This window comes from Buteo buteo, chromosome 16 (assembly GCF_964188355.1).
Source record: "Buteo buteo chromosome 16, bButBut1.hap1.1, whole genome shotgun sequence".
Classification (NCBI taxonomy): Eukaryota; Metazoa; Chordata; class Aves; order Accipitriformes; family Accipitridae; genus Buteo; species Buteo buteo.
Window position 1 is genome coordinate 17,118,622 of NC_134186.1, and position 61,832 is coordinate 17,180,453.

At 42.9% G+C, this 61,832-nt stretch overlaps 3 protein-coding genes across 6 annotated transcripts in view; 1 reads left to right on the plus strand and 2 right to left on the minus strand.

Moving 5' to 3' along the window:
• The window catches only part of INSC (INSC spindle orientation adaptor protein), a 143,091-nt gene extending 133,019 nt beyond the window's left edge, over positions 1-10,072 (minus strand). Inside the window, exon 1 of the mRNA XM_075048012.1 lies at positions 9,940-10,072. The gene's annotated coding sequence lies outside the window, so the exon portion shown is untranslated. The remainder of the gene's footprint in view (positions 1-9,939) is intronic.
• Positions 10,073-36,668: 26,596 nt separating this feature from the next.
• Positions 36,669-49,454, minus strand: LOC142040304 (calcitonin). Its single transcript, XM_075048018.1, has 4 exons — positions 49,354-49,454; positions 38,425-38,520; positions 37,978-38,109; positions 36,669-37,113 (listed from the first exon to the last, which is right to left on the minus strand). The coding sequence occupies exons 1-4, from the start codon at positions 49,452-49,454 to the stop codon at positions 36,915-36,917; spliced, it is 528 nt and encodes a 175-aa protein (XP_074904119.1). The 3' UTR covers positions 36,669-36,914.
• A 1,256-nt stretch (positions 49,455-50,710) lies between these two features.
• Positions 50,711-60,469, plus strand: CYP2R1 (cytochrome P450 family 2 subfamily R member 1). 4 transcript variants are annotated; one of them, XM_075048015.1, is made up of 6 exons: positions 50,906-50,997; positions 53,173-53,318; positions 54,086-54,227; positions 54,508-55,140; positions 58,133-58,462; positions 59,750-60,469. In XM_075048015.1, the coding sequence occupies exons 3-6, from the start codon at positions 54,221-54,223 to the stop codon at positions 59,923-59,925; spliced, it is 1,146 nt and encodes a 381-aa protein (XP_074904116.1). In that variant the 5' UTR covers positions 50,906-50,997; positions 53,173-53,318; positions 54,086-54,220; the 3' UTR covers positions 59,926-60,469. The 4 variants fall into 4 exon arrangements, with proteins under 4 accessions (XP_074904114.1, XP_074904116.1, XP_074904115.1 ...); XM_075048013.1 differs by lacking the exon at positions 53,173-53,318 and having other exon boundaries at positions 50,711-50,997; XM_075048014.1 differs by lacking the exon at positions 50,906-50,997 and having other exon boundaries at positions 51,025-53,318.
• The last annotated feature ends 1,363 nt before the right edge of the window (positions 60,470-61,832 follow it).

Sequence of the window (61,832 nt, forward strand, 5' to 3'; positions counted from 1 at the left end):
AGCATAAGTATATGTATTTGGCCAAGAAATCCCAGACTGGCATATATTAATCTCATTTAACTACCCAACAAGAAATGTCTTCTTTCATATATCACTAGAAAGCACAGATCCTTCAAACGAGGGACAGCGTTTCCACTGTAGCAACCAGCACTGCAATGCTCAAAGAGAACTTCATCCCACGCTCACATCCCAAAGGAGTGATAAGGGCTCTCCAGAATAAATACAATGGTCCACTATTGTGAACCTTATTTATCAAGTGAACCTACTGACTTCTTGTCAGTACAAGCACTTCTTTTCATCACCAGAGGTTTGTCAGACCAGAGAATATTATTTTGATACCGCAACACTAAAAACACCATACCTTGCATTTGATCTAATTATGCTATTGCCTACAATTTCTAGTGGCACTTCAAAATCTGGACTTTACTCTTCTGCAATAGCACTATAACAAACTACAGCTACATACAGTGAGGCCTAACAGTTTTTATAGCAGTATCTTAAGCTTTCTTTTAGCAATACCCTTTTTTTCCATGTCATAAACAAGGACTGCAGTATACCAATATTGATCAGCACTGAATTATGACAGATTCCTGTCAACAGAGCTGACTTGCGTTGAAGTCTGGCCAACTGCTCAGCATTCAAGCAATTCCACTGAAATCCTTTTCTAAGATGCATCGCTTTTGTTACTTTGGACAAACCATAAACATCTCAAAAGTTTTCTCGCTGTTTGCTTATATTTTAATGTATTAGTGTAGTGGTTTTGATCCATTCGCACAGTATTTGAGGGCAATGTTACAAAATCGTGCTCACAGTCCGAGGAGGGACTGCATGCAGCTACCATTGAATCAGAGCCACGATGAGAGCCAGGTCTAGCTTCCTTTTGTTTCAAAGGGGTATGAGAATGGGCAAAGCTACTTCTTTGGCTAGATAAAGGTAACTCCCCCTCTTGCTTAGCACGCTTCATAAACAGCGAGCAGGAGGCAGAGGGAGGCTTTGTTCATTCCATGCACACTGTGTACTTGTACAGAAAGGCAATAACTGATTTTATTAGTAACACCTGGGAGGTTTCTGGCCTCCCTGGTACCACACTCCCCTTCTCAGACAAGAAAGCTTACTGTAAAACTGGTACACCAGACACTTTTATGCTAAGTTTATCAAGCATAAAGCCTTTCGGATGGCTCTAAGAGAGCTTTTAAGAATCCAAGAGATTAAAGAGATTACAGACATATCTACAGAACTGAATCTTCTTTCACTCATTGTTAACAGATTTCTAGTACATAACCTTTCCATCATTTTATAATTTATCTATTAACTGGCCATCCAGTGAATTTTTATAAACATATTAAGAAACCTCTCCAAGTTTAACCACTTCTCACCTAAACATATATATCATTAACTGTATAAATGAATTTGCAGAGCGATTCACCTGAATCTCCACCACTTTTCAAGGAATACTAAAGCCATCATAAAATACAAGTTCTAAATTGTGTCCTGTTTTTCTGTCATTAATATTAGACAGACACACAGAGTACTAACACACTATTAAAACTGCCACCGAGACAAAACAAAAAGTCAGCTCTTAAAAGCCCTACATAGGTGGCTGCCTTATTTGATTTATTGTAGCAGAAGCCACGTAAAACACCGTGTGTGGTCTTTGGGAGAGGAGGTCTTTGGTATTGGTGTTGCTGCAGGAAGGGGTTGCAGCCTCCCCTCCACCAGGCGAGACACAAGCATGAGCAAAGCCACAGACTAGACCAGGACAAATGTAAATATATCATGAAAACATTACAGACATGGGAAAGACCCAAGACAGGCATGTCCTGAACTCCAAAGAACTTTGAGGAAGAGACAAGACTTCCTATATTAGATGGGCTGCCAAACAGCGGTCACAGCCACGCTTCAGGATTTTATTTCCCTGCTGCTTTTAGTCTCTTCTTCCCCAAATCATCACTATATTGTTCAACGATAAACACAGCTGATTCCACCCTTTATGCAGAGTGAAGCAAGTGTTTACCAGCTGTCCCAAAGCCATGAAAGGCTCTATCATGAAAGAACAAGAAGAGAAGCTGAAGTCTTTGGCCATCCCAGTACATCAAGCTATCAAAGTGTTTGAACATGGTTATTATTACATCTCTGTTAACATTAAAAAAATTAAACCAACAAACAGTGATCTTGTACTATATTTGTATAATAACCTATTAATCAACATCCCTATGCAAAGTTTGTCTCTTACTGAAAAAAAATTAGCTTAACAGATTAGCTCTACAAGAGCAGAAAGTTGTCAAATTAGAGGCTGTACCGTAGATCTCCCCAACAGCTTTTGGCAAAAGAGAGATTGACATAACTTTTCAACATCCCTAGTTAATTCACTGGCAAAAGGCAGAAGAATTTATATGCCTCTTGTGTAAGGTTATGTTAAAATTGCATCTATTTTTGCAGCAGATCTTACGCATCCAAATCCATCTGTAAATATCCTTCCTCTTCCACAACACTGAAGCCACCAGGAACCCAGCACATCAGAGATCAGACAATGACGAAACCCCTGTCTTCCCACTCACAGTGTGTCATATGCAGATTGTGTATTGCCTGAAAAAATAAATAGCAAACCCCTGACAAAAAGGCAAGATCAGGATTAATTCTTGCTTTGCTTTTAGATACCACATATTTGAGTTTGAACTCTACAAATTCCAGGAAGCCAAAGAGCAAATCAGAACAAATACCGACACAGCACAGTTTTCCCAGGTCTGGCACTGCCAATCTGCTGGTTTAGCAGTTCCTGTAGGAAGTGGTCTGCTTGCACATCTGTTTTAATTTCAGCATTTGAGACCATTGCCTACTTAGAAAAAGATATTGGGCCTTCTTGACTCCTGGATCCTGTTCTCATGTGTGCCTATGACTAAATGAGACTTTGGGTATTCACTAATTTATTCTTCCTACAATTTACATCATATTTACCTTCCTACACATATGTATAAAACACTTAAAGATTAATAACTGGTCTAAAGTCTTCCTAGGAAGTACATTACAGTATGTGCAATGAACCAAATTGTCTTTTCAGACACTTAGGAAGATTTGGCTCCATAAGAACAGTTACCACAGAAACACCCAAAATACTTTTCCCTACACTTGCCACACCACAGTATGTGATGTGCCACAGCCATTTCCTCTCTCTGAAGATGTGCATAATTGTGGCATGTTGGATAATGCAGTAAGCATGGAGAAATGGTAACTTTTGAAATGGAAAAATGATAGTTTGCACAGTAATTGCAAGCCATCATACTTGCCAGAGTTACTTAACCACAAGACAGAACAACGGCTGGCCCCAGTTTGAGGCAATTAAACTCCACAGCAATCAAAATAAGAATAAAAAGCTTTTGTCACAAGTGTACTTTTTTGTTTTTACTGGAAATCATGAAGCTCAGCCTCAATGAATCAGAGCTTGAGCCAAACTACAGGTCTCCCTCTGCGAAGACTCTGGTCTGTGCCCTTTGTGCTTTCTCTGGGCAGCTGGCACCGAGGAGAGGAACAGGCAGCAGCTCCCAATATTCTTTCCAAGAGCAGCAGCCAGGTCAAAGGGAGGCAAGCATTGCCTTACAGAGACCTGGAGCTGTTACAGGGTTTGTCTGGCATTTAAGATATGATCTCATGTCCACTGATGGGCACTTTGTTTATGGAATCAAGTCCATAACAAGTAATGAACAGATTGATTTGGTGCATAAAGTTGCACTTTGTTATTTCTTCAAAATCTAGAGTTATAGTTACTTATATTTAGTATATGTAATAACTAATAAAGCAATTGAGTTAATACAAAGTGAAAGCTAAAAGACTACTTCTACAGCACCGTGATGGGTCAGTTCCCTCCTTCAAGCAGCATTATTCCCTCTTTAGCAATATTATTCCCTCTTTCACATTCCTGTCATTTTCTTCAAACCAATTACCCCTGTGCCCATTCCTTCAATTTATTTTGGAGGTGCCTAGGCTGGGGGGTGGGGAGAAAAACTATTTTAAATTGAAAAAAGCTCTAGACAACTTGAATACATTTTTAACAAAGAAAACTTGAGGCAGTGTGAAAAACTCTTTACATATTATCCTTTTATGAGAACTTTTCTCCCCTACTAGTTCACCGTTCTTATTATTAAAAAAAAAATGAGTTCTAGCTCCTTACTCTTTCCCCCCACCTTCTCCTCTCCTTTCTGACACACCGTATTTGCTTTCGAAAGGAATTGGGAATTTTGAGCCTTTTCTGTACCTGGCGTGCTATCTGTTAGAGAGGCCTTTCATTAGGAGATTACATAAATGGTACTTGAAGCAATACTGGTGCAAAACAATATTCTAAAGGAAAAATTTATTCATGTGATAAGAATTGCCTCATTTATTTTCCATAGAATTAGATCTGATTAATGTTTCTATTTTCAAAGCCCATTAAACTGTAGTCTGCCTTTGGCAAACGGTAGAGATTCACAGTGCTAAACAATGTTTTTGTTTTGTTTATAATGAGTTTTATTTACTATTATTTTCTGACATAGCTTCTTGTGCTCAGGTTTTGACAAAGGCAAATAAAATTCTGTTGAAAATAGAAACAAATAACAAGATTGACACAAATAATTCCATCTTCCTAGCCGTGTCCAGAAACTGCAAGATTCAAAAGAAAAGCTTAAATTCTCATACAATGTACCATTAGGTGCAAGAGCTGCCAACCAGGATCATAAAGGCAGAAACCACAAAGGAGGACTCCAGGTACAAGGAACCTGATTAATCCCAAACTATTCTCCTGTCCGTCCTTTAGGCACAATTGCCAGCCTCTCCATGGAAATAGCTCCAAAATCTGCCACCAGGTGTTTGTGAAATAACTTCACTCTAGGAAAATGCATGGGTTTTAAGTACCTTGTTTAGATGGCATGTTTATCCATGGAAACCCCCAAGAAACTAAGAGAAGAAAAAGAATATTCTTATATCAAACAATATTATCTAGAACATGTCCTGTCACAAGGTCATTCTTCTGCACATAGGGGTTTTTGATGAGAGGTGGAATGACAGAGCACTAGCTCTTGAGCTCTGGCACTGCTCTTGAGCACTACAGGGTGGGTACCTGCCATTCCCATTAAGAGCTACTAGCAAAAGAGACAAAAATAGTGTTTGTCTTATGCAGTTTGAGTAGGATCATTTTTAGAAAGGGATTTGTAGGAGTCTGAAGTCCCACAGTTTCTTGCACCTCTAGAACAGGACTTTTGGTTTCCTTTTTTGTTCGTCTTAAAATAATTTCCTAAAGACAATTGAATTAAGCTACTTTGTAAAAGTAGTAAACTCTTCTCTTTTGTCTATTAGTACAGTGACAAAGTACACAATCCTTAGCACCCAGAGAGCATCCTTCCACCTTTGGCTTTAGTTTGGACAAGGAATTGTGCTGTAATGATAGTCTCCAATGTGACAAACAGCGTGTTTCTGTCAATCTTCATTGAACCTTATCTGGATTGTTATCATGCTCAGATCAGCATCAAAATTAAGATGGTGGTTCAATTTCCACCTATCATCATGAAGGGAGTATGGAGGATTCAGAAGCATTAGAAATTTATATTATCAAATTGAGAGAGAAGTGACATCTGTCCTACCTATTTTGCATATTTGTCCTATTTTTTGTTTAGAAACAAAACATAGCAGTGGCACGTCCACAACTATGACCAAACTGTTTTGCCATTTTTGTACCTTATTATAAGGAAGCAACACTAACAGGTTGGCAAAGGGCTTCATAGTAGTCCTGGCAATTTACAGCACACCCTCTCTCTGCTTTCACATCCGCAGAAAACAGTCCCCATGACGCTCAGAACAAAACAAAGACTCTATTTTTGTCACAATCCTGCCATTCCACACCAACAAGACACTTACCAGCACTACAATTTACCGTTACATCATTTTGGACCTGTTTGTAGTACCCAGGCCTATTTTATCATTGACCTTTCTGTGACATGCATTGGGTCCTGCAGGATATTATGAAAATAATTGCATAAATCCTAACTTTTGCTAGAGCTGAACAGATCCAATGTGAGATAATCTTCACTGTACACAGCTATTCTGAAGGTCTTGATGGGAAGTTGTACGCTTTTTTGGACTGCCAGTGGGAGCTTTGGGGCATTTTAGAGACAGTAAGGGAAAGCAGATGGGGGGGGGGGGGGGGGGGGGAGGCTGGAGCTTAGAGAAAAGAAGTGGGGAAGAGGTCAGATTTATACACTCAGGAGAAGAATACTAACTCCAAAGTACTTACTGAGGAATTTACAGCATCTGCTGTTTGACTGAAATGAGGTCTCACAGGTATTGGCTGTATTAATCCCAACACACTTGGAAACACATTTTCCATTCGCATGGTAATTATGAGCCAAGCTCTTTTTTTTTTTTAAAACTCCATTCCCCCTAAAAAAAACAGCAAACATGCACACCTATGTCTAGTTGAGCAGAACAAAAAAAAAAAAATCAAAAAGCTACCTCATCTTCCAAAGCATAGAAAAACCAACCTCTAAGCAGGAATCAACACAAATTTGCATCCCTAGCTATAAAACCTCAGCTGCAGCTTGTAAGTGCAAATGTAGGTCCACACATGTAGCACATAATCACAACCACACATCAATTTCACTTTCAAAGTTAAACAGATTCAGGAGGTGCAAAATTTTCCCTCCAAATTCTACATTTCAGAGCCAGTCAATTGCTTTTCCATTTGTAGAGGACAACAAAATAGCAAGGAAAGCTTAGAGGACACTTTACCAGGAAGCATATTTCAGATTTATTCCAGTTTCAGAGATATTGATTTCAAAATGATACTTCAGATTAAAAAAAGTAGTGATTTACAATTCTTTGCCAAATCCCCTGACGTTGACTGTCCAGCCAGTTGGGGTTTGGTTTTGTTTGTTTTCTTGTGGTAACTAATTCCCCAGCAGCCCTACATCTTTGCACGGGCGGTGCCCCTGCAGCAGGGCACTCAGGACTATCGTATTTAGGGACTGCTATGGGTGCCTACCAACATCGCTTTTCTGAGGAAAAGAACTGGGGAGGGAAACACAGTCTTAAAAGTTACTAAACCAGTTAATCCTTAACACATGGAACAGAGAAATTCTCTGGCCAGGAAAGCTTTCTCACAAGTGACTGTAGAAACCCTAATTTGAAGATGAGAGTAAGGTGGTGTTCCAGCCAAGAAAGGTGCAAATATTTCAAATGAGATAATTTGAGGATGCTGATGTTTTACATCAGCTCCTCCAGGGTATTTTTGTAATGTCCAAGATAAGGCCCTAAACCCAGATCTAGAACACAAATTGCCAAGAAGGAGACCTATATTTTTACTAATTCATATATGGAGACTGTAAGTAGTAAAATCCCTATGTCTAGGGCAAAACTCTGCAATAGACTCACTGTATGTATAGTGTGCTATATCATGCTATGGCTTCTTGCTCTAGGACAGAGACTGTCACAGAAGGCTCCAAGTAATATAAAGTTTAGAGAAAAGTCTGAGTTCATGAATCACAATTTGTTTCAACATTAACAAGTGTTCAGTTGCCCAGTTTCAGTACTCTTGGAGCATACTGAATAAACTGTCTGCAAAGCCTCACACAGGTGCCTTGTACCAACACAACGGAACATTGCAATTTCCTAACTCGTAGCTGTGTTCACTTCCACAGGGAGTGACATGGACCAGATTTTATCAAAGATGAAATCTGAACTATCTTTTGAATTGTGTGTTGCCTATTCGCCAAATACAACAGGAAGGAATTACACCTAGTCTACCAATTACTTGACTTCTTTCCCACGATGGGATCTAACCATAAAAGAAACTTCTTTGTTTCTCTAGGTTTATTTGCAAGGAACATAGGCTGAAAGATATCTATTGCTTACACGTTTTACAGGCTGATTATCTGTTGCTGTTTCTGTATATAAGTTTGTACAATCATACACTTAAATATGCACTTTTTATTTAAATAAATTCAATCCCAGATCTCTTGAAAATGAAGCTATCCATTTTTCTTTTTTTTATAAAAAGTCTTGACTCCTTTACCCCAGGTGTGCTTTCACCTAGGCAGTGGCTTGAACAGACAGTTATTCTGTGGTCTCTAGCTCCATTCACTTGAAAAGCCAAAAACTTGAGCCATTGTTGAGAAAGCCAATTATTCAAAGCTGTGCAGCTTAATGGCCACAGAATACTTCGCTTAGGGTGCAGTTTTGCTATGGCCAGAAGTTTTGGTGGTGGTTTTTTTCCCTAATGATTAGGTAGCCCCTTTTTGTAGGTATTTTCTTTTTTTTTTTTTTTGGGGGGGGGGGGGGGGGGGGGGGGAGGAAATTTTGAAGTGGACCAAAAAAAAAACACAACCCAACCCATTACTAAATATCAGATTCACCAATCTATGCAAGTCACAGCCTTAAAGATACATCCATCAGATACATCCAAGAAAAACTTTGACACAAATCTTGGAAACTGAACCAACAAAACCAGAACCATTTCTTTGCGATTAGGGATGCTCGTTGCAGAGCAGGGCCAAGCACAAGGTTCTGATTTGAAGTTTTCAAGGCCTTTCCTGATACATTGAGAGATACTTGCATAGAAGACAGACATATATCTGTCCTACACATGATGTTTCAAAGCTCAGTCAGACTGACAGACAATATATCACAGACATAACTAGATTTAAATATCTTCAAATCATTCTCATAGATATCTATTTCAGTTACTGCAAACACCTAGTTTAGAGCATAAATTAGGGTGCCAACAAAGAGGGATTTTGGCCCCGAGTCTCCAGCCTTTGCAGGCCACGAGACAAGGGCAAACTAAATGCCCGGAAAAACAAGAGACAAGCTACCTTCCCCACTTCTGCAGCCAGCGAGGTGAAAAGCTAATCTCCAGGGTAAAGCTAGAGCAGCCTCCCGCAACAAGCGCTAAGCGACTTGCTGTCCCTTAGCTTCTGTTGGCAAAGGCTCCTGCAGTACAGCAGTGCGTCAGATGTTTGAAGAGCTCATGGGGAACTGCCCACGGAGAGGAGAGAGCCCATGGGGTATTGCTGCACTGCTGCGGAGATACCCCCAAACAACATTGAGCAAGAAGACTCTCGGCTGCCCTGGGAGCTGAGCAGCCAGTGCCCTCAGGAGCATCGCCAAGGGGCCTTACTTTACATGAGAAGAAGGGCTGGTTTCATACAGCTTCACTGCAGAGCCAGAGGATGGTGGTGCACCATCATCATCTAGCTGCACACATGGGCTTGGGTTCAGCTTAAAAGAAAACAACTACAGAGACAAATCCACAGAAGCAAACATACTTACGCAACTTCCAGGTTCATAGAAAAAAAGCCACAGCCTTCCTCTCATGCGCTGAAGCTACCACCTTTTCCTGTCTCAAATTGCTCTCCACTGCAGTGGTTGGTCAGCGACACGCACTGATTTCATGTTTGTCAAACATTGTTTCAAAAGCAGCACTCCGTAAGCTACTGACTTCAACCCCCAAACACCAGCTTCTATATGAAAGTCACAAAAAAATAAGTACTCCCCTCAACACCCACTCTCAAATACTTTCCAAGCTTATTAATGTAAATCTAACCCACCTGTGCAAGCTGGTAGAGGCACAGGCTGAGCTTGTCAGCACCAAACAGCAGTGGAAGGGGAGCAATAAACAAACACAACAGAAGCTATGACAGAGAAAAGCTGTCCTGCTCACATTCAAGTCAATGGCAAAAGTCCCAACAAGAAGCAGCGTTGTGCCCTGCATCAGCAGCCAAGAGCTCAGTGCAATAATCTTACTTTCCCTGTGCCTTCCTGTGCAGCTTGCTAAAAAAAAGAAATTCCCGGTGCGCTCCTTACACAGCATATCCCTTATCTTCTCACTGGAAACACAAGAAAATTCATTGCAACCAGACCCTGTGCTGTAACACTGATCATATTTCAGTACAACTGGTAAATAAAGAAAAGTCTTACATAACAGTCTTCATTCAAGACACTTAAATCTGCAGCTTCACATCCACTTTATGCACTTTCAGTCACATAAAAGTAAAACACTTTCCCCTAGAAGAAAATCAAGGATGGTAGAAAAAGGCAATGCATTCTGCTGGCCCATTTAACAAATGAAACATTTACTTTCTGTTTGGTGTAAAGTGACAGCTGGCTTATTAGAGCTGACACTGATCCTCCCGGGAGGATTTCAGTGAGTGAGTTGCACAGGTGAAGGTCAAAGCAGCAAAGGAATTAAATGAAGAGAGGAAGGAAGCAGCATCCTCTTAAGGACAGAAATTAGCTAACAAAAAAGCTATTCCTAATGCGTCCCTCGCTGGTTGGAAATACAGCACTTTCAAAATGCTCTGTTCTCGAGAAGTACTTCCAAGAGACTTTTTTGAATTTAAGTTTTTTATACCTGGTCTCCAGCTGCGTGTGCTGCAGGCACGACCCCAGTGCAGTAAGGACTCCATGAACGCATTTTGTGCCATGTCGCTGCCTGACTTACTCAGTATCAGAGGCGACACGTGTAATATTCTCACTTCTGAATCAGACATTGCTTTTGACGTATGTGAGAAGGAAAATTAACATGGGATGATCCACTTTTTAAAGTGAATAATATGACAAACAGCCGTACTGCCTCAGTGAGTTTGAACTACCCCGCCATGCACGCACAGCTGGCTGCAGAGAGCCAAACGAGTTCTCTGGTTGCCCTCGGCAGACCTTCAACACCCCAGAGGAATTAAGAGTTTAGCCACAAGACGATCAGTTTTCACCAAGGTTTGTTTGGCACTCCTGCTTTTGCCTCCCCGGGTCCAGCCCGGGCCGCAGTCTCCCTGCGGGACCTCGGCAGCCGCTGCCCCGCAGCGAAAGCTGGAGGACGAAGTTTGCACCCCCCGAGGGGAGAGGCAGAGCTGGTGACGGAGGGTGTAGGTCCGGTGCCCGGCTCTGGAAAGAAATGGGGATTTGAGCCCTGGCAGCGTAGGAAGTCCTGCCTCAGGCGAGGTGCACCACCTTGTTGTGGCAAACCCGTATGGGGAGACAGAGTCCATGCTGCCCACGTCATCTGATTTTTGTTCCTTTTCATGTTTGCTCTGCTGAAATTACAGCAGTGAAAATAAAGCAACACGTTTTCACTAACCCTGACTCCACTGCGCTGAGAAGGGCAGCGTGTCTGTGTCCCCGCTAGCCCACACAGTCAAATGGAGGACGTGGGTGCTGGTGCACCTGCACCCGACCGGGGCGCCTCAGCAGCCTGGCACGGGCGACGCAGGATGGCTCTCAGCCGCCTCGCGCTGTGCCCCAACTCCAGGGCAAGCCAGGCTCGACTTCCAAAACTTCTGGATGCTTCAACTGGGCAAATACCAAATGACTTGGGTGTGAGCCATGCCTTGGGAGCCCCTGCGACCAGCGTGTTTGTTACACCTTTCACGTTTGAAGAGAGCAGAAGAGCAGCTGAAAGCGCTAAGCCCAACCTTGTCCAGCACAGCCCCCTCTGGAAATCTCTTACTCTGAATATTTCAGCTCCCTTCCAGCACTGGTTTTAACTCCTTCCTGACTAAGAACCCAAAAAGCATGAGCGCGAGCAGTTTCTGGCTATCAGTGACCCATCACCATCTGGGCGTTTTGGGTTTCCCTAACAATTCTTGAAGTCAGTGAGGTGCATTTGGGTTTGCATGGAGAGGCTGCTAACTTAAATCTGATGGGTGCCAGCAGCGCTGGTTTTAATCTTGGCACTCTCCAGGCACACTTGTATGATCCAAGGTTACAGATTCTATCCTTCCTTCTCATAGATATCACTTACCTAAACCTATGAGGGCCTATCCTGGCCAGAGACAAATTGACGTGGCTTCACTGACTACTTCAGGGTTCTGCCAGGGTACACAGTCTGGGGATGTGAGCATATAAAAACAGCACCATTGCTCTAGAAGTAACTTTTCACTGGTGTCTACTAGGTCTGATTTATTGCAATTTTGATGAGTTGGCATTCTGGTATCACAAATGATCATGTGCAGCTCCACGTGAGAGAGCATTCAGAACCACAGAAACCAGATTGTTTTCACTTGATCTAACTGGGGATGAAGGCCCAAAAATAAGCATGTTTGAGAACAAATTTTCAATTCCTGAAATGCATCAGGCAAGTAATTTGGTCTATTGAATACTGTGGTCAGTTTTCAGAGCTAGGCATGGCATATAGAGCGGTACTTGACCCTTTTCCTCCTAAACACAAAGAGAAAGAAGTGAAATGGGTTATTACCTGGTTCCTCTGCAATCAGGAGGGAAATTATGCCCATTTAGGCCACCAGACATGGCACCAGTGGCCCTGCATCCCCACAGGAGCTCACAGAGGAATGATTCCCAACTGTTTCTGGCTGTGCCACAAGTTTTTTCCCATGTGACAGGAGAGCTGGGCAGGTTTACTTTCACAGAATATTCTAGATTTGCTAGATGAATAAGAGTGACACAGAGCAGGTGTATTATCCCCATGTGTCATGACTTTCCCAGCAAAATAAGAGTCAGAAAACCAACTTCCCGATTCTCAGTCTTCCTTCAAACCACTCCTAGTAGATTTGAGTCAGTTTGCCAGACTATTAGATTTTTGTTTGGCAACACCTCTTTCTTACACTAAGAAGATCAATATAGTGCCTGGATGTCAAAGCTATGCTCAGAAATAGCACATAGAAAGACAGGATCTGAGAAGTTTGGCTTAGCCATAAAGTCTCGCAGAGTCCCAGATCTTCTCATCTGATCTACTCCAGTTTCAATCAACAGTTTAAATCCTGATTCTCTGGATAATATCCTGAGTTTGAGCACATCTCCATGGAAGACCCCAAGGAATAGGTATATGTAATCAAATACATTTCTTGGCTCTGCGCAATTTCTGTGAAATACTGAAGAAAGCCACTTGCATGCTATTCACACTTAATATAGAGCACATACTCAAATAAACATTCTAAGGTAGAAATGAACTAATAAGTAGCTCTAATCTCTTTTAAAGGTCACAAGCCCGCTAAAATGTTTTCAATGCATTTTCAAGTATGAGCCTACCCAAAACCAGTGGATGTCTTTCCTTCTGCTGGGTTCCCAGCATGAGGTGCTTTCCCTCCCTGTGGAGCTTGGCCTGCAGAAGTTCAGGCCTTCCCAGGGCTCCGACTTTGGACTCTGATGTCTGCAGAGGGAGCGTCTTTCACCAGACTGTCTGTCCCTGGCTACCTCCCACCCCGTCAGCCTCTGCAGATGGAGGGTTAGAGTCCAGAAAACACGGCGAGGATAGCAGGGAAGCAACTGAGCTACTTGACTTGCGACTAAGCACAATCCGTTTAGAAGTCCAGTTAGAAAAGTTAAGGCTAATTGCCACTTGGGAGGGAGGGCGGGAGGGAGGGAGAATCAAAGAAAAAACCTTCTTGCTTAAGAGATAAGGACAACAGTATCTAATCCCAGCTGAAGTTCTTCCCTTTGTGCTTAACAGAAGTTCACTCCGTTGGGTCCCCTGTGTAGCCCTCCCAAACCAATCTAGCTTTCATCTGATGACCTACATTATTCAAAAAGACTCTTCCAGCAATCAGGAAAAGAGCACGGGTACTCATCCTCTGAATTTCCTTTTAGACAGCACTGCCACCTCTGACACTCTCAGGGATCCCTATGGAGGGCTACAAGACCCCCCATACCACAGGGCATTTCCATATGGACCAGTGCCACCCATTTTATGGCCCATTAAGACCAGATAGCCACCTGGGGAGATGACTGAAGAATGAAGAATGGAGTTAATTGGGCCAGGTACACAGGAGGCAAAAGAAAGTTGGCACACAGTCGCTCACACTACTCTAGCTGATTACACTGGTAGTAAACCTTGTACTCTTAGACCACATTTGCTTTCCAGGCCCAAGAAAAATATGGGCTTCCTCCTGTTCATTAAGTCAGTATGAAGACTGGTACGTAACTCCTGCAAAAAAAAAAAAAGCTTTCCATGGCTGTGCCATCCTGTATGTACCTCTCCAGCAACTCGCTTCAAGCCCATTTTATTTCCTCTTTCATCACCAGAACCTTCTGCCAGAAATGACACATTAAGTAGTTGGCATTCAAAAACACAAAAAAAAAAAGGTGAATGGGGAAAAACCACATCTGTGCACAGAATGATGGTTGTAAAGAGAGCAAGAGCAATGTCAGTACCCTTTGGAAAAAAAATTTATATAGGCCAAAGGATGACTGCCAATAAATACTAATATCCTTTATTAGACATTGCGTGTCTTAACCCCATTTCCCTTAATGCTTTATTACACATTTTACCTCGTACGACACTGATGGAGATTTAAAGCCACCTCAAAGAGTACAAGGGTGTATAAAAGAAGCAAAGAAACATTTTGATTTCCTCTTTACCAAAGAGGAGGAAACAAACTAGTGATGATAGTAAAGTGTTAAAAATGTATAATCTGTTTTTCAGTCTTCCAAATATCTTCCCTACATACAGTCATGTAGACATACCAAATCCATAAAATACTTCATTTTTGTCTCCTCCTACAGATGCAGCACAATTTTGACCTCCAACACAGTGTACAGGTTTCTTGGTGAGATTTTCAGCAAACAAATTAAAACCAAACTGTCCAAGACTGGAGTCCCACAACATGAAACTGCAAAGATTTTTGAAGTGAATATTATACACCTGTGTCAACCAATTCCAGTGAGACTTGTCATATGTTTTTATCTGTACACATAAATCTTTAAAATATGAAACCCTAGATATGGGGGGATTTACCCCATGTATTTATATTATGAAACTTAAAATAGCTTTTATGTTATTCTAGCATTTATCAGTCTTGACTTAAACCCACGTTGCATTTACTTAAAGAGAGGAGGGAAAGGAAAAGAAGTGAATAAAAAGGTTTTCATGAAAATGGCCCTAATTTAGAAGGAACCTGGTACAACTGTCTTCACACTGTCAACATGCTTCCACACTCCATTTGGATGTAAACCACTTTAAACAAAAAGCATAGATATACATTACAGCTTTTTTAAGTCCGTCTGTAGAAACTGCCACATGTGCAACTGAGAAAAAGTATCTATCCCAGTAATAGCTTTCCCTTTCCAAGAGGAAATATTTGCATCAGCGTACGCAAGTTTTAGAAATACAGAAATAAGTGCCTAACGGCTGAGCTATGCTCACTTTCCACAGACTGCAGAGATAGGACCGTTCACATAAAATGAAGATAAGGTTCAAAATAAAGTAACGATACAAAAATATACGCTAAGATACAGAAACACAAGTCTTGAATAGCAGAAGAAAGCATTCTGGAAAACGGTGTTATCACATACACATTCACCTCCTTTTTTACATTCAAAGCCTATGAAAGTTCCAGTCCAAAATGCATTGACAGAAAACGTTGCTCAACTGCCTAAACATCACATTTAACACACTCACTGCTCTTACAGAGTGTCGGTATGGATTTAACCTCACAGACAGCTCAGAAGACTATGGACAAATATCCTCACCCAATAATAATTACCAGTTGTTCTCATTTTCTTTCTGTATATACTGACAAATATGCTTTTTCAGCCGAAGCAGCCAATTACCTGCTGTGCTTTGTAAGCTCCCATCCACACTCCCCAGGAAACGGATAACGTGCTGTGCAGCACAGTGAGGAGAGCTCACTCGGATGTAAAATAATTCTGAACTTACTCAAGTAAAGTCTCTCCACTGCATTCGCAGGCTGAGCTATGTGTTAACCATATTTATTCACCACTGAAAGACTATACAGTTACAACCCTGGCGAATACTGAGCATTTAAATAATTCTACTTTTGCTTAGCCACACAAAGAGGTTTTATTCTTCCACCACAGCTGTACACAAAAGAATAGAGTGCCATTTCAAATCAAGACTCCTGAAGTTACTACTTACCAGCTTGTGATTATACATTCAGTAAGCCTGACGAGCTGAAAAGATTTTGTTGCAGAAGACAAAAGTTACAAAAAAGCAGGCAAAGTTAACAGAAATGAAGGGAAACTAGCATAAATCCTCTCTTCATTCATCTACTTAAATGTTCCTGAAGACTAAAAAGGATCTTAAAGAAAGTGCTCTCAGCAAAGACTACATCCTCTTGTCACTCAAACCCTGCATAGTTTCAGCTAGGCATCCGTCCAAAAAGACATGGAATTATTCTATTTTTGTCTCCCAGTGCAAGTGGAAACACTTTTACAGATTTGTGGTGAGGATTTCAATTTTTGTAGTGGTCAGCTAGTAGAGGAACGTAATTAAAGACCCTCTTAGACATAAGACTGTCCACAAAGGAGGAACTGGATATATCTGGAGATAAATAACAATTCCATTACAATACGGTCTGATATAGAAGCACAGTCAAAACTTTCAACAAGGTTAAAAATCCAGATGTGGTTTACTGGAAGAAAGTTATTAAAAACTTTTTTTTTTAAACAGCATTGTTGTCAGGAGTAGTGGAACAACAACACATTTTCAACAAATGTAGGCTTATCTTTTTTAATGAAATAATTTTAGTAAAAAATTTAATGATATTATGTGGAAAGCTAAACATTTGTTTTACCGCCCATGTTATGTCTGGTATGTTACTGTTTTTATTCAACACAGGTGTTTCCTTAGAAGTGCTTCACATTTTGCCTATTGCTGACCTATAAAATAAACTTTCTAAACCTCTGACTTTGTAAAGTGTGAAAATACCTTGGAAATTATATGTTTTGCTTCTGTTGCATTTAATTTTTACTCTTATTATATCAATAAGAAAGTATGGTCATTTCCTGTGTACATTCAGTCTGGAAGCTGAAACTGAAACTCAGTGTACATCTTTACTGATCCCCTGAGCTCTCCAGATACAAGACTTTCCTCACAAAGGAAGCTTTTAGTTCAATTCCCCAAAACTCTGCCATCATCGAGGAGGCTGAACTTTTGTCCCTGCTGCCTTCTCCTCTCTGCTCCAACCTCCTCACCCATTGCGCCTTTCACGCTTGCTTGTTATTCTGCCCCATCAATCCCTCCTTGATGTCCTCCATGGCTGCCCTTTTCCATTACACACTGATACATCTTTTTAGTCCCCTTTGTGGCTCTAAGTCCCTGTCTCCTGGTCCTGCTCACCCAGTGAATGCCCTGCCCTGCCCGTCACTCTTAGGGCTTCTCCGGCCACCGCTGCCGGCTGGGCTGCCTTCCGAGCTATTCCCAAGTGTAGAAAGCTCTCTCCTGAATCAGTCCATGAAGTAAGCTGGTCCTGGCTGCCATCATCCCTCCGGTCAAAGCCTTCATCCACATGCACTGGAAGACATGAGTCCACCGCAACAGTAAGTTGGAGGGCTGTGCGGAACAAACAGTACCTTTTTTAACAGAGAAGAAAAGAAGCACTCGCTGTCCCCCTGTTCCCTGGTTCTCCATACTTACACATTGCTTTTTTGCTCTAATGGTTCAAGTTCCCTTACAGTGTGAATGTCCTTGGGGTAGGAAATATCTCTTACTACATTTTGAATTAGTCTCTAGTATAACAGGATCCAGTCTTTTTACACTGCTGGGCATTATCGCAAAGCAAGCAAGAAATAAGCTCTTTCTTTAACATCTTGCTACTTATTATCTTCTTTCTCAAATCATAGCTCTTGCGAGACGTAGCTTCAACTGAATGAAGAGATTCATTTTAATTTTAGGGATGAAAAAGGGAGAGAAAAAAACCTCTGTGTAGATGGGTGCACATGGTAGATGGGTGCACACACGTTACCAGAAAAGACAACAGGCTATTAAAGCTTTGGCAGGACAAGAAACTTGCTTCCCTTTGAAACATCTCAGGCACGTTACTGTGCAGGCTTCCCTAACTAGGAACATGAGATGCTACCATCCCATCCTTTAATTTTCATGTTTTCTGAGAGTGGGCCAAGACAAGGTGAAGGAGAGGAGCACGAGCTGGGGCGCAGGGGTGGGGACCGAAGGAAGCCCTAACTGCCAAGGTGCAGCTCTGCTTAGATTACATTTGGGGAGGATTCTCTTTATAAAACCTGTCAGCCCCTTTCTTGCTGACATAGGAGTTGAATTTCTCCATTTGACCCTTAGGTACAAGGACCCCTGGTAATTCTTCACCCCTTGCCCTTGCGACAGGTAGAGGAGCATTTTACCTCAGGTAGTGCCATGGGGCTACCCAGGAAACCAAAAACTTTCTTCAGCATCATTTTTTTATTCAGAGTTTCTGAATAATGACAGCTTCATCCACTCCCAGGTCCTACAAGCTTGCCCATATCTGCTCTGCCTGGTACCTACTGATGGACTATTCCCATTTCTCTTCTCCCAAGGAGCCATTTGAGTCCACTCTTTAGTTCAATCCCCTGGCACCCTCTCCCGTAGTAAAACTGTGGCTGTTTTTACAGCTTGCTCCTTCCCGGGTGGCCTTTCTCACCAGTCCTTCCGTGAGCGTGCTGGGTAGAGCAGCCTGGTCCTTGCACCCACCGCAGCTCCCTCTCGCAGCACCTCTGGAGCCTGGTGTGGCTGGGGAGACGACTGCACCTTCCCACCTGAGCCAGCAGAGAGGGTTTGACTTTTCTTGCGCCTGCCCAAATGAGGTGCCAGTTCGCCTAAAGGATGAATGGTGCCTTTAGGATGAACAAAATACTATGAGTTAGGGAGTTTGTCATTTACCAGAAGAAGACCTGTGCATTTATGTGCTCAGTGCAGCTCCCAAGTAATAAAAGACTCAGGGTGACATAGTCTAGAAACCGAGGCTCTCAAACCGTATCTTCCTCACAACGGTGAACAGCCTGCCAGCATTTCCATGCCTTCTCTCTGCAGTGGACAACCCAAAACAGACAACCAGCACCGATGCAGATCGCTGTTAAACTCCACTGCCAGGACGTAATATTGAATACAACTCCCAATCTTTCTGATACCCAAAATTTAGGAAAATAGTCAAGGGTTTCCACATACACAATTATTCATGTCTAATTAACATCACTTTTCTTGCTGGCTGGCTATGGGCCACTATTACACCAGTACAACACTGACTTTTAAAATGGAGATACTTTATGGCACCTATTGCTTAACTGTCTTGTTCTAAAATTGCCTGGTCTCCAAAATTCATCCATTTTAAGGAGTTCCTGAGAGGCAAAAAGCTCTGGATTAAGATTACTCTTCCATTATTGGTCGGAGTGTTAATTTCCTTCCTGTGATACCAGGCTGCTTATCATTTTTGACAACACATTTAATTGCTGTTGCAACCCCCACAGCTTTTTCATAGGTGCTGTCAAGATTATTTTAATTAAAATAATATCTATATAGATGTTAATGAAAACTGGGAAAAAAATTCCAGCAGGAGTTTGTCATCTGCCACTCTTCATTAGGGGGTTCATAAGAACCTAAATTCCCACAGTCCCCACGACTCGTGGAGACCAAGTGGGACCAGGAAAAGACCCTTGGATGGCTTCCACAGAGCTACTGCTCCAGCTCACCCACTATGCCATGCAGATCCAGAGCCCTTTCCACACAGTAACCATCAGACAAAGTCCTCGTCATTTGGCCCATTCTTGTTATTCTCCTCAGAAATACTAATGACCATGGGGCATATAAAATTTCCCTCATTATATCAAATGCTACTTTGATAGCGCCATAGACATAACCTGGGATCACCTGTACTTTGTCAAAGATAAGACGATTTAGTATCAAGAAACACATTCCCTCTTACACGTTTTAAAAACAACCAAATGATACTGCATGTGGGAATCCATGCTTCCAACAGTAAATGCACTCAGACAGACACACCCACTACATTTTTTTTAAAGCAATCTAGTCTCTGCTTTAAATAAATCCTGCATATAATTAGACAAATCAATATTTATTGAACAATATTTTTCTTTTTTCAGTTAGCAACCCTCACTTAGTACTAAACCATATCTCTGCAAACTGTTAATCTAGTAAATTACAGGCTTTCAGTCAAACCAGCTCAGTTTGTTTCTATGCATGATTACAGTCCTCAAACTTTGCAGGCTGTTTCAGTAAAGCTTCTTGCAGTAACACTCATGAGTGTATAGCTCGCTCATTAGTAATTCTTCCTCCATTTTACATATGATTTACTCGCTGCTTGTGTATCTTTCTTTGCGTGTAGGTCACAACAGGCACATCAGTCACCTTCTGCAATGCAAAGCAATGCCTTTGGAGCCAGCTGGCTATAACTTCAGGCTCCAATTCTAGCTCAGTTACGTGGTTTTTCCGTGCTCTCACTTTCTGTCACATGATCAAATCACCACTACCAGTTGCTTTCTATTTGAAAAAGTGGTCACCTCCCCAGATGACCCACCTCTGTGCTGTGAATGCACACCCATACCCATCGAAGAAAATCTGCAAAGTCCGCATCTCTGTACAAGCAGCAGAACTAGCAAAGGTTGTTGTACTATAGATTTCCATGTTGTTTATTAGACTTCCTAATCTCAGTTCCTTACCATGTCCCATATTACACCCGTTATGGCTCCCCTGCCTTCTTCTGACAGACCCCTCGAGCTCATCTCCAGACCACAATGACTTGCAGTTTCTGTAAAAGAGACCAGCTAATTCCTCACCTTTTCCTTAGTAGGAAACTACCTGGATGCTGATTTTGATAAAACTTGTAGGACCTTAGTATCTATGAGATGCTGGGATATTACAGACTTTCCTAGTTACATAGCTGTCAGACGTGTCCTACTCCTATCTGTGGAGTGACCAGCCCAATGTGAGGATACCGAGTATGACTGACAAAAACTCATACTCCATTCTGGAAAGCAGAGCTCTGAATGTTGTGGCATAACACAGTACAGCTGGTTACAGGCTTACTACCATGTTACATACTGCTCATGTGAAAAACATGCAGTTGTTAAATAAATTATGTATTAGTACCAAAAAAACCCCTGGGAAACAAACTGGAAGAAATCCCTTATGAGGTCAACTTTTCTGCTCTTCAAGGGGAGACAGAAAACCGAGGGCCCACTGCAAATAAGGAAAAATCACTGGGCATAGCCAGTAGCAGAGATATTTTCATGGAAAAATTGGCCAAATGACTGGTTCACATTTCATCTGAACATGTGGTATTCCCCTCGTCCTGCCTGCAAGCATGAGCATTGTTCTGTGAGTGAGAACTTTTTTTTAATGTAAAGTTGCCAAACATAAATCAGCGTAGAATAGGAATAATTAGAGCAAGTTAGAAGATTAAAACTATGGGAACAAACTGAAACATACAACAACTTTTCCGTAGCTATGATTTTCTGCGGGGGATGCAGGGGATCCTTGTTCTCTCTCACTCACTCTCCATCGGAGTATTTTCTAGTAAAGGGACGGCATTGTCACTCGCTCTCAGACGCAGATTTGCTCATGCCTTTTTTGTGACTGTGATGATGCCTCAAAGCCTTTTCTATTAGCCTTTCCCATTATAAACCTTCTTTAGCTCGTAACAGTTCAGATGCTTTCTGCTGTAAGGATAAAGGAGCTCTTCACTCCTCACATACTGCAGTGATTCTGATTACTGGGAGGATATTTGAAATGTAATATTGTGAGGAGAGGTGTAATTATGTCTGTATTTGAATGGAACTATTCTAAGAGCCTTTGCAAAGGCAGACTTTCATGGCTGCTATAGGCCCTTGGGGTCAAGCAGTTCATTAGGAAATAATCAGGACCTGAAAATGGTCTGGTTGTTTTTTGGATGCTTGGCAAATTCCACCACCTTCTCAGGAATCTAGTATTAATTGTTCTCATTGTAAGCGCTCAGACTGGTCAGTATGCACTGGCACCGATACCAGCGCTCCTTAGCACTCCTAATGGTACCACCAACACGCTTTTTTTTCTTCCTGGCTACCGGATGTGGTTGCGTCCTGCAGCTGCATTCACACAACAAAAACCAGCCTTTCTGCTGAGCCTGGATTTCCTTTCTTTCTCATTTCATCCAATGCAAATTAAATAGCATCCCAAATTCTCTTAAGATTAGGACACATTCCTTGCTCCGTACAGCTTATAGTCAGAACTGGCCTCACAAAAACTTGGAAGGGGGAAGAAGCAGAATAATCTTCCCTCTTTGAATTTAAGGCTTGCATTTTAGCCCTTTCCAGTTGATCTCTTCCTATTTTACTTTTTATATATTCTCACTTATGTGCATTCTCAATCCCTGCTTAGTCTTGCCCCCCCAGTAATGGGACTATTGGCAGTGCCTGCGGTAAGGCACACACCAAAGTCCTTGCACGACTGCCACTTCAGTTTGCTCTTAATCTTCTGACTAGAAAACATGTGCTTCCTTTCTCCTTTTCCGCCGCCTTCTCTGCCTTCTTCATGTATTTTTTTCCAGCAATTTAATAATGTAAAATGTGTTGTACAAGCACTGGAGAAAGCCACCGCTGTTAGAGGAAACGCAGCTTTTCATTTCTCAGACAGCCTGACCTACCCCAACAGCCCTGAGGAGAAGGCCAGGTCTCTGCGTGCTCTTCCCACCCGTACAAGCGCTGTGGCCCAAAACAAAGAGTTTAACAAGGGGTTTGCCGGGATAGCCCAAAGTCAGCTTTGCTGAAAAATCTTCCCATTTTGTCTTGCTTACGGTCGCAGCACTCAGCCTGGCTCCCTCACCCTAGTAAGACCTGCTGGGTGCAGAGCTTGTTTGGAAACCTGGCCTGAGGAGTGAGCAACCAGTTTTTAACATCTTCTTTTTTGGAAATGTTACCAGTCAGACTTAAGCAGAGTATAACCCTCTCAACGTATGTCTCAAGGGAGGAATGGATCCAAATTTGGGCTTAAAACATCAAAGCCCCTTGGGAGCGCAGGCTGCAGGCAGCATCAGTCAAGCTGAGAGGAGTGCCAGTAATCTCAAGGGCCATTCGTGTGGGATTTCCACCAGTTTAAGTTACAGTCCCTTGGGAACACCTAACAGTGCACCCAAAGCAGCCTGGAAAAACGCTACATAACCTCTACCAAGGTCAGTTTTAATGCAGCAGTTGAACATCGTGGCTCTCAGTAACCACATCCAATCATGCAAAAATGCCAGAGCCACTGGAGTCCTTCCACAAAAACCGGGTAGTGCCCACATTCAGATGTTTTCCATCAGAAGACAAAATTAAGGCCTTGCCATCCAAAAAAACAAGCTGAATGGCTGGGTGGCTCATGTGCAGAAACATCTGGACTGGATAGGGAATAACACACAGAAAACAGCCAGCAAGTGTCAAAAGTTCAGAGAAGCAGTAACTAACCATCATCCTATTTCAGCTCTATAGACAAAGATATCACAAAAAATCAAGTCAAAAATTACAAGCCTGTCATGCAGGAGAAGTCACAAGTACATAACATTTTAGAATAAATGGTTTCCCAGTGAAGCTCCCTATAAATTATGATCTTTTAGAAGTGAAGCTAGGAGAATAAAGTACCAAACCCCAGGACTGTAGATAGGTCCAGTCATCAGGCAGGAGGGAGGAGGCCTGTGACAGTAGCAAGATATAAATATCTATAATTTCAAAGAAACAACACTAGAACTTTTCCATGTCTCTGCCTAGCAACATGGTCTCACCAAACAGAGCTAGCAAAGGTGGTATGTGCCTCTCCTATAGAAAATGCAAAGACAGCAGTCTTCTACCGCATGAAGTTAATAATGTATTCAGTCAAAACCTGCATTTTTAGGACTAACCATGTACCAGTCTTCTGCAAATTAATATCTGGAAGAAAAATGCCTTTAAGCAAAGAGTCACATACTCTGGTAGCCATATGCTTAGATATCCAGTAGCAAAGCAAATAACCCTTTGGCTTCTTACAACAAAGTATCAGATTATTTTTCTAAACTTTACTCTAGGATTGCAAGGCATCCTAATAAGTTTTACTTTCCCTTTAATGAAGAGGAAAAACATTGTAATAAAATGTAAGTGATATTTTTTAAAAACATTGGAGGATTAAAAAATCAAATATTCTGTGACACTTGATGGTGAAGCAATATCTATACCTTGTTCTCGGGGAATTTTGAGTAGTACAACTGCTCTTAGCAGTAACCACCATAAGAAGGAAGCCAGACATCTAAAATGGGATATCAGCTGAGTGAAATTAATCTGCATATTACTATATACTTGAATTTTATATTAATACAGTGCTAAAAAGCTATTATTTAAGATAAAAAGTCACATGCAGGGAAGCTTGAGAGTACTCCAGCTTTTCCTTGACTCATTATTACACAATTCAAAATGCTGCTCTGACTTATATACTTATATTCTATTTTGTCTACAGGGTTCTGCCTCATTGCGTACACAGTAAAGATGGCACTCAATGAACAGTAGTTTATAACTTCTCAGCTCTCATGGCACCGCGTGTTTCTCAAACCCTGTGGTATCACCCACTATTTTGCTCTTGGATTTTCTTCCAGCACTCATCACTACCACATTCAAGCCCAGCACAAATCTGAAATGACAGCATGATTGTCCCTACCAGTGCTTCTCTGCCATGAGGGGATACCAGCAATCAGAATATTATGCAGCAATTTTGAATGTTTTATTGCTTCCACTGAAGTTTGTAATGGGGTTTCAAAGAAGAAATTTTCTTTCAGGAAGATGGGAGAGTTTGATTTCAAATTAATTCTATACAGGGGTTTCTTCCCCTGCCCCGTAATCTTTCCTCCAGGGCTGTAGATTGAAACACTGATTCACTCACCACCACTATCAGTAGGCTTCAGCAGAAACTCCCTTCCAGCACCGTTCAAAAATAAACCTCCACATATTTTTTATTTGAAAGGTGACTTCAGTTTTATAGACACAGCTGGCCTCACGATTATAACTTTCTCCACCCCAGCTTCTCTGCCTGTGCTGGACATCCTCCTTTAACTTCTCCACTCAGCACATTAACACATCACTGACCATTAATAAACCGTGACAGCAGTAGGACAACCGTACCTCGAGATACCTACCTTTTTGATGAGGCTGTACAGTTCCTCAACTTCCAAATGCCAGCTGGGAAAATGCTTCATGGGCTAAAATTACATTATTGATACACACCGGTTTTTGGAACCAGCTCTGTGTTGATGTATTCTGTGTTCCTGCATTTATCTGTCACATCTATTAGGAGGCATCATCAGATTTGAGCCAGCAAGCCTGAAGATGTGCTTCTCTTTAAAGATGTGTAGAAGTCCATTGCTTTTCAGCAAAGCACTTGAACGTACTTTTAATTTTATGTCCATGGCACTGGAGCATGCACTTAACTGTTTTTTTGGAATTAGAGGGACTATTTCTAGATGAGTAATGGACAGCTGCCAAACACGGTTGTTCCAATTCATTTATACAAGGTATTCATTTCTGCAGATGCCTACCTGGGAAAAGAGGCCAGGTGTACCGCACGGGCAGGGCTGTGCCGTACGCTGCTCTCCTCCTCAGGGGGGTTTATAGTAACTCTCTCTGCCTCTTTCAGGACCCAATGAATAATTCAGAGGCATTTCATTACTCCACCAGTCCTGTTTTGTTTACTGGAATATCATCCCATGGTTCAGCACCCATCTGGCTTCAGGCATAAAACCTGTAGAAAATGTAGCAGTTCCCAAGGGCTGGAGGGAATCTTTTCTTTGATGCTGGAGCCCTACAGACTCGCGGTACCTTTGATTTTCTGTTTGAGAGAGAAAGTCAACTGACCTGAGAAACTCAGCATGAACAAATGGATACGTACATCTTGTCTCCTTTACAGACTGTGGCAAAGTTCGGTTCTCTCATCGAATTACTTTGAAATGAAAACAAAACACACTGGAATTTGGGAAGGTCTTCCAAAGAGCAGCTCAGGATGCTCTGTTCCTCTCACACATTTAGGGTAAGCCCTGTGAACTCTATTCTCAAAATGCAAACAAAATAAGACTTGGTCTATACCGCAAAGTCTGCCAGTATCCCTCTCACACAGGTATTATACTAGTAAACACATGGACCGTAACATAAAACACAGCAGGATTTCACTATCACAGAAATACTGTGTAGGGGCAAAGAAAAGTTACAAAATATTTTGACCAGACTGGCTAGACAAGTGAAACTCTGAAGTCTACGGTTATTCCACTTGATAGCAATGCTCTTATGCCCATGAACACACCTTTCACTTTTTCCATTAAAAGAATTATTAGTAGCTCTCTATTTTAATAGTTAATAATAGGAGCTCTTGCAGAACATAAACTTAATACTAAACTATTCTGGATTAAAAATGAGAAGCATATATTAACATCTTAATTTAGATCAATAGCTCTACAAATAATAGATTTTCCTTTAGACTATCTGCAAAACTGATAAAAATCCCGGAAGATGTTTGTGCTTTTCAGTCACTACTTTTCAGAAAGAGAAGAAAAGCAGTTTGAACTTGAGCAACAAGTGCCATTTCATGTGAAAGCAACAGAAAGTTACTCTAAATGACTCACTCAGACCTCTTGATAACCGAGTTATACCGGAGACTTTCTGTGTCTCTTATGCCCTCTAGCTTTTAGAAGATGTATTTACCAATCACTCTCTCGACCACATTTACGTAGTTTTAATTTCTAAGCAGTCACTAAAAACTTGCTAAGACGGAAAGTGAAATGCCTTCCCCTCTCTTCTTCCCAGATATAATTTTTACCTGAGACTGAAACAAAGACATGAAAATGTTAGTCTAGATCCTCATTTACATTAAAGGCACTTCATACTTCTGTGGCAATATAAATAGGCCCTATAGGTACACATTATATTTATATCGATTTAGGGTCCTCCATGAGTGATGTAAAGGAAGCTTCAGCTCACCTGAGAAATGCCACCTGAATTCCAGGAATTGGATATACTGATCTTGAGGAAAAAAAGTGAGTTGTGAGACATATGGGATATTACTTCTTAGTCTGACTTAATTACAAAGTTAAATAAGGTCATTAAATGTTATACAGCAAAAAGCACCTTTCTTTTCTAGTCAGTATGCTGGCAGTTGTACTTTGTGAAGCCCCATCAGGTTGAATTTCTGATTAGTGAGTAAAACCTGGCAGGGGGGAAATGTGCCCGTAAAAAAAAGATAAGCCTGGTGTCCATAGCTAGAGATCCTGCAGCCTGCAGGAGAAAGGGGGTTTCTTGCACAGTTTAGGAGGGCTGATGGGCCATGACAGCTAAAGCTGGCTGGCTGTGAGAAACAACTCAGGTTAACTTTTATCTTGACATACCACCAAGAGCTCCTGAACTAGGAGTGCTTTTCACCTGCCAAATTACTAACATTTGTAAAAGTGGGGGCTTTACCTCAAATCCCACCTGCCATATCATTAGAGTGGCACCAGTGGCAGCCTATAAAGCATAGCTTCTGCAAATGTTGCAAGGAATAGCCAGATAAGCAATAAAACTTTTGGTGAGGGGAAATACTGGTGACTACAGTGAGAGAAAAGTCTCGGGGATCCTGAGACTATCTGGGCTGTTCTTCTTTCTGTGAGTGGGACGCTGGCAACCTGTGCTACCAAGAGACAGGACACAGTGCCAAGGCTTTTAGTTACCAGTGCTGCAGCTATAGATGCTGATATTATAAGGTGGTATTCCATCATCTTTCTGAAAAGTCACTGGACTGACTGAAATATCAAGAGCTTCAGTGACAAAGATGTTTCAGTTAGTTAAATACTAAATACATGTGGTTTTAAAATACACAGTTATAAAGCCAGTGCTTCGACACCCAAGGAGCAAGATAACACATAGCTCTGCCACTGTCTAGTGGAAAAAATGTACAATACATTTTGTCTCTTCTGAGAACCTGAGTTAGGAAAGAGAAGCAAAAGGCAGCTTCACATAAAGCAAACAAAACTTTTTACATTGAAGTGTGTAATCTTCCCAGGAATATGCTTGAACTAGAAATAGCCAATGCATAAAGTTTATGAAAAATTCTTTGACTCCACTGTCAATATACTTAAAATATTTCAAATGGCTTGGTCTCTGATCTGCTTATCTTTAAGTCTTTTAAATGAAAACTAAGACAGTTTTAATTCAAACTCTGCAACTCCAGCATTTGAAGGTCAGATCTATTTCCTTTTTCCACTTAATTCTCTTCTTCTGTTACATTCAGAACACAAATCAATATTCATTTTAATAACTAATTTAACACTTATATAGTATCTTTAACTATAGAATGATAAAGAAGAATTTTCCAGCCTAGGAGGAAAGGACTGCGCTAACTAAGAGTAAAAACCTGCTTGGAAAATATACACACACTCAAAAATGTCACCAGCAGCATTGTCTTCTTAAGCCTCTGTAGGAGGACTGACATGCTGAAAAGCACCTTTAAGCTACCGAGACTCTTCCATAGATAAAATGCGCCGGTCCACATGAAAGTCACCACACTGGTACTGTCGTCCTTCCCCACGGTACACTTGCTTGGGATTCATTTGTGGTAACAGGCCATTCCTAGCCACTAGTAATAATAACGGTGATGTTGTTCAATATAAAAACATGGTTATATCATGAGCTAAAAATGGAATTATAAACTATCTATGTAACTATTTTAGGAACATACGCTAATTAGAATAATTGGCTCCCTCCACAAGAGCCAGTGGAGACCTGTAACAGTCTTTCAAGCATGTCAGTAGAATAACGGGCAAAATAACGTGGCTGACATAATTAATTTGGACTGTCAAAGTGTTTTCAAAGCTACGAAGAAGCTATAAAGACTCCAAACAGCCACAGGATGAAGTTCTTTCATGGAGCAGAAATGGCCTGAGAGGGAGCAAACAGAAAGTAGGCAAAATATCTAGTTTTCTAAGCAGCAAGAGACGTGTTCCTTATGACCATGGCAAAGACAGCTGGTGGTGCAACAAATACAGTCAGTGGGACCTGCCAGGATGGGGACAGTCGGGGTCCATGGGCTGTTTCCATCAGCCCTGGGAGAGAAGGAGGAGGAGGAGGAGGAGGAGGAGGAGGAGGAGAAGGAGGAGGAGGAGGAGGAGGAGGAGGAGGAGGAGGAGGAAGAGGAGGCACCCTCCAGCGTGCCCAGTGCCCTGGGCCATGGCTGCCGCGGGGGGACGGGAGCTGGTGAGAGGCAGCTAAACAGCACGGAGCTGCGCTCCTCCTCCCGCCATGACAGCGCTGGCACCTCAGGAGACGCCAGGCCCCGCAGTACGGAGCGGCCTTTACAGCCCTCTCTCCCGGCGGCCGAGAGGAAACACCTCGGCCATGGGGCGAGGCTGGGCCTCCAGCCCGGAGGAGCAGCAGGCACCGATGGCCCTCCCTTGGCCGTGGGGGGCTGGGGTACAGCCTGCCCTCGTGGCACCTAGAGCAACCTGCCCTAAACCGACGTGCCAGCCCCTAGCACCGGGGACGTCCAGCCTTTCTGACCCGGCTGTGGAGGAGATCACCAGCAACACTTGGCTAGCGCTGAAGGAGACAAAACACCAAGGCAACGCACCAGACCCACGAATCTGACCGTACTCGCCACCTTCCTATGCTCTAATGGGAACTGCGGCCTCTCAGGGAAATGCCTGGGGTGTCTGGCAGGCAGCTGACAAACACCGCTCCGTACTGCATCCAGCACTTCGTAATCACACAAATCGTTTAGTGTTTAAAGCCTTCATTGCTTCCTCTCCTTTGCTTCATCCCGAGGCAATTTCCTTTATAAAGCGTAGCTCCTGGCGTTTCAAGCGCTTATGTTTGCTGGCAGTCTTGGGAACAGTTACTCAAGACAACCTTGGTAGGGGTTACTCAGGACCGTTACACCTACGTCTACCCTATATGACCGTCACCTGCAGAAGACCGCACTCCTTGCCATGTAGTCTCCTCGGAGAAGACTGGCTTGCAGACTCTCAAAGAGCAACTGGAAAATCAAATTGATTTCTTGCATATACGATATACACTGTACTTCTTGGACACTGAATAGATGAATACAATGTCAAGTTGCCTCGTGTGCCAATGTGACAAGATGCTATTAGGAAAAGCCATTGAAAAGAAGAAGAAATGTGACACAACACCAGAAGTAACTAGAAAAGCCAAACCAGCAAGAGTGTAATAATCTTTTGTGGACAGCAAATATGAGAGTCACGAAGTACCAAGTGGGACCTATGAGTATTTTCTCACACATTAGGTGGAAAAAAAAGCCTGCCCAGAGGTACACATTCAGACTTTTAAAGGCAACATTTGCTTTTGTGAAGGTGACACTAGCCGGTTAGCTGGGATCACACCTCAGCCCCAGCCAAAAGAGTAATTGGTGCAAACAAGAATTGTGATAAAGCCAAGAAGAGAAAGAAAAGAGAAAATGTTGCGATGATTCTTATTACTCCAAGGATGGATCGGAAATCTCCTAGAGAAGGTATGGCAATGTTTGGCATAATTAAGAAATGGGAATTATTTACTCCCTGGAAAAAAAAAGAAGGTACTAATACTCCTTGGACATTTTCTGCAGAAGAGAACAACTTTAAAAGGCATAAGGAGCATCCAAAGTGGAGGACAATACTGTGCAGAACAGGGGAAGGATGTGGTGCCTTTTAGAATAGTAAAGAGGCAGCAGATGTATGCACCATGTGGACCCCTTCCAGCAGCCAGGGCAGGCTTTACCTGATTGTCAGAAGCAGTGAGCACGACCAGCTTGGAAGGAAGTTGCCACTGCTCAATACGGGTGAAATCAGGCTTGAAATGCCCGGTTCGTCTCTAACAGGTATTCTGTTCTGAAATAGTTCAGTCTAGAAAAATGCACAGATGGAAATTCTCCAGCACATTTTAAACTCTTCACCTTGTAGAGATGTTCAATCTGCTAATTAGACATGACAATGCTGGATTAGATAACCAATACCAAAATTTACAACTGCCTGCTATAAGTTGCTTTTGGCAGTGTTCGGTGTCAGAAGCAATAGCATTAGCTCTGCTCCTTTCTCACGCTGCAGATGATGGAAGCTTTCAGGAAGATGAATTAAATTCCACTAACAGAAGGAGAAAAAAGGGATCTAAATATCTGGAAAGAGCCACAGTGAAAGTCCACTTGGGTTATTTCAAAATGATGTTCTATCAATACATGCAGCGATGTCCTGGTGCATGATCCTGAACCAAAGACTCAGTCGGATCTAGGAGCAGGAGCCCACCTGCCCCGTGGCAAAAAGCGCACACCCAAACAGCTCCCGCATCTCTCTTTTGGCAGCTGCAAAGGGCCATGGGGACACGTGTTGGTATTAGCTCCTCCGTTATCCATCACCTGGTCCCCACAGCAGCTGGCGCACACCTGCCTGATAGCCCGTGGGGTGCCACAGCCCTGCACAGTGGCCCTGGGGGCCAGTGACACCCCGAGGAGCCCCCACCACCCTCCTGCAAGTCCCCATCCCTGCAGCCCACTCCAGGAGGCGAGCAGGTGAGTTTGCCTCATGGCACCAGCCCAAATGGGTGTCCCTGCTCACCCACCCCATGTCCAGCTGGAAGCTGAGACAAAAGCAGGAGCAGGTAGGTAAATACCTCACCGAGAGGGGACCCCCCTATGCCTTCGCTGTGCTTATTCACTGGCCACAAGATGGTGCTTTTTTACTTGCCATCAGCTCAGAGCAGAGGACTGGGCAAAATTCATAACCTTCCCTGGGCCCACATGGTGCTCGTGTCCATATTTGTACTGGAAAACCAGACCGCTAGAAAATAATCTGCAAAATTAAAGCCCCCCAAAATCTATAATGGCATGGAAACAGTCATAAGTTATCCTCGGATATTTCTTTCTCAGAAATTTCTTCCCTCTTTGCCTTGACTTGCAGAGTACACCCCCAAAGCCTTCGTTTGCACACAGCTTCAAAAAACAACCTATTTGTTAAAGAAAACACACACTGGCAAGCATCTGGAAACATCAGAACCAAACTATAGGCATCGTGATATTGCCATTGTAAACAAGAATACAAACACTCGTGCATGACTGATCTGTATTGTCTTGGCTGACTGAATACTAAGTAACTTGGGTTTGATACCACTCGCACATACTGCACCAACATTGTATTTTCTGCCAGCTTTCAGCATGCTTAGAATGGCAATGTAATTAAAATGGAAAGGTAAGTACATTAGAAGCCATACTTTCCCTTATTAAATGCTAATTCCAAAATAGATTTTCTCCTGGGGTAGAACTTTGGGGTTTATTTAAGACCTGACAAGTTTGGGTAATACTATCAAGAACAGCACTTTTGAAAAATGGAAGCAATTTCTTCCACTTGTTCACAAAGTCAGTCAAAGCAGTTGACGAGCTTCTAGTGGCTCTGATATTCCTTCTACCATGTTCACTGCCTTAAAATTAAAAAAATTAAAATATTAGTGTTTATACCTCTAGTTTTGTCTTGTTTCAATAATAATCTGCTTCTCCTAAAGTTCTGAGCAACTGTGTTTTGTCATGAAGGGTTTCTATCTCTTCACATTATGGAAAAGGATGTAAGGGTCCTCACCTTTTTACCTATTCACCCTTGCTTTCATAGAGCTATGGCCTCCTGCCCTTTACAGGCATATTTATTTGGTGAGTGTATTGCATTGCTGTGCAGATAGAGATCTTAATGAGAAAAGAGACAGAAGATACAACAGGAATACATCTTGAGATATGAAAGTAACTATTTCTTCCTAAGGAAAAAAAAAACAAAAAACAAAAAAAACAACCAAAAAAACCAAGCAAAACAAAAAACACGTATCAAAAGTTTCACTCAACTTTCCTCCAACCAGGATAATGTAAAAACCAGCACCAAGGTTACTAGAATCTGGTTTACATGTTAGGTGTGTGATTTGGTGTAGAATATTAGTCTGAGGAAATCCCTTAGGCAGACAGAAAAAAATGCATAACTTTGTCAAACTGAAAAGAAGAACTGATAGTTTTTAGAGGGGATGGACACTACAGCTGTCATACAATTACGGGAAGCAGCCTCGCATGTCTCTCAACAGAGAATGGCTGTAAATGGAAAAAACAAACTGTCTGAGCATTCAGACTTCAAAGCCAGAAGGGGCCCATGAATGTTTCCTGGCTTCTTGTCGAATATGAATTATTAAATTACGTGTATTCATCCCAATAACTGTGCTTAGGCATTTTATCTTGGAGAAGATTAAGCTGTTGGGTGCTGTAGTAGGGAAAAAAAAGAGGCAACCTGTCACCTGTGCCCAGAGGCTCTGCAGCCACAAGGAAAGGTGTTACTGAGGTAGCCAGGTGATCTTGGCATATAACCCCCACTTTGTGGAAAGGAAAATGGGGAAGAATACCTGAAACCTGGTGAAGAATGCTTCCAGGCTCCAAAATGGGCAGCTGGGTCTAACCTAACCAGATCCTCATACGAAACCTGGACAGTGGCTCACCATACGGGCATAGTACACCCAGTTGTGGCCAATCTCCGATACTTCAGAGGAAAATGGAAAAAAAGCACTAGACTATCTCTGGGCACCAGATTTGCAAGCCAAGTCTGAACATCCCTCCTTTGCCCTTTTAGGCACTGGAACTTTTCCCTCTAAATGGTTTACATTTTCTACAAGGTCTGCTTTATACGCTGACTTACCAGGGCTGAAATGTTCCCCAAGGAGTAAAACCATAGCCACGAATAAGCATGGTATAGAAGCGTCGTCCCTGGACAGCCTTACTGGCTATGTCTACAGCTGGTTGACCATGCTTCTCTTTTTGTTATTACACCTGCAGCAGAGACAGACAGAGATATCATGAGAGCCTTAACCTCTACTTTGCTTGACGAGGTGATCTTCATCTGAACTGCTGAAGCAGATCTTAGAGTCCAGCTGTGGAGCACAAAACAAATCTAAACAAATATCTGACTCAGCGACTAAACTGAAACAGCAGCAGCTTTGAGAAGGAAGTTGGCAGCATCACTTAGAAGTCCATGGATTTCTTCCAGCTACCCTCTTCTCCACTCACTCTAATTATTTATCCCTGATCCCTAAATAGACTTTGTTTCAGGATTACTTAAAAGAAATGTACATTTCCGTAGCTCCTTTTTCTCTCCCTTTCTAATTCACTTTTTCGACCTTAGACAAAAATCTACAAAGCATGTTAGGCCATTTCATCTGAACTACATCCTGTATAAAAACATTTAGTCTTAACCCACAGATGATGAAGTTTGTGTCTATGGCTTTATTAAATCTAACTGTGGCTTCTTTTTACTTTTCTAGCAGAAGTCTCACTAAGTGGTGCCTTTTTGAGCTCCTGCTTTATGACTATATATAAAGGCAGCTATTCTTTCTGTTCTGAACTTTTGACTCAAATCCTAGTATTTATCGTTAATAAAGCTGTAGCAGATCAATGGGCCATCTGATCTGCAATGATGTTGGGTTAGTGCCAAATGTTTCGTTAAGTGTGTTCAAATGAAAAATCAGTTTCTCAATCCAAGTGTATCTAAAATACTTTTTTTTTAATTTTGCGTAAATTCACAAATGATACAATATTGAAGTGTTTGGGGGTTTTTTTTAAACATACTGTACAATCAGGTTAGTTAAGTGTTTTACATCAAGGCACAGCACACCGTATAATACACATATGCCTTGCCAGGCAGCTGTTTAGTATAATCCCCAGGTTTTGGCAGGAGTGCCAGGATTAAGTAGCATAGATCACATATAAGCTGGAAGATAAATAAATAATAGATGCTGTCACATTTTATTTGAAATAGAGTTGCATATAAAAAGAATATACAATAATTTAACTTTAATAACTAGATTCTCTTGTACTATACATAACAGAAGTGTTTTCATTTGTATTAAATAAGACATTTTCAATATTAGGATGCAAAATTAATCTTCTTTTTGGCTGTCTTGATTTATGGAGAAGAGTTGCTTTCGTTAGAAATTGAAGTTGAACTTTCAGTTTCATGGCAATCTGAAAGAAACGAACCCAGAGTTACCGATATGTTGATAATGAAGCATTATGGTAACATAAGCAAATAGTTCCAACCAAACTGTTGCATTTAGATGACTAGCATCGCAGTGCATTAACTAAGCAGAACATCTAGAAAAGCTCTTCTTCACAGTCCAAATGTGCTACTGGTATATTTGTAACATCTTTTTTTATACTGTTACTTGCTCTGCTTTCTCAGAGATTACCACTGTAGGTCTGTTACTCATCCAGCCAAACTAAAATTCTGATAATGCCACAGGTTGCCTGCATTACAGATTCAGTTTATCGCAATGTATTTACCATATTCACATTATCATTCAAGCTTTTTATATTTGAACGCTTCTTCTTCGCCTGCCAAAGGCCTTGGATCCCACGTTGGTTGGTACGAAGTTGTTCTTGCCCACTGCTCCTGACCTGCTCAGAAAGTCTGCCAGACGATGGGTCACACAGGTTGCTGTGTTGCATGCCCTCTTCTGTGCTGTTACGCTGCTTTTCAAGAGGAAAATAAAGAGTTAGTTCCTGAAGTACCCGCCCTGCAGACAATGAAATGTCAGTAAGGGATGCTACGCCTTAGAAAGATTTTTCGGTAGAAGTTGGCTTGCTGTGCAGCCAGCATTTGCAACTTTTGTGTGCACAGCTTACACGCTCTAAAAGCTGAGTCTTTATGTTTTTCTAAGCGTCAGTCTCAGTTTACAAAAGGTGGCTGAGCCCTTCCTTTCTTGGGCAATTGGACTGAAGACTAAGCCAAGCCAGATTTTCAGCAACACCCGAGCCATTGCCTGCCTCCAGCAAGTCACTATAACCACCAGAGAGGTGTCGAGGAGGTCCAAGTCTGGAGCATTTACCCAAAAGCTGGGATCTGTGTTTTGTTGGTAGTGCCGCTGAAGGACAGTAGCAGACACTGCTGTTCAGCTTCTCACTTCAACACCTATGCTCCACGGTGCCCAGAAAACACAAGAAATCCTAGCATCACTGACGACAACAGGAGATTTGTCGGTGACTGTGGTAGGGCTGGACCCGCGCAGCAGCTCACCGGTTGCTTTCAGAGCTGAACCACACATAAACATACTGCTTCCATGTATTTAATGGGAATGTGGGAACCCCTCTTTCCTGGGGTTAGACCTGTCTACTACAGCACTTCACCATGGGAGTAGTTCACAGAGTTCAGCGGGATTAGTTCTGTGCTCAGAGTTCAGCCTACAGCTAAGAGTTTTGCTAGATGGGGACTTCAAGGCATGCGCATTCACACAGTCCTTGCTTGAAGAATTTTCTACTAAAGCAATGACTTTTTCTTGCAGTAGGAGGTATTTTTTCACAGATAATATTAATAAACTGTCTTGTAATAATGCTTAACCATGAATACTGTTCATAACATCAATGTCAATTTTTTGGAACAGGCCTCTGACTACAAGATAGATGCAGTGCTGCAACAGAAAAACTGTAAAGAAATCTGGTTTTGTCCCTTAATTTACAATTCACCTACATTATATTGTCTTGAATTAATAAAAATATTTTAAAGGTACCCGAGTTTTAAATATACTAGTTTAAAGCAAGAAGGAAAAAGGAATAGAACACAAAATTCTTACCTGGAAGTGTTCAGTACCCAGTTTTAAACAGGATTACATTTCTAGTTTGTTTGAACAAATCTGTATGAGCCTTTCCTGATTCCTTTGCTTCTCAGGATCCTTACTAACAGGATTGCATGTATGCCTGATGACACCAGTACACATGAACGTATGCGTATAATTTCAATTTCTAAGTTCTCCTTCAACTTTTCTAGAAATTAGTGGCATTGCCTCTCTTGAACATTAAGACAACTTGTAAAATTTTGCTAGCCTTACCTAGAAATCTCACATTCTAAAACAAGTTATTAAACCAAGCAGATCTAATCCTTATAGAAAAATAGGTTTATTGAACAAGTGCATGGGCAAGCACAAAAGAAGAGTCTACTTGTACATTTAGCAGCCAGAAATGAAGAGCCTTGTTTAGAATTTTTTTTAATCAGGGTCTAAGGAAATCGCTTGAAATGTCAAGGCAGTGCTGTTCATTTTTATTTTTTTTTTCCCTAGCTTGGTATGCATGTTATGTTCTCTGTCTTCCTAACATTAGGTCCATCTCAAACATTCTCTGTCGAAAACAGAATCAAAAGAACATAGCAAAGTTAGCAATCAAAGTTAGATCCACATGCATCAGGTTAAAAAAGGGAGAAGGGGAGAAATAAGCATGTCTAGTTGTTTCCTAGGGGTTCCCCATAGTTTGCATAGCGTTCGTGTTCCAGGTCACTCAGCACATTTCGTTTCTTGCCAGGAGTTCCAGCCCCGACGTCAGTGCGAGGGTAAGTTTGCAATTTGTGCAATTCTTGAGACAGTTTGCCCAGCACACAAGTACTCAGACTGGCACAGCGTTTGGAAATAGGTCTATCCAGGCTGCAGGGAGGAAAAAAAACATGCCCAAAGGGAGAGTAATCTCAAACATGCATGTTCATGCATTTCTTCCCTACATAAATATCTACAGTTAGGAAACTAAAAAAAAAAACCAAAACAACCCAACAAAAACCCCCAAACAAATCAAAAAACCCCAAAACAACCAAAACCCCAAACCCTCCACATCACATTCCATGCAAGGAAAGTTCATACAAATGCAGTCAGAAGGAAAACAATATTTTTCAATGAATTCAACTTTGTCAAAAAGCAAGTTCATTAGCCTTTTGGATGCTCATAGTCAGAGGTCAGGAAGTTTTACTTCCCATATATTCAGCATGCTGTTCAGTCTCTCATACATCATCACCATGCTTTGCAATACAAATCCTGTTAGGATAAAGCAAATGCTTTTGCATGCCTTTGGTCTACGGGGGAGAGCGGCGCTGTGCTGCGTGCATTAGGGGAACGCGTCCCCTCTGCCAGGGACTTCCCATGCCTTACAGCAGCATGCACTTTCACGACAGAGAATCCAAGAGGGACTGAATGGCCCCTAACACTCCCACTAGAAAGACATACCTTGTGCTGACATATTTTAACATAACCCCCTCATTCAAGCTCAAATCGCCCTCCTCTTTCAGTTGTAAAAGACAGATAGAAGCAGGTTAACTAGGTGGAAACCATTCTCCTGATACCAACATTAATATGTCTCGGCAGTATCATCCTTTACCAGTTAGGTGACCGCAGTTAGTAACCCCAGAAAAGAAAAAAATCTTGACCTGCAGAGGGTCTGCTCAGATGGCTTTTGCTAAATATCAAGCACATAACATTTCCCCCATTGCCCTTCTCCTGCCCCAGGACTGCAGTCCTTACCTGTTCCCCTCAGAAGCTTGCTCCAGCTCTTCTGCTGTCATCTGTATGAACTCTTTCACCAGCGCATTTAATAACCTCCGAGCTTCGTAATCACTGAGCGTCACTCGATCTGTTATGGACTCCAAGCCAGGTCTAAGCAGAGGCAAGCAAAACAGGATGAATAAAACCCAGACTGCTGCAGAGAGCCACGCACAGGAGAGAGGGGTTTGTCAGGCATTACGGCATGTCATTGACAGTGTCTTTCACTGGTGTGAATATGTAAACCATCCTCACGCACAGCATTAGGCATTTTATACATGTAATAAGAAGCCACAGTGTCAAAAATAGCATCAGAAGAACACACCTTTCTCATTCAATGTAGTCTACTGCCCTCCTAGACCTCTAAAGAATATTAAGTATTTTCATGCCATTCAGATACAGCACTCAGCAACAGGACCAGCTCCTTACCTGACTGGGGCTGCCTGGAAGCTATCCATCTGGCACACAACCAAGGCATAAACAGCAAGGAAAGATGAAATCTTCAGCATAACCATGATTTCCTCTCTACAACAAAGAGGTACATCAAGCAATGGCTGTTTTCCAACCCTCTCAATCCTTTAAGTTCTACTAAAGAGGTCACAGTTTCCTGGCCACAAGTAGCACAAATACTAACAGCTTTTTTTTTCTTAATATTACCTTTCCATTTCTTCTGATTATTGCTATTGTGCTTTGGTTTTCACAGAATCTTAAGATAATTTAGCACTACTACAAGGGATAAAAATGCAGCTTTTCAGAGCTGCAGCTCTGTACAGCTATCTGCATTCAACTTAATGCAAACTTTCCCTCAAACTGACAGAAAACACATTCTTCTGACTGACTGATGCGTACAATGTCATAGTTGGTGTGTCCGGCACAAACAGCACAGTTATGGGATATGAGTCACAAGAAAAAAATGTGTTCAGTGTTTAATATTTTTAAGAATGAAGTGCCACTGTTGGCACTTGACCTGAAACTGCTTGCTTCTTGGCAGTTAGCACACTAATAATATCCTAGTTGAGATTACACTATAAGAATTAATCAGTTAAATTTCAATAAATATTTCTACTCTGAAACCAGAAGAAGGTTAAGTCAAAAATTAGTCATAACAACAAAACCTGTAAAAAAACCAACCCTGTGATTGAAGATACCTGCTTTGCGATACACCTCTTGCTCTCAACGCATCAGTGTCCTAGACCCAAAGGGGCACATCCTTAACTACCACGTCAGCTCCATTTTTGCTAGCTCCCACTTCTCGGTGCGCCTCACCGGAACGACGAGGCACCTTCCAAAGGACGGCCCGCTTCCCCGCGGGTGCCCGGGCCGTGCCCGGCAGCGGGCAGGGCTTTGCGCGGAGAGCCCCCCCGCGTGCCTGGATGGACGGCCCACGGCGTGCGGGCGTGGGAAAGGAACAGAGAGACGGAGGACTAACTTTCTCCCCCCTTCCCTGGCTGGCTCCCTCGCACACGCGTGTGCCCGCCCGCGCGCACGCCCACGAACGAAGGCATTACGGCCCCCTGCCGCGCCCCGGGGGAGAAACGGGACTCCGGCGACCCGCCGCGGGAGGCGGCGCGGTGCTGGCGGTGCTGCTTGCTGGCGGTGCTGCTTACCGGCGGCGCGGAGCGGCGCGGCGGGGCGGGGCGCAGAGGAGGATGCCGGTGTCGCCGCCGACCCGCGGTACCACGCACCGCCCGCCGGCTCCCCTTTATACCTGCCGCCGCGGCAGCCTGCGTGGGCGCCCGCGCGGGCCCGCCAGCCAATCACCGCCTCGGCCGCTCGACGGGGCCCGCTCCGCCATTGGGCGCCAAAGCCCGGCTCGGCAGTGACGTCATGCCCCGCTCCGTGAGCGTCCCATTCACAAAAAAAAATCCGGCGGGGGGCGAGGCGCCGCCGGGGGCACTGCGGGAGGGAGGGAGGGGGCGGCCATTCACGCCGCGCGGCCCGGCCCGGCCCCGCTCCCCCGCGGGACCGCTCACGCGTGGCGACCTCTGCAGCAGAGGGACCGCATTGCAGAGCGGGGCCTCTCCCTCCCCGGGATTCCCCCCCCCCCACGCACCCCCCCCAGGGCCGCCCGCCCTCCCCGCAGCCGCCGCGGCTGCAGCGGGGAGCCCGGTTGTAGCCCGGCGCCCCGACGGCAGCTCCGGCCGGGCGGGCGGGGGTCCCGGCCGGGGCCGGACAGGGTGCGCGGCGGCGGGGCAGGGGCAGCGCTGACCCCTGCCGCAAGGGTGCGCCCCCGGAGCCCCTCGCTTCCCCGGCAGGGGAGGGGGGCGCTTGCGGCCGGCGCCGCGGAGCGAGGGACCCTCGGCACCTGCGAGCAGCCCCGCGGCGGCAGCGAGCTGCTCTCCGCGCTGGGCGCTGCCGGGCGGCCGCACCGCCTCCCCCGGGACGGGTCCGCGGCGTAACTCCGCGCTCCGGGAGGAAACCGTCACCATCACCATCCTCATCATCACCACACACCTCTAGGGGCAGGTGCAAGCGCCTTTCCGTGCACGGAAGAGGCAGCGGGGAAGGGGGGGCTGCCTCCCGCCGGCGGGGATTAGCGGGCAGCTGCCCGCCGCCCCATGCATCACCCGCGGAGGGCCCTTTGTCACGGCGCGGGGGCCCCGCACCTGCCCGCGCAGGATGTTTGCCCCGGCGCCGTGTTTGCCCAGGCGCAGCGAGCGCCCGGCCGCCGCGGGGCTGGGGGGGGGGGGGGAGGACGGACGACAACGGCCACGGGGAGACGCGACGCGACGCGACACGACACGGGGGAGGGAGAAAACCGCTGCCGGCCGGAGGGGGCGCGGGGAGGGGGAGAAGGGGGCCGGGCGGACCGCTCCGCAGCGCCTGGAGGCGGAAAGCCCCCCCTCCACCGTCCCCCGGCAGCGCCTTTCCCGCCCGCCGTAAGCCGCAGGGCGTTTGCCGAGGGCGGCGGCACCGGCAGGCCCCGCCGGTGCGTGCCCCCGCGGCGGAGGGAATGCCCCGGCCGCTATCCCGAGCTCCGGCAGCGGGGGGGGGGGGGGGACGCGCTGACCGTCCCCGGGACCCCCCGCCCCGGCGCGGCTCCGCCCGTTCCCGCCCCGGCCCCGGGTGCCCCGCGTCGCCGTGGCCCCGCGCCGGTGGTTCCCGGCGGCGGGCACCGCCCGCGGTAGCGGCCCGTAAGGCCGGTGCCGAGCCGCTGCGGCCCCGCGCCCCTTGCGCGGCCGCTCCGCGGGACAGGCACGGAGCGCAGCGGGATCGGCCGTTTCGCTCTGCGGGGACCGCCCGGCGCTCCTTCCTGCGTGGGTGTTTTTGCAGAAGGCGGTGTCGCGGGTCGGTCCCGGTGGCGGGAGCCGTGCGTTTCACCGGGGGGGGGGGGGGAATGAAGTTGGGGAGAACCGCGGGGCGGGGGGTATTTTGTTGCTGCGATTTTAGCTCTGAAGTTGGAAAAAGCACACGAACACAACTGAAATCGGCCGGTGAGGGTTCGTTCTCGCCGCCCTCGCTGCCAGACTTTCGGGGTGCCGGCACCCGCTCAGCCCCCCCGCCCCGTGTCCCCCTCCCTCCCTCCCAGCGCCTGGCCGCACTCCGCCGGCCTCCGCGCATCTCCGCCGGCCTCCGCGCAACTCCGCCGCGCTCGTTTTGCAGAACGACACTGCAAAACCGGTCAGTTGGGGGGCGTGGGGGGGGTGTCTGGGTTTGGATTTGTGGTTGTTTTTTTTTTTCTAACACGTCTTCGTAGCTTTTCCTGAGTTACGGCCCTCGGGGGTGGGGGAGGTCGTGCGCTCCCACCCGCCGAGCTCACCCGCGGGGATGGGAGAAGGGAGCACGGTGGGGGGGGTGGGGGGGTCTGGGCACAGCCTGGGGGGCTGTGACGGGTCCGAGCGTGCTCCGTGCCCAGCAGCACCGTCGGGAAGCCCCGAGGGAAGCTCTCTCCGCGGAGACCCGGGCTCGCCCCGCCGCAGGCGCTGGCGGAGCGGGGTGGGGGGTGCCCGCAGGACGAGGGGTGCCCCTGCCCCGGGGCTCCCCCCCCCGCCTGCTCCCTTAGGTCGCTTTGCGGGCCCCGCTGGCCCCCTCCCTGGGAGGGGGACGCCTCCTCCGTCCCCGCACAGGCACATTGAAAATTTCGTTTTAAATAGCAGCTCCATCGCACGTAGGCTCGTCACGGGAATCCCCGGGGAGAAGGAGTTGAAGTATTTGATTTTAAATCTCTTCCGTTTCCAGGAGTCCTACTCTCATTTTTAAGCTAGTTTTTCTGCGGTTGCATTTACGACCATTAGGTAGCACCCGAATAAACGGCTCGGCATCACTTTTGCTGTTTTAACGTGACTTGTACAGCTACACCGACAAAAATAAAGTGTAGGAACTTAAATGACCGGGCTTCCAGTCAGACATTTCTGTGTCTCTGACTCCACCGTTCCTTTCCTCTTCCTATGTTATCAGTTAATCATTCACATTTCCTTTGGAGATTTATTTACTCCTTGTCCGCACAGAATATTCTTGGTTTAACCTTAAAAAGTCCAGACGACTCTGTTGTAACAGCAGATTTCAGTTCTTCAGGGAGGAAAAAGTTAAATTTCATTTTGTGGTTGATTCCAGTCAGTTCAAGTCCTTTCCTTGCCAGTGCGACTCAGCCTCGGGCTGGAGCCTGTAGAATGCAGTGATTACAGGATTTCAGATGCCAACATTTCTACTTTAAGCTTTCACAGGAAGAAACGTAAATTTAAAGCAACAGGTATGAATGCCAATAGATCTACTTTTGTGCATGTATAGATGAAATAGTACTTGGATGTTGGCAAGCTCTTCGGCTGCTCCTCGCCAGAGCTAATGGAGGGACTCCCAGCTGGAACGCTTGTCCTATTTTTGCCCCTCAGCTATACGTTATCTGGTCTTACCAGATAAATTTTCTTTTTGCAACCCTCTCTTCCCTTACACGTAAGAGGGAGAAGGACAGTTGACCAGTTTGTCTATTTTTGTAGCTGTAAAAAAGGTACAGGGTTTTCACAGGATAATGGTCTCCTGTCACTAGATAAATCCAAAACTAGAGGTTAAGTATTCATGGAACAACTAGCACAGAGGGGTACATCTGAGCGCTGCACTAGGAAGGCAAGACATTTTACTGAAACAATCTGTTCCAAGGAACTTGTTCTGCTTTTTTCAGTGCCTAGCAATATATCAGGTAAAATAATCAATGGGTATAGGATTTTTTTTTTTTAAAGAAATGAGATGATCTAATGCAACCTGCAGCTCCAAGTAAAAGGAATTTCCTCTTCAAAGAATTTTATTTAAATTTGTAGGGAATAAGAAAAATCTGTCCTATTTTAAAGTGACTTTCTTTCTCTACACTAGATACAACTTCTTACAATATTCTACTGTCTGATATTATTTAACCAAAACATTTTAAAGTGCAACCATTTTTTCTACTCTAAATATTGCCATTATTTCAACAAGCCATAGACACCGTAGTGAGGTTCTTAAATGTTACCAGCTGACATTCTGTTAAACAAGAATTTCACATTTTTATATTACGTTGACATTTTTGTTCAATAATAAAATGTAATTCTTCAAGACAGACAAGACAAAATTTCCATTCCCAAGAATGGTTCATATCTGACAAGAGAGGACCTACAAAAAGGAAAGGGTAGACAGTGACGATGCCATGATGCACAGGCACGGTAAGTTCTTCACAAGGGAGGTGAGCATGATTCAGGTCTCTGCTCTCCCTAAGCTTGTTCTTCATAGCACCTAATTAAGTCTTTTGCACATAAGGGCAATTCATGATAAAACCAGCTGTAAAAATCCTTTAGGAAGAGAAGCTGGGGAGGTACTTACCTGTGTTTCTGGTGGATGCCTAGTCTCCATGAATGACCAGAAAACACTGCCACCCAAGAAGACTCTACAAGCCACATCAGGGAAAGTGAGCACAACTGAGCTGCTGTGAAAGCGTCTTTCCAATGTTTCATTGTAATTTGTTCTGCAGAAAATGATGTAAGCTAAGCCAGAGTTAACAAGAGCGTGCTGTTGTAAAAGCAAGCTGTACATTAACAGGAGTATCGTGCTTAAGGCCCAGGAGGTAATCCTTACACTCTACTTGTTGCTGATAAGATCTAGGTCTGCTAGTGTACTCTGTTCAGGACAGCATGCTATACCTCAAAAAGACTTGGGCAAGTTGGAGAAAGTCCAGAAAAATACCAGTAAGAGTTATCAGAGATCCCATAACACAATTTAGGAGAACAAACTCTAAGATTGGGGAAAACATTAACAGAAGGAAGTGCTATGGAGGAATGTGATAACAAAAATATAAATACTTGCCATGAAGCAGTAATAATTTACACTCCGTTACTATATTCAAAACAACAAAAATATATGGGTTTAAAAGGCAAGAAAGGGGATACCACACGAGAAAGATCTTCCTACAATTGAGATTAATGACATATAAGAATAGGTTGCATTGCAGTTATGGCATATCTTTCACTGGAGGGTGTTATGGCATGGTAGCCTAACATCTCTCAGGAGTTACATATATAGTTGATATGCTCTGGGGAAGGAACATAATCACCTAAATATGCTCTCTTCATATCTTTCACCTCCAGTTTCTGTGATTCTGTAATTTTAATAGCTAAGAGACTGGCTTAAACTCTGAAACGTAACACCTTACCAATCATTCAAACTTGTTAGCACTTGCTTTTGCAAAACTTACATCCGCAATTGGTCTAATCCTTTGCTTAATTCTGCGTCCATAGCCTCCAGGAGGCTATATTCAAATTTAGAATAAGTTCACATCAAGCTTATCCACACAAACAATATTTTATCTATCCGTCTTGTAGTTTGGTTTGAATTCGGCCCAAAAATGAAAGCCTCTTTTTTATAAAAATGCAGTACTTTCCTGAGAACCAGAACACTGATATAGATCCCAACACTAAAGCGTTCCCTTTTTAATGGACATTAAATCTGGATGTAGGTTGCTTCAGTGACTACTTTTAAGAAAGTGGAACTGCTGTTGAACTAGTTGCTGAGAAAATTATGAATCAGTCTGGAAGCAAATTTTCTTCCAAAATGCCTTAGAAAAGCTTCCAGGATGTACAGAAGACATTTTAAACAGAAGATCAGTGTTGCATTGTTTTAATCTCATTGAAACATTCCTACTGAGCTTTTTTGCTCAGTAGGTTTCGCAGCAGTTTCCCCGTATATGTTAAAAATCTAGTGCAGAATAATATTTCGAAACAAACTGGGCCATGCTGTCCTGCACTGAGGTTTGCTTGGCAAGGCAGAAGGGGCAGACCACAAGGAAGCTGGTTATGGCTCTGTCATCTTCCGTCCTGCATTAAGGCAGCTCAGCCTCTGAGCAGGTTCACAGAGGCCCCAGCCCTATCTCATGCTACCTAGCAAAACGCCCCCACCCTCCGACAATTGGCAAAACTCAGCCACGCTCCAGCCAGACCCCGTTCTGTCCCAGGCTGCACCTCCAATAGGCTGACAAGGGGAATCCCTCAAGAGGAACTTGCAGCTCACCAAATACAGCCAGGGTCAGACCTGCAGCGTGACTGGGGTAGCACAAAGGGGATGAACTACGGAGGAAAATCTCACTCTGAAAATATTTCAAAATCAGCACCTATTTCCACTCCAGTTTCATGCATTCTGCAGGTAAGATGAGTTGAACAAACTCTTATATGGAAAACAACCTCAGCACAGAAAACTAACGTTGTTAAGCAATAGCGTAGTTATAAAACTTTGATTTGATTGCTTGCAGAAGTGCTATGCTACTATCTTGCATGTCATCACAGCATGTCAGCAAGAATATGGTGAGAAACTACATCCTAAGTCCTCAAGTTAATCCCATGCTTGTTCTTTTCAGGTTATAAGAAGGTTGGAAGATCTCATGTCATCATTTCATTCTTTGTCTTTGACAGTAGTGAGGTCTGATTAAGCCACAGAGTAGCTTAGTATTTTTCTCAGTCCCTTCCAGGACGATTCAGTTGTTCTGGCAGTGTCAGGCACTACAGCTATACACCCCTGCTGTTTCCAGCACTGCCCTCTGTGTGAGGAGGACTGTGCAATTGTTTCTCAGCTGGCTGAAAAATTGTGTGGTTCTTGACAAAAGGAACTTGTGCAAGGGCAACGATATAGCTTGTACCTTCAGCTAAATTGGAGACCAAAAAAGGTCTCTCTCCCTTCAGTGCTGGTAAATAGTACATGAAGGCAAAGGCTATTACAACATAATATTTGGTAATCTACTTACAGCAGAGTTTCTGGGAACGAACAGTCATATGGGACTATGAATTAAAAAGATAAATTTCTAAATTTATGCATAAAATTAACCAAAGTATGCCCTGAAAAAGTCAGCAAATAAAATAGCCAGAACTATTTTTGAAGTTACAGTCTTTAAGCCAGTGTCATAGCTTTCTGAGTCCACCTGACAAACAGAATATTTAGGCACAGTAGGACTGTGATCAAGGAAAAGGGTTTTTTTCAGCAACCGATCACCAAATTCACAAGGGAAAATATTAGATGTGTTTTTCTGTTTCAGCAAATCTATAAAGCACCAACATCATTATAGGCTTAGCTAAGGAGATAATTGTAACATAGAAATTGATCATTCACTATGATAATATAGGTGTGTTAAAAAGAGCTATGTAAGTGTAATAGATTGCACATGATTCTAAACTTGTTAGTGGGCTTACAAAATTGATTTCTTCAGTGAGAAGCATGGCTATTTTGCATACACCTATACAGATCTCTTTCTTTTCCCTGCCCTGCCCTCAAAGAAAAGGAGCGAAATCTTTGCATTTCTGGCTATAAAGAAGTTCTTTTCCTGTATGACATTTTATAAATAATGGCATGACTTCACTGGACAAGAGACATTATTATAGGAATGAAAAGCACTTTAGCCTGATAAAGGTTTACCTTGTTTTCTAGAAAAAGTGCAGCAATGATGTCAATGCTAAAGAGTAAGAAAGCCGAAGCCTGTTTCAAACGAGCTGAATACAAGTTTGTGAGATACTGAGTGGAACTTGGAAACTACTTAATTTTTCTTCCAAGAGAGTAACAGAGTTATCATCAGGATCTTAATACTGTTACTAAAAACAAGCCACATCTGTCAGGGTATTTCTTCAAAAGTCTAAGCTATGTATATGTATGTGTGGTCACTCCCTGTCAAAGAATTGCTTTCTGCTTTTCTTGAGAAGACAGGAACACAATCATTTCCTGTTACTTGATTGTCTCCAACTTATCCTTACAGAATTTACAATGCAAAGTAATTGTAAATCTTGATGACTAGAATGTTTTAGAATTTAATAAAGATACATGCTTTAATGGGTTTCTTTACTCAGCCATCATTTTTTATAATTGAAATCAGAAAACCTTTACTCATCCTATGAGTTTGCTCATTTGATCATCTGTGATTAAGATGAGTAAAACCTTCCCAAAGAAGCAATTCAGCACAAGCTGCCCCCACGCTTCTGAAGGAATGAAAGAAAAAAAAAGGATCAGTCAGAAACTGGCAAGGAATCCTGCCCTTGGACAGCCTGCCATTGGAGTCTTGCATCACTAAACCTGCATTCTTAAGTGATTTCATCTGTCTACAAGGGTTTATTTATCACTTACTTTTGACAACTTTCAGTCATATTTATCCATGCTGGTCCTTTTGTCCTCCATTTAATAATGCTTACTTTAGAGGTTCTCGGATCTATGATCTTGGCTGATTCACCACCTTTTTGCATTTGGCTTAACCAAAAGGGATTTTACTGTTCTGCAATCATGCTCTTCAGTTTCTCTTCCTCTGTTACAGTGGATAACACTACTGTCTCTTCTCCATCACCAAGGCTCAAACACTACGGTAAAGTCAGTTTTGCCTGTTCTCTCCCCTGCTTGAAGATAATTGTCAAATCTTGTCTACTTTTTTCATGATACAAGTCTATTCCTTCCTTTTTTAGCCAAACATTTGGACTTTTCTTCTGTATCTTTTTTTTCTCTTCTTGGGTCTCTCCTATGCTATCTTTCCCCCCCTGTTTTTCCCCTTCAAAATGCTTGCTGCCAAAACTGTCAATCACCTTTCCTTTCTTACACAGATGCAGTGGAAATCACGACCATCTAAAACTTCGGGTACATGTGAAATATCACACACTTAAATAACAGAACATTGAAGATAAGCAGTAAAAATCAATCAAAGCAATAGTACCTCCTCTTACATTTTCTCAGACACTTTGAGATGCAAGTATCATCTTATCGAGGGGAGGATGAGGGGAGGAAAGTACCAACTTCTTTTTTCCAAAGACAGAAGCTTATGTACATAAAGTGGCTTCCTTCTAAGTGAGACTGCAATAATAACCGTATGCATATACACTATACTGTACACCATTATAATTGCATGATGTATCTGGCACATTAACATTTTCACTCCCACTATAATCAACAGCAATTTCATCTTGCAAGTTAATTCTGTATAATATCTGTAGCCTGTGAATTACTCTTTCTCATTCTGTTTTGAAGTGTTTTCTGACCAGCGAGTCTGTGTACCTCTATTCACCTGAATATCCTGAGCTAAAGTGTTTGGATACCCCCTCTTTGTTTAAATGTGTGTAAGTAATTAGGTTTAAATCTATCTGTTTGAGTCTGGCACCTCTTGTTTTAATCCTCGGCCATCTCTCCTCATTCTGCTCTGGCTGGAGCCAAGCTGAGGTCCTGAATCTCTTGCCCTCTGGTGAGAAATCTTAAGGCACTGACATTGAAATACTGACATTTTTTGCAGGTATGGCGCACGTAATTCAGTTAAGACACCAGGCAGTATCATACTGGAAGAAAGGATGAAGAAATAACTTGAAAGAAGAATGAAAAAAATAAACCTCCAGCAGTGCTCAAGCTCTGGCAAACTGGGTAAGATTTTGATACAGGACGCTGGCATTGACACATGCTTTACGGGCATTTTGCAGCTAGGACAAAGAAAGATGCTGAGGCAAATCAAACTGACTGCTTGTTGCATGAAGATTCACCTGAAAATCAGAGTCTCTCACTGTACTGACCCATGGAAACCAGCCCAGACCCTGGTCCAGCCAACCAGCCCAACCAGCCTTCATTGTGTGACAACACACGGACATTGACAACTCCAGCTGAGAAAACTGGGTCAGCATCATTGCACTTGCCTTCGTTAAAAATTACTGGTGTGTTGTTCTGTAATATAGATGGGACATTTATCTTTCCTTCTCAAACATGAACGAGTACACTCTTTGAATCCTGTTCTCCTTTTACACTTCATAGCCTCGTGCTCTGTTCAGCAAGCACCCAGATAGCCAGTTTGATTGCCCTGAAGCCTTGCAGATACCTTGCAACCAGATTGCCAGCCAAAAAGCTAACTTTGTAATTTCCCAGCTCGCCTCCTTGTTCCCCTGTTGTACCCATAGCTCTTACCTCCTCCCTGTCCTCCCAAAGCGATGGCCTTTGCTGTGTTTGAGTTCTTGACCACCTGCCTTCTGAGCAACATCTGGGGCCCTCCTCAGCTTTTGTGCCATGTACTCTCAGGTCAGTATCACCACATTGGAAGCAGAATGTCCCATTCCAGGAACATACTGAGAATTAAACATTCAATAGTTAGATTATCAAGTACATGGTGCATTTTGATCGGTCAGGTTATTAATGAACTTCATCAGCATAAATTCTTTTATCAGTTTAGATCTCACCAACGTTTTTACGAATCTACACAGAGATATTCAGTTGGATTCACCATAGAAGAAATCTCAAGTTGGAAACAGCATAGAAATTTTAACAGGGCAGGAATGCTTCTGTTGCGCCTAAAATTGCTTGTAAAACAGCAGTAATGGAATAGCAAAACCAGTGCCAGTGGAAACAAATCGGAGTTTTTTATAGTGTTTTAGCAGAATGCTGCGCTGCACAGCAGCATTGCTTTCTTAGCTCTGCATCATCTTGGGCCTCTTCAGCAACTCAAGCCCTCTTTCCTGAGGCATCATCCCGCTGAGTATCAACAGCCCTTACGCATTAGGTCTGCGATTTCCTCGCTGCTTGGTCATAGGACCGGGGGACACGTCCTTCTGTGCCCAGCTGCCTGTCGGTGCGGGGCCGCCCGGCCCTTCCTCCCCGCCCGCTGCAGCAGCCCGGCACGGCCGTCAGCGGGCTCGGAGGACCAGAGGCCAGGCTGCGCAACACAGGGAGCGACAGCCGCCACGCGTGAAGCTGCCAGGCGCCCACCAGCAGGAGTCTGCAGATAGGCAGGGTGAGGGTGGAAAGGGCGGAGCGGGAAACGCAGCGGGATTTACCGGCTCAAGGCTCCCCAGACCCCAAGAGGCTCTGGGAAGGACATCTCAGAACTGTGGATTTTTGCTGCTGCTGCTGCTGCAGACACTTAATAGCGAGCAAGTAACTGCTGCTTTTCTCAGTTGCCAAGGTCAGGGCACGACGCACGCGGTCGGCAGTGGCTTTTCAGCACTTCATAAACCCGGAGGGAGCAACTTTTCATATTATTCCAGGCAAAAAAAAAAAAGAAAAAAAGAGGCAAAACCCAACCCGCGTGGGTGCCGAGACCCCTTTCCTGCACTCCCGCAGGCCACAGGAGGACAGACCCTTCCCAGACGGGTCCGGGACCCCCCTCCCTCCCGCCCACCCGCAGGCAGGGGGGCCCCGCGGCGACTTCGCGCGCTGCGGTCCTGGCGCGCTCCTGGCCCGGCCCGGCCCCGGCCTGACGTCAAGGGGCGGAGCCCCCCGCGGGCCAATGAGCGCGGGGCGGCGCTGCCACCGCCCAATGAGGGCGGCGGGCCGGGGGCGGCGGCAGGAGGAAGCGGCGCGGCGGCGGCGATGTGGCCGGCGGCGGCGGGGGGCCCGGCCGCGGCGGCGGGGGGCGGCGCCTGCCTGCTGCTCTTGCTGGTGCTGCTGCCGGCGGCGGCGGTGCTGGCGCTGGTGGTGCGGCAGCTGCTGAAGCAGCGGAGGCCGCCCGGCTTCCCGCCCGGCCCCGCGGGGCTGCCCCTCATCGGCAACATCCACGCCCTGGGCGCGGAGCAGCCGCACGTCTACATGCGGCGGCAGAGCCAGATCCACGGGCAGGTACCGCCGCTCCGGCGGCGTCTGCCGCCTCCTCGGGGCCCGCGGGAGCGGGGCGGGCCGGGGCCGGGGCGGGCAGCGCTGCCGGGGGGAGAGGCGAGCAGGCGGGCGGGCTCTCCCCGTCCTGGGGCTGCCGCGGAGGAGCCCGGACCCGCCCCGGCAGCACGGCGCGTCCGGCCGGGGGAAGCTGTCCCGCCGCCCGGCGCCGGCCCGGAGCGGCTGTGGGTGCCCTCGCCCCGGAGCGGCCGTCGGTTACGCCGCCCCGGGGAGGAGGCAGCGGCGGCGCGGGCGGAGCGCCCCCGCCGGCTACCGGGAGCCGGGGAAAGGGCCCGGTGCCCGCTCGGTAGCGGGGCCCGGAGCGCGAGGGTCCGGCATAAAGCGGGGCTGCGGTCAGCCCTGGTCGTGGGAGCGGGAGCAGCCCGGCGGCAGAGGAGAAGGGCTTTTCGCCTGTCTTCTGCCGGAGCTCCCTCCGGAGGTCGGTAGGGGCGGAGGGGAGCCGCCTGCGAGCCTGGCCCTCGCTTTTCTGTTGTGGTTTTGGTACAATGCTTACACTGGGGTCCCGCTGCAGATGGAAGTAACTCGCTTGTTTCATATCCCTGAGTCTTGGACACGCCGAAAGGGCTTAAAATTGGCAAAAGTACAACCACCAAATAGCGGGCACCTGGATAATCCAACGTTTTCACTGAAAACACGTTGCTTCAAAGTACCTTCAGTGGGATATTTGCAATATTTACTTACAGTCAATTAGTATAACTATGTAAGAATGGATTTTTTTCTTTTTTTCATACTTGCTTATATATCAGGTGTTTCTTTTCATCAGCCAGTTTCAAGCAACCAATCTAATTTTACAAACTTTATGAAAGTTAAACCCAAACTACATCTAGCAGGGAAAGGCATGCAGGTGTTAGCATTTGTAAGCGTGTATGTGTACACATACGTAAACGCACACACGTAGGTACGTTTTGGAAGCAGCTGGCCAGCCAGCGCGCACACCCTGGCCAGCCGTTCGGCGTGCCTGTGCATCTCCAGACTGTAACGCCTGTGGTGTTTTACTTGGCAGGATTATCACTGGGGGTCTGTGAAGGACTGAGCTTTGTGTCCAACAAACAATCGTTTGTCTAGAAGAATCATGTCCTTCAAACTGCTAGAGGTGTTTAAATATAACACCCCTAACAAGCAAATAAAACTGTTGCTAGAACTTAAGTCCGTCAAAAGCTTTTGTCCGGATCATTTATGAAACCTACAGCACAAACAGAATAAGTCACGGTCTTGTCATGAATGAGAAGCAAAGCAATGTGCATGAATTAAAAGCATGCTAAATGGCAGGAACAAAAGGATAATATTATCTTTTGTTTCATTTATTTTGGCAATAGAAAAAAGTAAAAGTGTCAAGCAAAATACTAGGAGAAATAGAATGGAAATAGGAAGGAAAACGTCATCAAATAAACTCAGCTTTCTACTTGCCTGGAATGCTGTGTGTAGTTCTAGTCACCTGCCATCAGAAAGGATCCTGCAGAATTTGAGGGAACTTGAAGACAGCATATCAGGATTTGTGGGGCTCTGGAAAAATACAATGAAAGGATTTTTTTTTAAATTATGTATGACGTAGGAAGAAAGATAAATAAGCTATGATCAAAGTATACAAAACTCACAAATGGTTTGCAGAAATATTTTGGGATTGTCATCTTGTCACATAAAAAAGAAGAGCCACTATAACAGTGAAAAATACCAAGTTTGCTAAAACAAAATAGTCATAGAATCATTTAGGTTGGAAAATACCCTTAAGATTATCGAGTCCAACCATTAACCCAACACTGCCAAATCCACCACTAAACCAGGTCCCTAAGTGCCACATCTACATGTCTTTTAAATGCCTCCAGGGAGGGTGACTCAACCCCTTCCCTGGGCAGCCTGTTCCAGTGCTTGATAACCCTTTTGGTGACAATGCAGTGTCACAGAATGCATAATTAGGCTAACACTATTTCATATTGTGGAGGTCAACAGCACTGAGATGAAGGAAAAACTAGAGATTTGTATAGGTAAAAATACAGATTTATAATGCTAAGAAAAAGTATGGAAAGGGATACAGGATTTCAATCTTGAGTTTAGCCTCGTTTTTAATTTTTAAAACTTAGGTTAAGATTTTCATTTTGTTTATCCTGTATGTGCCTTCTGCAGGATGTATTGCATCTTTCTCCAAAGCATCTAGTGCTAACCACTTCTGGAAACGGGAGATGGGACTAGCTGGGCTATGCTGTCATTTGTTGGCTGTCATCACGGCTCTCACTTCTTTCATCTGATGGTTCTTTGGGAGCCTGTGCAAAGTAAGCCGGTGTCCAGTTTCAGAGGTAGAAAGGACTGGGTGCAGCTTGGTTGTCTTCACAACTGACACCACTTCTGTGCCTGCCATTGCTAAGTGACATGTTGGAAGTCTTCGTGTTATGAACTTGTAGCTTCAGTCATAGTGCCCTTAACCAAATTAAGCTACTGGAATTTACCTTTACTCAGGCAGGGAGGAGGAGCAGATACAGTAGTAAAGCTTTCCTCTCTCCAGTGAAAATCATCTCAGCAAATTAGGAAAGTAGACCATATATGTACTTTGTTTCTAGTTCTTGTTTAAAAACTCTACCTTATATCTAGTAATGTTATATTATATACTTATATGTATATACTTGTATCTACTAATGTTAGGGGACAGTATATTTTTTCTGAAAAATGTGCCTTGTTGTACCAAATTCATGTTTCTTTGATGACCATATGAAAGCATCCCCAGTCCTTACTTTGGAGGGCTGGTCATTTTAGGTGCACAGCAAAGCACAGAATGTAGTGTGAGCTAATTTGCTTTATCTTTTGACAGAGTAAATTAGCTCACAACAGACTCTACTGTGTAATGCCACAGTTGTATCACCTCTGGTTACCTCTATGTCCTACTGAAGTTTATTCAAGACTGTATTTTGCATTGATGTTTAGTGCTGTTTCACTTTTTCATTACTTTTTACTTGTTTTCATTATCTGTTCTTAAGATTTGATTGTAATAGCATTTTATAATTTTTTTTATTCCCCCCCCCCCCCCCCCCCCCCCCCGCAAAAGATCTTCAGTCTTGATCTTGGAGGTATATCTGCTATTGTCCTGAATGGCTATGATGCAGTAAAAGAATGCCTTGTTCATCAAAGTGAAATTTTTGCCGACAGACCGTCTCTTCCCTTGTTTAAGAAGCTGACAAACATGGGAGGTAAGTGCTAACATCTTTTATACAAAAATGTAATTTTTGTCCAATAGATGGGTTTGTGATCACATGAAACATTTGCTTTAGCCTTTTTCTCTACTTCTTTATCTCCTTTCATAAAATACTTAATGCTTCTTTAAAGATATTATTTGGAAAGGATTGTCACTCTTGGACTATGTTCCATAGCAAGATGTGTGTAATTTTTTGTCTCATTAAATAATTTTTATTATCTTCTGGGGGAAAAATAAAGCGTTTCATAAAATACTGTGTCAAAATATTTTTTCAGGCTTACTGAACAGTAAATATGGCAGAGGATGGACAGAACACCGCAGATTAGCTGTAAATACCTTTCGAATTTTTGGATATGGTCAAAGGTCCTTTGAACACAAAATTTCAGAAGAATCTATATTTTTTCTTGATGCCATTGATACATACAAAGGCAGACCATTTGATCTTAAGCACTTGATAACAAATGCTGTTTCAAACATTACTAATTTGATTATTTTTGGAGAACGTTTTACATACGAAGATACTGAATTTCAGCACATGATTGAGATTTTTAGTGAAAATATTGAATTAGCTGCTAGTGCTTCTGTATTTTTATATAACGCTTTTCCTTGGATTGGTATCTTGCCATTTGGGAAACACCAGCAGCTGTTTAAAAATGCAGCTGAAGTCTATGACTTTCTTCATGAGCTTATTGAACGTGTCTCTGAAAACAGGAAGCCTCAGTCACCTCGACATTTTGTAGATGCATATTTAGATGAGATGGATTGCAATGAAAATGATCCAGAATCTACATATTCAAGAGAAAACTTAATTTTCTCTGTTGGAGAACTCATCATAGCTGGCACAGAAACCACAACAAATGTTTTAAGATGGGCAGTGTTATTTATGGCTCTTTATCCAAACATTCAAGGTAAGAACTTTGACTTTTTGAGGAACTGATACACTTTGCTCTTGCAAATTTAAAATGCTTTTTCAAAGTGGTGCAGTGATCCATAGTCATAACCAAAAAGGCAGGTTTGTATATATTATTCTGTTGTATCATTTACCAAATATACTATGGACAGAGGCGAAAAGCTTATTTTATATGCAGATGGAGAGGATATCAAAATTCCAGTATGATGATAAAATTTTAGCATATTATTTTGTGAATACATTTTTATGAAGCTTTAATATTTTTAATAAAGTATGTCTAATATATTTAAGTTTAGTGTTGTGATGCATAATATTGGTTGGCAGATGTACTAATCTAGGTAGTTAATAAATAATAAGCAAATGCAATTAAATATGAAATTAATAAACTAAATGAAAAATATAAAAACATCAGCAAAAATGTAGATCAGGTTGTGGTTAACAGTTTAGGTATCCTTTCTTTTTATCCTTAAGTGCCTCAATTCACAGTAGATTTACATATTATAGACGTATATTTATACCTTTGGAAGAACAAAAATAGCATATAAAAATAAAAAGATGTGTTACAGTCATTCTGAAGCAAGACAGCAATAGATGTTTGAATATCAGCCCAGACATTTTGTGTAGAAGTTTGGATTTAGAAGTGAACAGTCACGTTTCTTGTTTCACAGCCTCCACTTTGCTTTTCCTATCAAAACCTTAGCAGTGCTTAGTTCAACTAGGGACTTTCAGTATTTGGAGAAAGAGTGGCCTAGATAACTTGGAAAGTTACTACTGATACTTTGATCAAAGAATATTGCTCTAACATCAATTTCACCACCATCATCCTTTCAGAATGGGGATAACGACATTACCTATAGCTATATGGCTCTTATGATCTGAAGTCCTGCATAGGAACCAGATATCTTTGTGTATGAAAGATTGTATTTTCTTCTTATGGTAGTAGGTGCATGACTGTATACCTTCTGATTTTCTCAGCTAGAATAATTTTTAATTGAAATTGGGTGCACAAAAAGCAATTACTATTTTAAAATTAGAGATGAAATTTTATATTTATGTTTAAGGTAAATACAGCTTTACTTGAAAAAAAAGAAAATTAAAATATGATGATAATGTATGTCAAGGCCTGGCATGCTATACACAGTGAATATCGTTCAGATTAAATAAAGAAGTTGATGCCAAAGCTCTTTTGTTGTGCTATTATCATTATTTTAAGTCCCATATTCACTGAGATGGTTAAAATATCTGGCTAAGCAAGTAGAACCAAAGTTCGCTCAAATAACTCCCGAAAGCCATAACCTCTTACGTATTTTCTTATTTTCATTTACTCAACTATTTTAGTTAGTTGATTAATTAATTGAACAGGAAGAAACTGATTAAAGATTAAAAAATAGGAAAACTTTATTCTAGCCTAGGATTAAAAGCAAGATCTAACATGATTTGAGTTGTTAATTTTAAAAGCTTTGAGGGACATACTTAAAAGAAATATGTAGCTTGAGCTCACCAAGAACAGCTAATAACTTTTTTGTGGAAGCTTAAAACTGCGATTGCTATTTTTAACCAGTCAGCACATTTCAGACGATTTAAAACAAATGAGTTTAAAAAAGTTAAATGTTGCTTTTATGCTTCTGAATTCCACTGATTCATCTATATGCTTTACACAGTATAATAAGCAAATCTACCAAAAAAGAAAAACACTTAATAAAATGTAAAAAAATTGAGTCTGATTTTATAGGTACTTAAGTTTTACGATGCATATATCCATTGTCCATATTTTAGTTACAAATATATTAAGTGGCATAATTAGTCAATAGGATATATTTATGCTTTACATAATAAAAAAAGCCCAAATGCAAAAAGGTCTGCGTATATCAAGGTTTCTGATCAGTCTGTCCTGGCTCACAAACAATATTCATATCTTAAACCAAGAACAACCTTATTCCTTCTCGATTAAGATCTGACCAAGATAGTGTTTTTCAAGAAGGATCAAGAAAACTTTCTAGCTTTGTGTCTCCTATGCATTGGCCAATTTTGTAGAGATCCACTCACCTAAAATAATCTTCTGATCTCAGATCTTGCGATACAATGAGTTTCTGAATTTGGATTCAAAATCAGTTCATCTGGATAAAAATAAAAATTAGTTACCTTTCATTTAGTTAGACTTCCTTTGTCTAAGTATTACAATATACACCGATACACCACTACATCACAGAATGTACTTTCACTAAGCTGCTTTTTACCTCTCTATTTTGATGTGAAACATTGTCACTTCAGGTTGAAAAACCTGGTGATTCTGGTAGAATTTTTCTGCCATTGTCCAGATTTCATTATTGGTTCCATGTGAACTGTAAAAGTCCAACTTTGTTTTAGTTACGAGCTGTTTGGCAGTTTCAACAAAGAAAGTGTATCAGGAAAAAGAAGATTGAATGCCTTTGAGATTATTTAAACAACCTATGAACTTAATTTTACAAATAGATTAAAAAACCGCAGTAGTTGAATTTGTTCCTTTTCAGTTAAATTCAGTCTCCTGTCCCTCTTAACTCTGTGTTGTATGAGTTATGTTCAGTTTAAGAGTGAATGATTTTGCACTGTGACAATTCTAAAGAATCATAACAGAACTAGACAAGGGAAAGTTCAAGTGGCTAATTTCAGTGTTATCTGTGTTCACTCAAGTATTTAATGTACTTTATCTTTGCACTCTTTTGCTTGTTTCTTTAGTTTTGAAGAGCTCCAGAAATAAAAATATACACAAGCAAAAAAAAGTATGTTAAAACACACTTTTACTGAGAATACTGGTATATATGCTAGTAATAATTCCTATTAGTGGGGTAAGGAATATAGAGTCTAAATTTAAAAGCTTATAAGCTACTATATTTTATATAAGATATTTCATGTTTCAGTATCCTTTTTAAAAGTATATATTTTATAGCTTAAATTAAAAAATAAAGGATATTACATGATAAACATCAGCTTTTTATTCCTGTTCCTAACAGGGCAAGTTCAAAAAGAAATCGATTTAGTCATCGGCCCAAATAAAATGCCTGCCTTAGAAGAGAAATGCAAAATGCCATACACTGAGGCTGTTCTACATGAAGTTCTAAGATTCTGTAATATAGCTCCACTAGGTATTTTTCACGCAACTTCCAAAGATACTGTTGTGCGTGGTTACTCTATTCCTGAAGGCACTACAGTCATTACAAATCTCTACTCCGTTCATTTTGATGAAAAATACTGGAGCAATCCAGAAGTGTTTTGTCCTGAGAGATTTTTGGACAGCAGCGGGCAGTTTGTCAAGAAAGATGCATTTATTCCTTTTTCACTAGGTAAGAGTGATTCCTTTCACTGTTCCTTTTCATAAATCTAGAAATGTATAACAAATAAGTGATGGTAATAAATCAGGAATGGACAGAATGATATAAAATATCCACAGTTCTGATGAAACAGCCATTTGAAAGATATTCAATATAACGCACTCTGGACATAACACATTTTAGCATAATATCTTTTATATAGATGAGCTCATTATTATATATAAACTAACAAAAAAGACAGCACAATGTCATCTCAGTGGTCTATACATTTTATATCATTGCAGTACATTAAATGTTATTGGTTTCACAATTAATAGTCATTTGCTGCTAAAGTCATTACATACAGGTGATTTACACAACCAGCTTTCAAATTTCAGCACTTAGATCAGCACCAGAAATTGCAGATTTTATTCAGAACTAGCTTGGGTGTCAGCACATAGCATTGCATTCTGTCCTGAGGAAATACTCTGGCAGTCCTAAATCATTATGGATTTGTCTTTTGATGCCTGTAAGAGTGGATAATTTACCTTATGTATGATTTTCAACCTAAAAAATTAGGTGTTCCATATAAGCTAACTGCCAGGGCTACCTCTGCAGCCCTTAGAAAGACATAGCCTTGTGTAGAGGGTGACTTGGTTTACTTATCTGGGATACTCTTTCTCCAAAAAATAGGAGATAAGACAAGACAATTCCCTTGGAATAGAGGCACAACATCTAAATGGCCAAAGTTAGATTTGATGAAGTCCACCTTTATTGTGTATTCTATTACATTTGTTTTTGCCTGTTTGATCTCACTAGTTCTAGAAGTTATCCATTCATCTGTGTCTTCCACAACCACATTTATTCCCTGTAACTAGTCCTACATGGAATGGGAACTAATATTTAAAGGCATTATCCAGACCTGTTTCATATCTTTCTACTTGCCAAGTTATAATAATTGCCAGGTAATAATGACTGGCAGTAGATAAAATTAAGAAAATAGTAGGGGACAAAGGCTGAAATTCACAGTATCATTTTTTTAAAACATCTTCTGTCTAGATTGGCACTTCAAGACAAGATAAAGTAGCTAATAGCTTATCTAAATAAATTTGACAGAATTAGTTACTATGGCATTTGTGTAGCAAGAGGAACAAACCTGTTTCTTGCTGTAAATTATCACCTAGCCTCTCTTACAGAATACTACCACCAAGTTCATACAGCTCCTTTTAGAACACAGAAATGACCATTCTTATTCATAATAAGAGTGAAAATGTAATTGAACACATTTTAAGTCTTCTGAAAACCTTCTTTTCAATCCAGGAAGAAGACATTGTCTTGGAGAACAGCTAGCTCGAATGGAAATGTTTTTGTTTTTCACTTCATTACTACAACGATTTCACCTGTGTTTTCCTCATGGCGTGATTCCAGATCTCAAACCAAGATTAGGCATGACATTACAACCAGAACCATACCTCATCTGTGCAGAAAGACGGTGAAGAGAAGGGTCTAGATTGTGGATCAGGCGGAGCACAATGCTCCAAGTTGCAGCTGAGGATCCACTTTGCCTTCTATTTCTAAATGCGTTCATGTTAGAAGAACAAAAATTTAAAGGACTTGCAGATAAATTTTGACTATTTGTGTACAAGTTACTGGTTGCTTTTTACTTTGTTTTCACAAAAAAATCCTCAACCAAAAACGTGAAGCACATCCTGCATTTAAAGTTGATGTTTTCACTCCAGAAGTCTGTTTTGAATCTAACTTCTGATTCAGCTTTTACATATTTAATTACTTAGCAAGCCATTTTACTTTGAGAGGATATTTTTATAAGCATGGAGAATATGGCTCAAAATGTTTATACTTGGATTCATCCGTGGAAATCTCATTTACAGTATTCCAGCAAAGCTGTCCTTTATAATTCTCCATTAATTTTACATAGCTAAAAAGGTTTTAAAGGTATCTATTTAAATTTCTGTAACTCAAAATAAACTATCTTTTCCAGCCTTGAGAAACAAATTGTCTATTAAAGCATTTTAATCCTTCCTTCTCCTTGCCCTGTCTTCCTAGTTAGTCATAATTTTCTAGTGAATCAGATAACTGTGTGAATTCACTTTTAAGATCTTTTATGGCTTGCTTCTCATCTAGTAACATATACAAAGTGTTCAATTATTGCCTTACTCCTGACAATTACAGCAGTCTTTTTTGCCAGTTTATTGTGTTTCTAGACACATGTCCTCCATTGTCGCCCAACACAAAGCATTATGTAATGATTAATCTCTGCCTAAGTAGTCTGGAAAAAACAATGTTTGTGTTACCAGTCACATGCAACTATACTACGAGTCATGAAAATAAGCTGCTCATGAGTCTGACCAGAGAAGAGACCTTTTTGGGAGGGGGAGTGGAGTAGGGTGGGGAGAAGGAGATTTTAAATGGATTTTAAGCATAAGTTTTAGGCATAACAGCTACTCTTGACTTCTGCCAACTTCATTTTTTATTCTTGACAGCTATTGCTTTTTGGTTATTGGTAGATAAAGATTTATCTGTGCAGGCCCCAGAGGAGAACCTGATACCCTAGATGCAGTATGCTCAGTCCCCACTACGTGGGGAGAAGTAGGCCCTCAGAATAAGGTTCAGAACAAAACACACACTGAGCAAGAGGCTATTTAAGGACGGCTGAGTATTAGACCTTGCTCTTTATACAGCTTATGCTTCAACTTGGAGCTTCAGGAAAGTTCAAAGGCAGGAATTGGTGTTTTTCTGCTGACCTGATGTTTTCAGCTTATACTGAGCAGAAATACTTCCTTTCTTCTGAAATAGCAAGAGGAGGATCAAAGAGAGCTAATACCAGTCCACTTATATAATAGACTGTTGACTTAGGATGCAGCTGGTCTGGATTAAATTCCTTACTCTGAGTAAGTCAGACCCACATGTCCCACAGAGAGCATCTCAAACACATGTTCTGGTGCTCTGAAGAGTGTGGGCAAGCTACTCCTCTTGCTGAATAACTACCTTTCTATAGAGAAGATTTAAGATTCAAAAAGGAGAGGAAGGAGGTAAGCCTTATTGCTGTGCATTGGGCACAGCATGAAAGCTGTGAATAAACCACTCCTAAGATACTGGCAAACTGGGGCTTAGGAGTCAAGACTGAGGCTTTTCTGGATACCTGCATAAGTAGATGTTGGGCGCTTGTGAAATGCTTAAGTAAAAATTGTGGAATCTGCTGAATTTAGGTGCCTTCAGTATGAAGTAATACCGAACAGAAGAGTTCAGTGCTACAGTTCTGGACCCGTAGTAGTTCTTCCTATATCCCACTCTATGCTCTTAGATCAGACAGCTACAATCTTGTTAGTATCTAGGCTTGCTTTCTGTGTTGCAAAAGCTCTAGGACATCATTTGGATAAAACGT

What these genes read in the sequence shown, in the direction of transcription:
- LOC142040304 (XM_075048018.1), bottom strand. Translation starts at nt 49,454, where the DNA reads ATGGCACAAAAGCTGAGGAGGGCCCCAGATGTTGCTCAGAAGGCAGGT. An exon ending in TTTGGGAGGACAGGGAGGAG is followed by an intron (nt 38,521 to 49,353) that starts GTAAGAGCTATG and finishes TCTTTGTTGTAG; the next exon opens with AGAGGAAATCATGGTTATGC. An exon ending in CAAGCTTCTGAGGGGAACAG is followed by an intron (nt 37,114 to 37,977) that starts GTAAGGACTGCA and finishes TCCTCCCTGCAG; the next exon opens with CCTGGATAGACCTATTTCCA.
- CYP2R1 (XM_075048013.1), top strand. Translation starts at nt 50,752, where the DNA reads ATGTGGCCGGCGGCGGCGGGGGGCCCGGCCGCGGCGGCGGGGGGCGGC. An exon ending in AGAGCCAGATCCACGGGCAG is followed by an intron (nt 50,998 to 54,085) that starts GTACCGCCGCTC and finishes CCCCCGCAAAAG; the next exon opens with ATCTTCAGTCTTGATCTTGG. An exon ending in TCTTTATCCAAACATTCAAG is followed by an intron (nt 55,141 to 58,132) that starts GTAAGAACTTTG and finishes TGTTCCTAACAG; the next exon opens with GGCAAGTTCAAAAAGAAATC.